General features: G+C 31.9%; 9 protein-coding genes, 1 non-coding gene and 1 pseudogene across 12 annotated transcripts; 4 read left to right on the top strand and 7 right to left on the bottom strand.

Moving 5' to 3' along the window:
- Positions 1-340: 340 nt before the first annotated feature.
- On the bottom strand, positions 341-1,683 carry LOC114367253 (disease resistance response protein DRRG49-C-like). Its single transcript, XM_028324402.1, has 2 exons — positions 1,410-1,683; positions 341-833 (listed from the first exon to the last, which is right to left on the bottom strand). The coding sequence occupies exons 1-2, from the start codon at positions 1,588-1,590 to the stop codon at positions 538-540; spliced, it is 477 nt and encodes a 158-aa protein (XP_028180203.1). The 5' UTR covers positions 1,591-1,683; the 3' UTR covers positions 341-537.
- Positions 1,684-6,043: 4,360 nt separating this feature from the next.
- Positions 6,044-9,010, top strand: LOC114367551. Its single transcript, XM_028324750.1, has 6 exons — positions 6,044-6,470; positions 7,095-7,303; positions 7,701-7,977; positions 8,063-8,148; positions 8,262-8,356; positions 8,442-9,010. Exons 1-6 carry the CDS (start codon positions 6,195-6,197, stop codon positions 8,681-8,683), a joined length of 1,185 nt encoding a protein of 394 aa, XP_028180551.1. The 5' UTR covers positions 6,044-6,194; the 3' UTR covers positions 8,684-9,010.
- Positions 9,011-10,090: 1,080 nt separating this feature from the next.
- LOC114425366 (protein DEHYDRATION-INDUCED 19 homolog 4-like) lies at positions 10,091-12,936 on the bottom strand. Its single transcript, XM_028392279.1, has 5 exons — positions 12,773-12,936; positions 12,543-12,679; positions 12,045-12,122; positions 10,921-11,177; positions 10,091-10,608 (listed from the first exon to the last, which is right to left on the bottom strand). The coding sequence occupies exons 1-5, from the start codon at positions 12,837-12,839 to the stop codon at positions 10,500-10,502; spliced, it is 648 nt and encodes a 215-aa protein (XP_028248080.1). The 5' UTR covers positions 12,840-12,936; the 3' UTR covers positions 10,091-10,499.
- Positions 12,937-13,024: 88 nt separating this feature from the next.
- TRNAT-AGU lies at positions 13,025-13,098 on the top strand. Its single transcript has one exon. It is a non-coding gene; the product is annotated as a tRNA-Thr (tRNA).
- A 3,886-nt stretch (positions 13,099-16,984) lies between these two features.
- On the bottom strand, positions 16,985-19,614 carry LOC114367624 (cytochrome c oxidase subunit 2, mitochondrial). The gene is made up of 3 exons (XM_028324806.1): positions 19,459-19,614; positions 18,593-18,964; positions 16,985-17,972 (listed from the first exon to the last, which is right to left on the bottom strand). Exons 2-3 carry the CDS (start codon positions 18,961-18,963, stop codon positions 17,213-17,215), a joined length of 1,131 nt encoding a protein of 376 aa, XP_028180607.1. The 5' UTR covers position 18,964; positions 19,459-19,614; the 3' UTR covers positions 16,985-17,212.
- Positions 19,615-26,809: 7,195 nt separating this feature from the next.
- Positions 26,810-30,552, top strand: LOC114367912 (two-component response regulator ARR2-like). Of its 2 annotated transcripts, XM_028325169.1 has the most exons (7): positions 26,810-26,972; positions 27,432-27,584; positions 27,670-28,044; positions 28,559-28,635; positions 28,791-29,685; positions 29,797-29,972; positions 30,059-30,552. In XM_028325169.1, the coding sequence occupies exons 1-7, from the start codon at positions 26,810-26,812 to the stop codon at positions 30,128-30,130; spliced, it is 1,911 nt and encodes a 636-aa protein (XP_028180970.1). In that variant the 3' UTR covers positions 30,131-30,552. The 2 variants fall into 2 exon arrangements, with proteins under 2 accessions (XP_028180970.1, XP_028180969.1); XM_028325168.1 differs by having other exon boundaries at positions 28,791-29,972; positions 30,059-30,386.
- Positions 30,553-32,199: 1,647 nt separating this feature from the next.
- Positions 32,200-35,017, bottom strand: LOC114367274 (COBRA-like protein 7). Its single transcript, XM_028324425.1, has 2 exons — positions 34,307-35,017; positions 32,200-33,787 (listed from the first exon to the last, which is right to left on the bottom strand). The coding sequence occupies exons 1-2, from the start codon at positions 34,842-34,844 to the stop codon at positions 32,373-32,375; spliced, it is 1,953 nt and encodes a 650-aa protein (XP_028180226.1). The 5' UTR covers positions 34,845-35,017; the 3' UTR covers positions 32,200-32,372.
- A 7,196-nt stretch (positions 35,018-42,213) lies between these two features.
- Positions 42,214-42,720, top strand: LOC114367745 (extensin-2-like). The gene has a single exon (XM_028324938.1). It carries the CDS (start codon positions 42,214-42,216, stop codon positions 42,718-42,720), a length of 507 nt encoding a protein of 168 aa, XP_028180739.1.
- Positions 42,721-50,300: 7,580 nt separating this feature from the next.
- Positions 50,301-54,902, bottom strand: LOC114367661 (importin subunit alpha-2-like). Of its 2 annotated transcripts, none has more exons than XM_028324849.1 (11): positions 54,526-54,902; positions 54,271-54,367; positions 54,071-54,162; positions 53,849-53,980; positions 53,572-53,757; positions 53,326-53,489; positions 53,156-53,234; positions 52,821-52,949; positions 51,404-51,531; positions 50,932-51,314; positions 50,301-50,811 (listed from the first exon to the last, which is right to left on the bottom strand). In XM_028324849.1, the coding sequence occupies exons 1-10, from the start codon at positions 54,739-54,741 to the stop codon at positions 50,942-50,944; spliced, it is 1,596 nt and encodes a 531-aa protein (XP_028180650.1). In that variant the 5' UTR covers positions 54,742-54,902; the 3' UTR covers positions 50,301-50,811; positions 50,932-50,941. The 2 variants fall into 2 exon arrangements, with proteins under 2 accessions (XP_028180650.1, XP_028180649.1); XM_028324848.1 differs by having other exon boundaries at positions 50,928-51,314; positions 54,526-54,900.
- A 4,164-nt stretch (positions 54,903-59,066) lies between these two features.
- On the bottom strand, positions 59,067-61,394 carry LOC114367065 (annotated as a pseudogene).
- A 4,502-nt stretch (positions 61,395-65,896) lies between these two features.
- LOC114367927 (protein FAR1-RELATED SEQUENCE 11-like) lies at positions 65,897-70,259 on the bottom strand. The gene is made up of 4 exons (XM_028325188.1): positions 70,044-70,259; positions 68,062-69,076; positions 67,128-67,571; positions 65,897-67,051 (listed from the first exon to the last, which is right to left on the bottom strand). The coding sequence occupies exons 2-4, from the start codon at positions 69,028-69,030 to the stop codon at positions 66,188-66,190; spliced, it is 2,277 nt and encodes a 758-aa protein (XP_028180989.1). The 5' UTR covers positions 69,031-69,076; positions 70,044-70,259; the 3' UTR covers positions 65,897-66,187.
- Between the last annotated feature and the right edge of the window lie 566 nt (positions 70,260-70,825).

The following is a 70,825-nucleotide window of genomic DNA, read 5'->3' as shown; positions in this document are numbered from 1 at the left end:
GTCTAGTTTGTCTTTTTTTGTGAAATATTCAAACCGGCCTATTGAAGCAGACTCAATTTGCCACCTCTATCTACAATAAATATGAATATTTCTTTTCTTTTATTTTTCACATATGCCACAATATTATTATGAAGAATTATATGACCTTCAAGAGATAGCTAGGGCAAAGGGATAGATAGTTTAGTTCTATGACTTCAGCATCTTTCCGTGACCCTTTCTCAGCATGTAACTGTATTTATAAACTCCCTGATTACAAAGTAAATATTAAATGATCAGAGATTTTTTTTTTGTTTTACTGTTTTGAAGATTGTGCAACGACTACTTGTATAGATTAAACACCTTGGTCCTTAAATATAAAACTTATTTTAGATGATACTGATAACATGTTTTGTCATCATAATTTATTGATGAAGTGAGATACACATGTAATGGAATCTCACACTTCCTCTATAAAAGGAAAAGGAGCATTATTACATTGGCAACCAAATTAAGCACACTGGATAATAAGCAAGCACTTGGTTTGGCTATAGTCTTTATTTAGTTGTAATCAGGATTGGCCAAAACATAGCCCTCAAGTGCCTTGAAAAGAGCATCACCCTTGGCTTTGCCACTCTTGAGTTCCTCTTCACTGGGATTAGCATCGCCTTTGGTCTGGTATTTGACAGTGATTTTTGCAATGGACCCTCCATTGGGATCTGCAACCAATTTGGCCTCAAATGAGATCTTCTCCACTGTGTCTGGCAACCCCACACCCCCAACAACGCTGTAGTTGTATCCCCAATTAGCCTCATCAATTGCTTCAACTTTGTGCAACACGTACTTGGTTTGCCCATCTACACATAATATCATCACCATTAATTTTCTTGTTTGTTGATCAATTATTTCATCTAAATTAATAAATATATTATAGCGTATGTATATCTAAATAAATTACTGTATACATATTGTTAATTTGTATTAGCAGTATAACGTACCATACTAAGAGTATAATAATGTAACAATGATTTATATCATTTTCATATATCAGTAAAAACTGTGTAACAGGAAAATACTCCTAATATTGTTGGATAATATATTAATAACACGTTGGAACTGTAATTAGAGGTCCACTAAAACAATTACTACAGAAGATTAAATTTCAAGCAGTTTAACTTAGTTGTAGCTACTTAATCAATCCCTCGGCATCAAGGAATCTTCTTGAGAAAGATTGTTTATCAAACAGGATTTTAGTGACATAAGGAGGAATCTACGTTATTGTTAATGTATATTTATAATATCTATACCCAGTTAGATAAAGTTTACAGATATTAATGAAGGCAAGCCTAATAATTAATCATTGCTATATGATTTTATCTTATTTTTGGTTTATAGAGAAAGCATATTAAAGTAACCTGTGTATATGCACTAACCCTCAACAAAAGTGAGCTTTTTAATGGTTCCGGGGCCACCATTTCCTTCAACGATTTCAACACTCTTGATGGCCTCAACTGCCTTTGGGACGAGGTTATCAGCATCCTTAACCAAAGCTTTGTAAAGCCTAGCTGGAGCTACAGTAGAGGTGGTCTCATCCTCGAAAGTAAAAACACCCATGATGGTGATGATAAGGGGAAATTAACACAAGGATAGTGAAATTGCTTGTGTGAAACTAAGAGGATTTTTGCCTTGTGTGGTTTAGGAGCAGAGTTGAGCCTAGTATTTATAGGAGTTGGAAGATGGTACGTACCCCCATTGCTTATACCATTTAGGTGTGAAGATGCTGACTAGTGACTAATACGAGTTTGGTTGTTGGACCCTTTTTGTTTTCTTTAATGCAAAATTTAAGTTAAATTTAGATAATACGAAAAGAGATCATTTTCAGAGGATCATATATAGATAATTATTTCATATGTTTTCTTATATCAGTGATATGATTTTTAAAAGAAAAGAAAAAAAAAACTTCAACTCGTGGAACTCTCTACTCTGCTGTTATTTTTTATTTTTCTCTTCTTTCTCTCCTCCAACAAATCTCCATTCAAGCATAATTTCGGTGTTTTTGTTACATTATTTTTTATATTACTCTTTCACTCATGGTTTTGCACAAGACTACAGACGCACCCAGATTATGTAGCCAGTTAGCTAGTTTAGTGCCCAAGAATTGGATAAATTATTATTTGCAGAAATTGGATAAATTATGTAGCTACATTATTATTATTATTATTTTACTCAGCAAAAAAAAATCATCACTCATTTGCTTGTAATTGATTAATTAATGGATTTGTGGTAGTAATGTTACTTATAAGTAATAAGTGGCTAGTACTGTTTTGAGATTATTTGAGAGAGTGAGCTTTTAAAATTAGCAATTTCTCATCCTTTAAAATTTTCAAACAAATTGTTGCTATACAAACAAAAATATAATCTTGAAGATTAATATGTGCATTTTCACACTTAAAATATTAAGTATATGCTATTATTAACTTATTATTCTGAGTTTATTGACAAGAAAGTGATATATACTTAACGATGTATTTATTTAATCATCATAATTAGGATTTTTAATTAATTGCTAATAATAAAATTAGTGAGAGCAATTATATAATAATAAAATAGTAATAACAAAATATAACATAAGCCATATATATACTTTTTTGTTTAATATGTTTTGTGTAGATCCGTCTCTTCATTTTTATTACTGATGTGATAATCAACAATCTTGATGTACTATTCATGAAAAGTTAACAAGAATAGAAGATTTTAAGCTGAATCTTAGGGGAAAAAAATATGCAACTAGTCAAAGATTGTGAACTGGAAGCATTCAAAGAACATGAACATCTATTCAAAAACTGTGTACTGCTTTTATTGAATGTTGTAGCTTAATTTCCGCTACACATTACTCCTCACGTTGAAACTGTAAAGTGAAAACTTAAGAATAGGAAATTCAGGGTTACTGCAACCAGTCTTTCAGCATGGAGGAAATATTGTATTTGTGGACGCCCTTCTAGAACTCGGGGCCAAATACAGGGTTGCGATTAAAAACAAACAAAAAAAAAACAATTTATAGTTTTTATAATTCTAGACATTGTACTTTTTGTCTCTACACTTAATTTATTCATTTCAATCTCCATATAAATAATTATAATTCCATTTTGGTCTTTGTTATTAAAAAAAAAAAAAAAACTTAACGGCTAAGAGTAAATAATGTGACATTGATGTGTATTATGTTTTACGTTTAGTTCATATACTTACATTTTAGTTTTTATACCTGCACAATTTCTATAAAGTCCTACACTTAAAAATTATTTGTTTTGGTTTTTTACAAATAAATTTTGTATGTTTTAGTTTCTATCAATTCATCTTCCTTTCCTTCTTCCTCCTCCTTTCTCTTCTCTCCTTTTGTTTCCTTCTTTTCTTTTCTTTTTCTTATCAAACCTCCTTCCTCCTTTTATTTTTCAGGTTTTATTTCTTTTAAATCATCTTACATCAACTATGCATTGACCCTGCTAAATGGAAAAGTATTGGGATATTGCATGGTTCATACGTGCTTTAGTTTTCAGACAAGATGAGGTAGCTTACGAGTAGCAATTTGTTGACACTCATTGTAGTGACAAGAACTTGTTGCAATTTATTTTGCTACATAAAATGCTTAAAATATGGGAGTTTTTGTTTAATTCATTTTCTAGATCACAATGTTTTTGTGTCACCAAAAATCGTATCTGGCAACGATACATGGCAAAAACATTTTCATTTTCCAATTTCTAGAAGTTTAACAATTGTCAAAAAATATTGATTGTCTTACACCATCAATTTTTTTTGTGGTTGTGTTAGAGAATCTAAAACTAACGAAGTTCATGACTCAGAATATTCAAGTTTTGATGTAACAAGACTAAAATTACAAATGATACGACAAGAGTTTGGCACATTATATATCTCCAAGCATTTCATCATTCAACATCGTATATCTTTAGGCATTTTATGTATCAAGATTAAAATGATGCAACAAGTCTCCACCACTATAAGGAGTGCAATGCAAATCGCTACTTGCAGGATTATCTCATTTTGTCCAAGAAGTGTGTTTAATTTGAACACTACAATTTCAAGACTCTCTAATTTAGAATCAAAGAGAATTAGTTGATATAAGAGGATTTAAAAGAACCCTAAAAATAAAAGGAGGAGGGAGGTGTTGATGAGAAAAAAGAAAAGAAGGAAACAAATAAGTAGGTGGAAAAGGAGGAGAAGGAACAAGGGAACAGAGAGGTGTTGATAAGAAATAAAATATAAAAAAAAAATATTATATAGAGACTAAAATGAGTTATTTCTAGGTGAAGACTAAAACATAAATATTATAAAGTGGAAAATGAGTTATTTCTAAGTCAACATTAAAAATAATGGAAGTATAGGACCTAAAACATATAGTGCAACACATGACAACATCATAATATCATCTATTGTTAAGGGTGTTAAGTTTTTTTTTTTTAGCTAAGACAAAAACAGAACAGAAAAGTATTTATGTAGGAACTAAAATAAATGATTAAATATAAAGAGTAAAATGTAAAGATTGTGTAATTATAAGATAAAATGAGTAATGAAACTTAAACAAACCAAATTAGTATGTGTAGGATCTAAATTATATTATAATTGTAAACTACATCAATTAATTATTTTTAATATATAAATTTTATTATAATTAACATTTAAAATAAATAAATATCTTGAAAATATATAAATTATATTTTAAATTTATAATAAATAATTTAAGCTGCGACATAAAGTGATTTTTAAGTGTTGATAATTTTTTTAAACAATTATTAAAATTTAATTTAGAGATGAAAAATACAAGAAGGTAAACTAGAAGAGATAGGAAATTAAAAAATACGATACAAATAAGTCTAAGGAGAATATGATAGTTTGAGAAGGTTGAGACAGAAACGCAGGAATAAGGAGAATCATGTATTTTTTTTATAAAAAAAAATGACAATCTTTTTTAAAACATGCACAACATGAACAGACAAATGGGTTACCGTATGGTGTAAAACAATATTTTTTAAAAAACTTAGTAAATGAAGCAAATCATTTAAGGCAAAAGTTAAAGTCTAGCATTAGCAAAGATAAAAAGTAAGGGAAAAACGAGAAATAAACACAAAATTATATTGATTAATCTCACAATTCGAAATTTCATCTAGACTATTACAAATATTCTTGTTCCAAGCATATTAAGACTTCAAATAAATAATCTTTCAAGTATATCTATATACACTCAACACAAGTATTCTTTCTTAGCAAGTCTCTCAGGACTCAACTCAAGTACTGTTTCAAATTATGATTCTATTTCAATGAGAATAAAATCAATTCTATTCATTTGAAAATTAACAATCCTTCTATCTTTAAAACTAATTTAATTCACTTTCAAATTCGTCCTAGGAAATTAAACTAGTTACCGAAAAAAATTGACCTACTATTGAATTCAATTAATTTGGCAGGAAACGTGATTTTAGAGCTAACCAAACTGGGTAGAAATCCATATTAGGGTTAGCAAGCTAGTTTGATCTGCCTAACTATTGCGATATAGAGTGGGAGCAGAGGCGTTCCCTTCATCATTGGCAACCCACAAAACTAACCTATATAAGTGTCCAAAATATTGTTCAACATCTTCATTCTCCATACTATACACTACGCACACCAAGCATGTTGTTTAATAAACACTTCCATTCCTTGCTGGGTTACTTGATTACTAATTTTCTTACTCAATTTCACAAGCAACTTTATATTATTATAGTATTAATAAATTATTACTACTATAATATTAAACCTAGCTAGAAACATTCGAAATTTCATTATTTACATATTTATTTCATCACGGCAGTTTCAGTAGTTAGTATTTTTCCTTATTTTCTGGAAATTTCTAGAAAGTCCTTTAGATTTGCAAAGTGTTGTTCACTTTTTGCGTGTCACTTGGAAAACCAGCTAAATACGTGAACGTGGTACACTTTTATAGGCTCTGTAATTTCTGTTTTTTCTTCTAGACTCTTCCAGTACCGTCTCTGAAGAAATAAAAATGAAAATCAAAACCAAAAAAAATGAATAAACAAATAAATAAATAATAAAAGCCTTGTTTTTTTAATTCGCGGTGTCGTTAGTTAGTTGTAACCTGGTATCCCGACACGTCGTCGTTTCCTAGTTCTAACTTCTAACTAACTTTCAACGCCGGAACTCAGTTGTCAATGTCGGTCTCCGGTGGCGCCGTCGTCGCCGGCGGGAATGTGAGGAGGAACCACCGTTACCTCGGCGAGAACCGTTTCTACTACTACCCGCCACCGTTGCGGAAATACAGAGAAGAACAGGATCATGAGAAGGAGCAGAAATCAACGTTGTCGGAGAACAGACCCGGTTCCTCTTCGGATTGCTCTTTTTCTTCGAGTGGAACAACGTGTGATGTCTCCAACTTGCGTCGGTTCTTGGAGCACACCACACCACATGTTCCCGCCCAATATTTTCAGGTAAAGTAATTCGGTGCCTTTCAATTTTCAAATGATACTTTTTATTTTGCTTTCAACAGTTTAATTTTCTTAATTTGGAGTGGAAAATTAGTTTGTTATTTTTATTTTTTTTTGAAAGAAATATCTGTTTCATTGATCACTTTAAGAATGCCCCTTGGATTTTAGTATTTATAATGCTAATGGTAGTATGGTAGAGTTGAACCCATAGGATTGGCATAGTTGTGTAAGGTCTCGTGAGACTCTTTCATTTTCATCGTGTGTAAAATTTTCTTGACGCATAGGGAGCGGAATTAGTCTTTGACCCAATGGGTTAGGAGACAACACTATGATCTCTAACATAGGACCATATAAAAAAGTATGGTAGAGTTGGGGTTGGACAAAATTTAGATGTACTTCCTTAGGTGTTGTTGGTGGTGTTCTCTTATCAGAGTTGGCGTTTGACATCTTAATTCACGTAATAAAGGTTTGTATTAAAGGATTAACGAGCTAAAATTTTAATTATGATTGAGAATAATAAGAAAAACACCAATGAAGCTGTATGTAAGTATTGTTCTTACAGTTTTGTGGTTTGTTTTAAAGGGAATTATTGTTCTTATTAAGTTGGGTTTGGGTGGAAATGAACAGAGAATTAAGAGATGGAAAACGATGGAGGGAGAGTTGCATGCGTACTTTGTGCTTGGGGACTTATGGGAATCTTTCAAGGAATGGAGTGCATATGGGGCCGGTGTTCCGTTGGTGTTGGATGGAAGTGAATGCGTCACACAGTATTACAATGTCTCCTTGTCTGCCATTCAGCTTTATGTTCATCCATCAAAACCCTCCCCACGGTTAAGGTCAGTGTTTCATTCTTAAAACATTTTAGTTCTACATTTGTCTTTCCAATATTGATTATTGTGTGTGTTTGTTTGGCAATTTGTGGTTGTTATATCAATTTAGATTGGTTTCATGTTGTGAATCATGACTTAAGTCTTGAGGATATTTTAGTGAAAGAGAGAGGGAGAGAGGAATTAGTGATATTCATTAGAATTGTTTTAGTGACAACCACAATCATTTAGATGTTTGGAATGTAAAATAAGGAGACTGATTTATTATTTTTCAAACGATAGGCACCTATCTCCTACCCTTTTCACTCATCAGTTTATCACTTTGGCTGAATTACAAGACATAGGATACTACTACTATTTTTTGTATCTATGAAATGGTATCATTCTATTTTCTGTTATATTACAGGAGACCCAGTCAGAGAGACTCTGAATCTGCTACAGAGACAAGCAGTGACAGCAGCAGTGGCTATTGTCATGAAAAAGGGGCAAAGAGTGTGCATGGCACTTGGAACCAGGATAACTCGTCAGATGCAAGATATCAATGTTCAAAAAGAGTTTCACTAAGTAAACCTTTAACAAGTTCATCAAGTGATGAGAATGAGAGCTGCAACCCACCCAGTCAGCTTATATTCGAATACTTTGAGCACGAAAATCCTTATAATCGCGAGCCTTTAGCAGATAAGGCAAGATCATTATCCTTTGGTTCAATTCCACCTTGATAGATTATCTTTTCCAATCCTAATATAGATTCATATTTCTTGCCCCCAGATTTCCGACCTTACACGTCAATTTCCCGAGTTGAAGACATACCGGAGCTGCGATCTTTCCTCAGCAAGTTGGGTTTCTTTGGCTTGGTAAATATTCTATCTTATCCTTTTGGTTAATCGGATTGTTAGGGTTGTATAAAGCACATGATAATTAATCAATTACTAATTTAAAATGATTTTTTCCTGCATATATTATAAAGGTATCCAATATACAGAATACCCACTGGTCCAACACTAGAGAGCATGAGTGCCTGCTTCCTGACTTTTCATTCCCTATCAACAGCAGCTTTGCAAAGTATGTATTGATGTCTTTGTTTAGTTTCTGTATGTGCTTATATTCAAGGGTCATCAATCAACTATAACTTTGTTGTCTGAATCAGGTTTAAGTAATGATGGATTCCATCTTTGTTCAAGAGGTATGAACTTGTCATCCAAGCTATCATTACCAATATTTGGGCTTGCCTTTCACAAGTTGAAAGCTTCTGTCTGGGATCCTGATGAGGTTTCTGAAGGTCAGAAAGCCAATTCTTTGTTGCGAGCCGCTGATAACTGGATTAGGCTATTGCAAGTTAACCATCCTGATTACAATTACTTCATGTCGCATTATCCATATTGGAGATGAACAGAGTTTTCTTTAAACTGAAGCAGCCTATGCAGTTCTGTCAGGAATCAGGATCACTTGAGTTTAAAAATAGAATAGCAAGGTTACTACTAAAGTAGTAAAGAATAGTCGTATTGAAATGTTTCATATTAGAAGTTTTGGTCTTCTGTGTTAAGAACCAACAGCTTCTGCTTCTTTTCTGTGACTTGCCTAATACTAGTGAAGAAAACTAGAAAAGGTCCTAGTCCAAATGTGTATTTAAAATACGCATTTCACTAGGCATTGTCTGGTTTTGTACAGACGATTGGATATCATCTTAATCTTCAATATACTACATACAGTTATACACATCCTTACTGTGAGATGCATAAATCAATGTCTTTGATTAAATTGATTTCGCTATGCAGGATTCATATATTTTGATAACCTAGACCTCTTTTAGAAATTCCATGAAGTTCAACAAAAACTCACGTGGCCCAAGTAATCCTTCCCAATGCGCACTTGTGGGAATTGATTAATTTTTTCTAAAGCTGTTTCTCTAAAAAGTAGTAAAACAATAGCTTTAGCTGTGTTAGTAGTTGGTAGTTGGTTGATATTAGCTATGTTAGTGGTTGGTAGTTCATTATGGTTGTTAGTAGTTAGTTAGTCTTGTAACTGACCTCTAATTATGGTTGTTAATAGTTAGTTAGGCTTGTAACCAACTTCCTCCGTGTATAAAAGCTACGTCATTAACCAAACCAGTAAGTGGCAATAATTCATTAAAAATTGTTTTCCAAATTCACTTCTACTTCTGTTCTTCTTCCTTTATGCTTCCATTTGAATTTATGATGGTATCATATTTAAACTTTAAAGTAAACTATTTTAAAGGCTTAAATTTATTTTTTTTAATTTCATAATTTTAGTTCTTCAATTTTAAATAAAAATATTTAATTTTATTTTTTAAAATCCATAATTTTAATCTTTTTATTTTAAAATAAAGATATTTAATTTTTTTTTTATAAAATCCACGACTATCAAACAAGAGTAACAGATCCCATCAGATTAATTTGGTACCTGTTAACACTTTTCAAATTTCATGAAAGAATTAAAATTATAAATTCTACAAAACTAAAGTATTAAGTATCTTTATTTTAAAATAAAAAGACTAAAATTAAGTATCTTTAAAACTAATTCAAACTCAATGATACCTATTGTTTGGTTTAAATCGTCTTTTCTGAAGATTAAGAAGCTTTGCAACCCCCCTCCTTGTAATTACATGGGAACATATTAGTAAAATATAATATTTTAAATATTATTATATTACGAATAAGACTTTAATAAATACATTTATAATCTTCAGTATATAAATATATTTAATAGTTTGCGTACCCATTATGCAATGTATATAATCAGATATTTTGAAACATTTAACTAATAACGAACTTATACTTGGTCCCAACAACAACTCTTCTCGTCAAGCTCCATACGAAAATTCAACCAATTGGTGCAGAAGACTAGCTCAAATTGACAACACTCGAGCACTCTCACACTTTTTATATACATGGGTCATCGACTAAATTCTAGAAGACAAACCTAAAAAAAACAGAAAAATGGTCTACGAATTCTGCTGTTCCCATGCTCGTGAAACGAATTTTATTTCCATTGATTATTTGGAACTAACATAGAACACAGGCAGGATATAAAAAAAGGTTGCATTTTATGAACATAACTATAGACAAATTGCATATTTTATCCGATGCAGCTACTACCACTTCGTATCATTTTGCATAACTCTCTCTTTCTCTTGCTTATAGCTCCAGCTCCTAATACAATAATGGCATATGAGCTACAGATGCAGTCATAACATATCATCAAGAATGGTGGACATCAGAAGTCCTTGCACGAATTCAAACCTCCGAGCCTTCTCTACTTGATCTTCTTCTGACAGCTGTAACTGTTGAGGTTTTCTGTATCCATACACAATAGTCAAACCAGAAGTTCTCAAATCGTTTGAGTAACAAAAATAAAAATGATTTTGAAGCAGTATGACACAATGCTAAAATAGTTATATAACAATTCAGGTATGAAATCAAGGCATCACTCCAGATGGCACTCACAATGTTTCATCAGTTACTTATGGCCACAAATTTAACCACATATAGAGTAAAAGACCTATAGCACCAGAGCATGCATCATATACTAAAACTATTACCTGAAATTCCCATTCATTTCTCAAACAAAACAAAGCTAGATCAAACAGCAGTATCAACATTCCTTACCTTTCCAAGAAATCGTCTTTTGAACTTTCTTTTACTAGAGCATCTTCAACAGAAGGAGGTTTTGCACTCGCAGAATCATCAGTTACAGCTGGGTTAAACATAAAAGATGATAACAGAGGATCAGGCTCAGAATTGCAGGAAGCTAAGTATGAAGAACCTCCAAGAAGGGACTGCAAGGCTCCTTCTCGTAACTCTTTTCTCAATATAGACATTGTTGAACCAGAGCCTACTTTCCTGACCCTCCTTTTACGCTGCACGTATATTCTGGTTACGGAAAAACTTTAAAGTCTTAATCCATAACATTTGACCATAAGAATAGTACTTGAAATGAAGTAGTTATATGAGGCCATGCAAATATGAAATAAGAGCCGGATTCATCTCTTAGAGATACTTCTTCTACATACATAGACATAGGACAGAGACAACCGACAATATTATCACTTAACAATGCTAAAATCACTAGAATAACTACACTAAACAATTAGCCGCATTGAAAAAATTCAAATTTGTCAGATAAAGCATACTTATGAGGCTAGTAACCACTGTTCCTCATTTCAAATAAACTAGACAAATGCTTGCTAAACATACTCAAGTTGGCTCATTGAAATCTATCACACATTCACTCTTTAAACAGCTAATCATTCATAATGATGGGTGGGCACGTACAATACAAACTCTTGGCATAAACATTTTGCTTTCCAGAGGTACTTTTTTTTTTCTTTTTTTGGTTGAAGGCAATAAACGTGCAAATTGAAATTTTATCTACCAACAAATCTTGGCCTGGCAGAGATGAGCTTCTTAACAAGTATGGTAAAAGAAAGTATGAAGGCAAACTTCTTCTGCAGGTTAAAATTGATTTCTGTGTTTCAAATTTTTCAAAAGTTGTCACATCGAACTTTTTCAAAAACTAAAATACACAAGTCAATTTCAATTTTTCAGAAAGAAAGAAAAAAAATCATTTATTTCACTTCCTATTTCTTCTATCATGTGCACAAGTTTTCAAACTTCATGAGCATTAAACAACTGAAATGCCAATTTAAAATTTATCAAATAACTGAAGTAGACAGGAATAGAAACACCAAGAACAAAAACATGAGAAACAGACCAACTTGCAAAAAGGATATCCTCAAGAAGTTCCCATGTTGCGTAGTAATATGTCCAACGAGATCCAATCCCACCTTCTTCCCACAAATGGGACACACCTAAAGATACAATAAAAATATATAAGTTTAGGCACAAAACAAAAAATGGTTAAAAAAATGTTGTGAGCAAAGAAAACCCATATTGTTGTTCAAGTACCATGCAGACCTACTCTACTCACTCACTCGCTCACTCGCTCACTCAACCTCAATAAAACACTTGGAGGAATTGAAAATAGTAATAAAAATACACAATCTATTTATTTTTTTTACTCTGATTGTTAACTTTGATTATTTTAAAAGGTTGTGCTGGTAGTTGGGTATAGGAAAGAAGAAACAGAAACATGGGAAATAAGTTGGTACTTCGAAAGCACCACATGCCTATACCACATATGTCTGTAGTTCCAACTAAACAGTACATAAGGTAAAAAGTTTTGCTATGTAAGAACCAATTGAAGTTAATTTGCGGAGAAACGAACGAACCCCGTTTTTGGCTTGGATAGGGTGGTGGTCGTCAATGTGGCAGCAGAGGGAAACGACGTCGTAATCCTCGGCGCAGAAAGGGCACAGAAACTCCGCCCTGAAATCATCGCTCCCTTCACTCTCCTCCACGTACAGATCTGCAGCACCAAGAATACCAATAATAAAAATAATATATTTCTTGAAAAAAAAAGAAAGGGGAATTAAATTTCGTGAATGTTAAAGAGACAAACCAGATCGCGAATGATAGCGGCGTGAAGAGGACGACATGCGCGTGGAAATCCAAGAATCGGAATCCATGGAAAGAAACCCTAATAAGATGGAAATGTACGTCGGAGAGAGAGAGAAGGGAAGTGAAGTGAAGTGATGTGTTTTGATTTGATGACAACGTGATCGTGTCTGAATCCCTCTCAAATGCGGGAAAAGGAATTATCAACCATATGATTATTTTTTAAATATATTTTGGAGATTTCAAATTACATGCAGCTCTCGTAGCTCAGTTGGTTAGAGCACCCGTTTAGTAAGCGGGAGGTCTTGAGTTCGACTCTCAACGAGAGCAAGATTATTTAATTATTTGTGTTTTGTCCAATCTGCTCTAATTTAACCCTTTTATCCGATCAAAAAACTAAAATGAATATCTGTGTTTGGTTTTTTTTTTTAATTTAAAAAAGGTATTTTTTGTACATTTAATTTTTAAAAAAAAGTTACTGTAAATTGTTTTAAGAGTACTACATCTAAATTCTAAACATAAAATGGCTTTTACTTTGAACTGGAATTAGGGAAATGAAAATAAACTAAATGACGTCTATGTACTCAATATTTCATGACTAGTCAATTATTTTTATAGGCTTTTTTTTTCTGAGTATTCTTTTTATAGGAATTCATGACTAATTAATTAAAACAGAGTATTCCAATTTATATATGTGTCGAGCTTTTCTAGTCTCGATATACTTTTCAGCAAATTTCATATTTATAAAAGTACATAGCCTATTTCATTTCTTCTTCCACTAATATCCCAAGTCACTCAAGAGCATCTCTCATACTCTTCGGTTATAAAATTCAATTTTTATTACTTTAATCTTAAATAATTTAATTAATTTTTAAAGAAATTTTTTATTAACAAGTTTTTTAACTCACAATTATTTGCTCTCTCTCTTATTTTAATACAAAGTTAAGTAACTCATGAACAACAATTATTTATATAAAGTTATAACTCACATATGACACACTAAAAAAATATTTTTTTATAAGAAATTTTGATTAAATACGGATGTTCTAATAGATTATTAATTACTTTGGTTAAAAGTAATTATTATCTATCAATACATCATTTGGTTCAAGTGAAATTGCTTTGAATTCTTTACACAAGGTCTTCTATTCAAGTCCTATGAATGAAAATAATGTAATTAAGAAAAAAGATTCTTTAAAAAGTGGTCAGTTTTTGACAAAGATTATTAAACAGCAAAATCAATAGATACTCCACCTCATAATGGGTCAATTAATTGTAGGTCGGACCGATGATAGACCAGTGTTGTAATAAAGTTATAAGTATGGTTGGGTCAGTTTTGGCCAAATTTAGAACTTAACCCAATCAAATTTGATTGGTTCAGTTCGGTTCAATTCGATTTTCATAATAAAACTTAACTCAACACATTAATGAACGATTTGGTTCGGTTCAGGCTAATGGATTACCCATTTAAATTTGATATTTTTTCTTTCTTAAAACTACTATTTTATATCATGATTCATCGAAACATTCAATACAATTAACATAATATTATCAAATGTTTGAAAGTAGTAAAATTGATTTATTTAATATCATCAACATAATATTCTAAAATAGACTAATACAAATTAAAACAAAATATTTTCAACAAGATTTACTATAATAGTCTGAATCATAATTATTTTCTTTAAACTAATTTCTTGCAATAAGCTTTGCTCCAACCAGATTTGCTACAACCAAATTTATTGCAACCAAATTTGCTGAAACAAATGAACAAAATATGATCTATTAATATTATAAACATGGAAGAAAAAATAAATATGAAAAAAAGGTAAAACAAATAATAATGTACCTCAAAGTAATACCTTAAGTTCTAACACTAGTGGTCTTAACATTTGCAATTTCAATACTTGGAGTCCCAATATTAGTAATATTTAAAGTCAAACCAAACAACTCTAAAAAATTTAATCAATTTTGATCGGTTTGGTTTGATTTTGATCGAATTTATAAATTTAAACCTGTGACCCAACTCATGCATGAACGATTTTGATCGATTCAGTTTGATTTTAATACATAAATGATCAAACTCAAACTATTTGGATCGGTTTGGGTTAATTTGAAGTCACAAATGACCCGTAACCATGAACATCCCTAATTATAAGATTGATTTGGTGATAAAAGAAAAAAAAGGAAAAAATATTATAATGGTTGGTATTGCTGGGAGAAATATGACACAATTCAAAGATATGTGGAGTTGTGGACTAGTGTAAAATTGAGATAACCTTGTCAAGCGATAATGACTAACTTGATTTGTTTGCTTAATGACAAACTAAATAGAGCAGTTTTGTATTAATCTACGTTTCTCGTGGCATTGTCTCAAAACTTCACCAAACTCATTATTCTGGAATTTTCCTTGCACCATATTATCTACCATATGCTTGCAATCAGGTTCAATAATAATATCTTGAAAGTGTTATTAGAAATGTTTTTTTTTTAGAGTTTCTCTACTAAAAAAAAAAACTATACATTTCCAATAAAGAAACTAACTAAAGTACTTATGACTTGTATCTAATCATATCCTTATGTTTCTGCTTCATGAGGCAATGGATAACTCCCTAAAATAAGACGTGAGTGTCGGATAAAATGTCCATTATGGTATCTTACAATGGACGAAACTCCATAAAAGCCAGCATCATTGAATACTGAAGTGTCAACCTTTCACTTCAAGTAACCAATAGTAGGCTTGGAGCATCGTATTTGAGGACTTCGGTTGTCTGTGCACCGATTAATTTGCATGAGGTGCATTTTCGAACTTGAGTTGCCTTCCATTCTTGAAGATACTGTAATGACATATTTACTGAGAGACTACAGGCTTTAGAATGTTCTCCCATAGATTTTCATTTCTTCTTCGCCATAATAAACACTGGAAAAGGGTTGTCACTTTTGACAATTGATCATCATTTTTAGTTTTGTGAGGATAAGGAACAGGAAACTCGTTAAAACTTCTGAGCTAACTACTGGTTCTTGAATGATGGACCAAAGTTCAGCTTCTCTCCACACATCTTATGCATGTCTGGAACCAATAAACTCCTGCCAATTCGTTTCAATTTTCACAAGAGAAGTGCTAACAAGATAAGTGCTAACACACTCCTCTTAACACATTTTTATTGGTTAAAACTTATTAAAAATTACAAAATTGGAAGAGTTATGAAATGAGAGATAAGACACAAAAATTTGTAATTTTCAATAATTTTTAATCAATAAAAAAAATGTATGTGTGAAAAAATGTGTTAAAGAATATCTTAGTAGCACTTCTCATTTTCACAATGATGGCAAGTGAAGTCTAATATTGGCGGATTACTTGAAGTGAAACAATTAATTCATATTCTAGGGTTAAAACAATTAAATCTAATTATTGTTTTAATTCTTGAATTTAAAAGTATTTTTTTTAATCTCTAAAATTTAAAATTACTTTTTTTAATCAATGAATTTTGAAATTATTTTTTTAGTCCAATATAATAAATTGACACTTTATGATATTTTTTAATATTTTGTGACAATTTTTTAACACTTTGTGCAAATTTTAAAATGCAAATCAGCTAAAAGCCATCACAAAATGTCTATTTATTATGTCAGAAACTAAAAAGAATAATTTATCAAAAATTTAAGAAAAAAAAAAGCAATTTTAAATTTTAGAGGCTAAAAACACACCCCAAATTCAAGGTCAAAAACCATAATTAAGCCAAAAAAAATTATACCTTAGATTATGAGTAGTGTCGTGATATCTAACTACTTGATCTACTTGATTTTGTATCAAAGGATCTAGCTCAGTTAAATAGGATTCATGACTTATTATAAATCTTCTAACACTATCTTCAATTTCCATGAATAGAAAGAAAAACAATTATTTCTGTAAGTATTTTTGGAATAAAATTTGAATTCATGACAGTATTAGTTAAAATAAACTAATTTAACTACTTTTATTAGTCATTTTGAAATAGGTATTTGTTTCTTATAAGATATTACTCATTTTGTATTAGTCCCTTTGGTAGGGACTAATAACAAATTATCTACATATTTTTGGGACAAAAACAAAAAATAGATATATTAGAATGACTAAAACAAAATAATTAATAAGGACCAAAAACAAAAATTTTGTTCAAGTAAGAACACAACGCAAAGAAGAAAACTATTAGAAACCCAAAACAACATTCACTAATTTACCTGGGATCCAAAGCATATTATGGGTGCATTTGACTTTAAAAAACACAATACCAGATAACACAAATATTATTGTTTGAGTTTGATCTCAAGACACAAATATTGTCGTTTGAGTTTGATCTCAAGAATGATTATGGAACAACACAAACCAAATATTCAAAAGTAAGAAACACCTATTTTTATTTCACCTTACTTGCCACTACTGCCACCACACAGCCAGCAGGGATTAGTTGACTTGACTGGAAACCCAAGAACCATAATCTTTAGTAGAAACTGCTTCTATGACAATAGGCATAAAGGCATGGTTAGTTCCACAAATCTCACTGCATTGACCATAGTAAACCCCTTCTCTTTGTATAAAAGTAGAGATCTGATTCAAACGACCAGGCACAGCATCACATTTGACACCCAGGGAAGGTACTGCCCAACTATGAAGTACATCAGCTGATGTTATAATAACACGCAGATGAGTTTTAGCTGGCACTACCACTCTATTGTCCACTTCTAGTAAACGTAATTGCCCTAATTCTAGATCATCTTCTGGAATCATATAACTATCAAAAGCAAGTGATTGTTCATCAGAGTTGTTATAGTCTGAATACTCATAAGTCCAATACCATTGATGTCCAATAGCTTTGATAGTAATGGCTGGATCCACTACAATATCATCCATTGAGTATAACAAAGCAAACGATGGTATAGCAATGAACATTAGTATGACACTAGGAAATATGGTCCAAAGAATCTCGATTGTTGTTCCATGAACAATTCTTTGAGGGATTGGATTCATTTTAGACCTGAAATGCCATAAAGCACGAAGCAAGACCCATGATACAAAAACTCCAATCTGAATGACGAAGAAAAAGATATCGTGATGTAAGTCTATTATTCCTTGCATTATAGGTGTTGCTGCATCTTGAAACCCTAGTTGCCATGGTTCTGCTGCATCACAAGGGGCTATTGTAGGGATGACTTGATCCATCCATCTATTAGTAATAAAAAAAACAATAACAATTATAGAATTATTTTAATACTAGAAACAATCAAATTTATTTATTTTAAAAAAAAATACATAAGTATAATTAGTACTTACAAGTCATGGTATTAATTTATATATCCTGATACCAACTACGGTTTGTTCATATGATTGACTCTTATCTCTCATACCTTGATAAACATAGAACTAAATGGAAACTGTGTTACAAGCTAGTGTATTAAAACATTACCTATGCCTTACCTTAACCTTCCTTAATTATTATATAGTCTGAGTCAATTTAAAAATGACCAACACAACACTTGGATTTCATCAAGGTGAGGCAGAAATTGAGGAAAACCCACCAAGAGAATCCTCAACCTACACACATACTCACACACATTTTACATTCTACCCTATTGCATTTTGTTACAACAACAAAAAAAATGAGTCATTTTCATTCTAAATTTATGATTTTCTCACTTTCCAATCACAAGATTGATTGATAAATAGTTGTATAATTTTCTTTTTTTACAGCATTTTACATGGCTAAAAAACTTTGGAAATCATATACATCAATTAATTGTATACAACACAAATATTATCGTACATATGGTAGTGAAGAAAACAAACCTTGAGACCTCTGGTGTCTTCACCATCTCAGTAGTTATATTCTGAATTTCAGAATTTGGAACAATCTTGCTAGTAGAATGGATCAATCTTGAATTTCTTTGAGTGATTGACAGATGACTTGAGCACATGAATCCTTCACATCCTACATTTGGCACCCTGATTCTAGCACTTGTAATCCCACCCACAGTTCCAGTTCCCATATAAAGTGAAGTGTATGATCTCCTGTTAAAATACCCATAATACGATTCATTGCCACCAGACGAAATCAAGTTTCGTTGAAAATTGTTCGTATACAGGAATCTTGACATGCCAGAGCTTCCTTTGGAACATTTTCTCAGGACGGTAGACCTAAAACAAGATAGCAGGCCCATGCTGAAATAAAAATAACAAATTCTTGGTAAATTAATGCCCAAAAACATTATTCAGTGACATCAAATGAAAAATACTCATTAAATACACCTAACAGTACATGCCGTTGAGATCAGTAACAAAAAAAACTCATGATCGAACCAGCTATAACTTGAATCCTTATTTGTTGGTTCTATACTTTAATTTGTATCATCTAATAATTAGCTAAAAGCTTTCCCACTACTAAAAAATGTCATTTTCACACGAATCTTCAGACAAATTTCAAACCCTTTTCAGATGAGTTTCGGACGAAAAACATTTCGTCTGAAAATCCTCGTTGCAAATCAAAAATTCTGTCCAAAATTTTGTCAAAAAATTTCACAGATTTGAGACAAATTTTAGACGGACAACAAGAATTCCCACAAATTTAAACGGAAAAGGGATTTACAATTGAGTAAAAAGGAGGGGGAGGGGGTAAATGAGATTAGGGTTCAAAGAAAATAAGAAGATTTGCTTACACAGAGATGGTGAGAATATGTTGAACGATGAAATCTTCGAGAGGACAGAGGATCGGATACTAGTCTGCCAGATCTGGATGAAGGAAAACGTATGGACCCGTGAGTTTAGTCTTTTAGGTTTGAGCAACCCTAGATCCAACGCTCAGGATACACCAAGCCTGTTAAATCCAATGGTTCAGATAGTTTCTAAGATTTAATTAATGAATTAATAAAATGAATTCAAATCAAATAAATAAATTATTTAAGAAAGCTCATATCAATTGTTTCATATTCAAGAGTATTAAAAAAAACTCTTATTAACAATTAAAACTTTTAGCAAAATCACAAAACTCTACACTGAATAAACCTAATTAAAAAAATAACCCAATACACATCAACACGAACTTAATGGTATGCAATGCAATGGTTCAGTATTTCAGTCCTATTGTACACCCCCCCTTGATTCTACCATTTTTTTAACAATCAAAATATACTATTTTCTAATCTCACGTCAAGTTTTGTTTTATATTTATGCATTTTATATTAGAATAAATATGTATTTATTTAGTCATATATTTTTAGTCAAATTTAATTTTGATTCCTATAATTTTAATTCGATCATTTTGATCCTTATATTTTTTTAAAAATAGATAAATTTAATCTATGCATTGAAATTACAATCAAATAAAGACTAACTTTATATTTTTTTAAGTATAGAAATCAAATTAATTGATTTAAATAAAACTATAAGAACTAAAACTAAATTTGATTGAATGCCCAAGAAACAAAAACATATTTTGTCCTTATATTATGTTTTGTACGTACATGTTTATAAAATACTTCCACGAAATGAAGAAGCGTTATGGTTAACCTTTCTACTCCACAAAAGAGAAAGAAAAAAAAAACACCCTTGTACCTGGTACCATTCAAAGAGATGTAGAATAATAGCAGTAGTTATGAGATATAACAAGTTTATATTAGAGTAAGATTAGTTATGAGCTATGCCTCATAAATTGGAATACATATCCTTGTGCGAGGGTACGTGGCGTTAGAAGAAGTCAAATTGTTGGACTTGCATCATTAATTGTGGCCATATTTTGAGGCTTGTGCGTTTCTTTCGCCTTTTTTTTTATTTTTATTGATCCACAAGAATCAATATATACATGTGACCTCGTCAAAGAAAAAATGTATGCATATGAGTAACATGTTTAACAAAGTTACTTTTTAGTTTATTTATTTAGTTTAAAAGTTTGTTTGAATAAAATAAAATTGTTTGGTAAAAAACTTGTTTTGTTAGTTTAAAGTGTTTTCTGAGACATGTATTTGGATAGAGAATTTTAACTGAAAAAAATAATTTATAAGAGGATTTGAATTTCTGTAATTTATAATTCATTGTTTAGATGTTTTTTTGTGAAAAATTTAAAATTTTAAAAAACTAAAGATCTGGAATTTCAATTTTCTTCTAAAAAGTGTGAGAAATTGAAATTTTTTCTTACCGTTCAAGAAATACCGTTTGAGCTCAAGCTCGTATAACATTGATCGGGTGTGAGCGTAGAAGAACACCTATGACTAGCCCATCAACCATATCTTCTATTTTTTCATTCATTTTTTTCATCCTCATAATTTTAATTTTTTTTATCCAAACACAAAATTTTAAAAATAAAAAAATTTCAATTGAAATATTTAAAATTTTTAAAATTTAAAATTTATCAGAATTTTAAATTCTCCCTCTAAACAGACTCTTAGTGTTCTCTAAGCATGTTTTTAGGATTCTTTTTGTCCACGGCATCTGGATTTTAAAACCTTTCCTAACAACTACTTTTCTTCCTGTAAAAAAAAAAACTACTTTTCTATTCGTTTCTTTATCAAATAACAAATGGAGGATTAATTTAAAAATTAAATATAAGTATAATGATTGAAAGCCATAAAGAAAATGAATTATTTAATTAAGAATGGATAGAGATCATCAAATCAGAATGTTTTCATTGAAGGGATGAAAATTTGAAAGCTTAAAAACTGCTGGTTGATTGAGTCCATAGATTTTTTGGTGTAAAATTTATTATTGTAATATTGGAAAGAGCGAAAAGAATCATCTCAACAAACACACTTCTCCGCTCATGAACATTCATAGTGCTCACCGGAGATACAATTATATTTAGGGGTTTTCATAAACTAATATAATCCTATAAAAACTGATAAAGCCAATCCGTAAAAAAACCAAAAATCGAATAAACCGAAAATTAAATGGATCAAAATTTTGAAAAATCAGAAATTTTTATTGGATCCAATGGGATTTTAGATTTGATTTTTAAATTTCATCCAAACTAAACTTGTACATATGTATACTTTTATTTTGATAATATCACCCCTGTTTAAATTTTTTTATATATATATTTACAAAATTATATATCGCATAACTTTTAGCTAATTATAAAAAATATATTTAATTAAGGATAACTTTTCATTAACTATTTGAGCTAACATGTATAAATAAAATTACCAATGTAATTGTTTTAATATACAGTGTATATTTAAAAATTAAACTATTGCCAGTTAAATAATGACATATAAATGAAATATTTAATATTTTAAGTTATTATTTATTATATATCATTGTTTATTTAATATTTTCTAAAAAAATAAAAGTAAGATTAAAACTGAAAATTGATCCAAACCAATTTAATTTGGATTGATTCAAATAAGATCAAATTAACATTTAAAGAAAATTGATTGGATAATGAATTGAAAAAATCAAAGTGATTGTATCATTTTTTTTCTAATATTTGGAAGTGAATGTGATTAAATGCATCTCTTCATTTCAATAAAATTGCTAGTATTTATTTTAAAATTATATATTTTATATCCCTAATTTTATATGTTTGAACCCTTGACCTTTCACATGCGAGAGTAACTACATGCACATATTTATTTTAATAAAATCACTAATATTTATCTTAAAACTTTATATTTTGTACCTCTTAATTTTGTGTTTGAACCCAACTATCTCATATTATCTCTCTTCATTTTATATCTTTATTCATTTCTTCATCTTCATATATATGATAATTATTTTTTTTATATAGTGTATATTTAAAAATTAAACTATTACCATTTAAATAATGACATATAAATGAAATGTTTAATATTTAAAATTATTATTTATTCAATATTTTCTAAGAAATAGAAGTAACATCAAAATTAAAAATTAATTCAGTCCAAACCAATTTAAATTAGATCAATTCAAATCATATCGAAATAACATTTTAAGAAAATCGAATGGATAATGAATTGAAAAAACCAATTGTATCAATTTTTTTTCCTCTAATCCAATTCGCCAAGACCCTACATACATTGCCCTTAATCACACCATACCAGTATTAGGGCCTCAATATCCAAAGTCCACCAATACCCTCAGTCTTCCCCTTACATACGCATCACTCAAAGCTAATGTAAATTGTGTTATGATACAGTGGATAGAGATAGTTACATGGGGAGTGAGAAAGAGACTAGTAATTTCAAGAAGAAAAAATTCAAAGAGAAAGAAAGGAGAATGTATAAGTAAAAAAGAGAGTGCAATTGGTAAAAATCATTTTAGCCTAATCCAATCATAGTATGATCCAGGTTTACCCATTTCATGATCCATACTTAAGCCTCATTTTATAATTGCACATTAAATTTGAGCTTCTTTTAGCCTATAGATCATGACTCACATAAAACTAAATCCTAGCTCATTTTGTCACTTCTACAAAGATTAGTACCTCAAAAGCCTACCTTTTGAAAAAGAATAAACGGTTAATGAAATCGTTAAATGAACGAAATATTTAAACACATTCAGTAAAAATGTCTCTACATCAAATGTGAAATGATAAAGAAAAAATAAATATGTTATAACATGTCAAAAAATGAGATTTTTCTCGAATAAAATGTGTTAAATTACATTTATGTCTTCCTACTATATACCATCTAATCTTTTTTACCATTTATTTTGATATGTTTACCTTACAAAATTACTAAATTTATAATTAACATACCTAGTTACATATGCATCTTAATAAAAAATACATGTTTATACAACTCATATAGTGATATTTATTTAGACACGGTCTCACGTAAAATTAAAATGTGTTATCATAAGAAATGTTTTCGATAAAATTTTAAGATAAACATTCTTTATATGGATTAAGAAACCAATAAAATTTAAAATATATATATTTTTTACATTATCAACCAATTAAAAATATATTTATTACAACTTTCAAGTTAATTATTATAAAATCAACAAATTTATTATATATTACCGTTTATAAAGGTCTCTTACACTTTCATTTGCATATATTATTTATTTAAAATTTATATAGAAAAATTATATTATAGAATTAATAATATTTGTGGAAGATTATATAAATAAGCATGTTAATAGTTTTTTACTTTTGGCTGTGTATAAAAAACCAATTAAACAATCTTATATGAATTAAACTAAGTCTATAATTTTTCACAATTAAAAGTTTCAAAGATATATATATATATATATATATATATATATATATATATATATTAGAAAAATAGAAAATATTTCATGAAAAAGAAAACATTTAGTAGATCGAATATAAAAAAAACATTTAGTACTGTTTATTGTTTTCCTATATATAGTTATTCTTTTTTCATATAGATATTCTTATTTGAAATACTCTTGATTATTAAATGTAGAAACCTTTCCAAGGGACATTTTTTTAGTTAATGCATTGACTAACTATCTTTTATTATTACTTTCTTAGTTTTACTTTATATAATGTTTAAGGATTTTTTTAAAAATCTAATGATGTGCATTGAGGATGCAAAATAGTTTTACACTATCATAAATCATATTTGATATGATTTTCAAAATAATTATCATGAAAATTAATAATCTTATCATGGTAGATTATGATTAAATAATAATGTAAGACTTTTTATACCCTTAATATATATATATATATATATATATATATATATATATATATATTATGGGGTGAAGTTTAAAATTATGACACAAATATTAAGAAATGAATTAATATTTTTAAGTTTATAAAATATATTGTGTAACTTCTTAATATATCATTTATTTATAATTAATTAGATATTTTCTCATTTACTATACAATAATAACTCTACTAAGTGTACTCCATGAAAAAATATTCAATGTTTCATATGAATTTTGTAAAGCGATAACTAATTTTGAATATATTTTTGTTTTTTATTTTGCTTGTAAAGTGGAACATAGGAAGTAATAAAGTCATTCTTTTTACATATTATTAATTACTACATCTCTGTTCCTTTTAATTGTTGGATTTTTGGAATTTGTTTGTAAGATCACTTGATTACTTTTTTTTTTTTATCGATTATACCTCCAATCATTTTTAAATTTTTAATTAATATGCACATGCATTTATTGTGGAGTGAAAAGAAAAAAACAATAACATAGGAATATTCATAAATATTTTTTAATTTTTTTTTATTGCACTCTTGTTTTTTACATTACAACATTAAAAGACAAATAAAAAAAGAAAGTAATTTATAATTTTTAGGCTCTGGTTAACCAGCCTTAGAACATTAGTGGTTAATGAACTAAAAAAAATATTTATTATGAAAGTCATACCAGATCGTAAAAAAAGTTATATGGAATAGAATTTTGCATATTTCAAATAAAAAAAAATCTTCTTTTGATTCTTTAACTAATGTCTTAAAAGACCGATTAACATGTACTTAATGTACTTAATTTTTATGTTCTACCTATAATTATGAGCATGTGTTTATAACATGTTTTAAATATGGATATTGTTAATCATTGTTTTAGATAATTGATTTAAGAACTAAAAGAAAAAAAATATTGTGAAGATCATATGAGAAAATTATGAACAATACAATTTTGTGATTTTCAATAAAAATATTTCTCCTTCTAATTCTTTAACCAATATCACAAATACATATGTTAACATTTTTCTTCAAATATTAAATGATTTACCTTCGAAACAAGGAAAAAACATGGAAAAACAAAGTTAAATATTAATTATTTTACCTTCAGATCAGAGTAAACGTTTAGGAAAAAGAAAGTGAAAGTGAATTAGAGTGATAACAGTGAAGATGTTTTGAGGGTTGCATTGTAGATTAGAGATTGCAATCAGTAATATTTATGGATACTCATAAAAATTATTCCCAGTAAATAAGCAAATTACTCGTTTAATAATAGGTAATGATGCAAGTAATTATTCCAAAAAAAAAATGATGGGGGATAGGTTGTGGTTATAAGTATCTTGTAATAGTACACACCTGATCCCATATATATACTAGATAAAATACTAGTTATATAAAAAAATGATTAAGCAATTCTATATCAATTAAACTGACTATCTAAATTTTTAAAAATTTAAACTTTCAAAGATTTATACAGATTAGGAAAAAAAACGTCACAAACAATAAAAACATTATTAGGTCAAAATAAAAAACACCATTTAAATCTTTACTCTTTTAAATAATTAAAATATTCAATGAAACATATTCATTCTCTTTAGTTAATTCAATTCGATACATTGATGAACAATATCTTTTTATTAATAATAGAATAATCATTTTAAATAACACTTAATTTATACCTTTGATATCCAACCCATAATTAGGAGCATGTTTTGCTCCCCGTTTTAAATATTAATTAATTTACCATTATAACAGAAGAAAAACTTGGGAGAAAAAAAAAAAGTGAGAACATTGAACATGTTCTTTGCTGAGTTTACTACTTTAGAAGTGTTGTTGTGACCTTTGTGACAGCGTTGGAAGTGGTTTTGAGATCCGAGGTGGAGGGTTAGTTAATCCAATCCAACCAATGAGCTGGATCCACTATTTCAGGAGTGAACACCCCAACCTTCAAATATAATATTAAAAAATTGTCAAAAATAATTACACAACACTATCATTTTAATATTATTTTTTAGGGGTCTAACTGATTGAATAAATTTGTCAATTTTTAATATTATTTTTAATTTTTATGGATAAAAAAATATATTTTAGTAATAACATATTTTTTTATATCTTAATTAATAGTATCATTTTATGGAAAGTAATAAAATATGCCAGAAACTGAGCATGAGCTTCAAACAGAGGAGAAGGCTTTCAGAATCAGACCCACAATCATTTCCATTATTTATATGCTATATTATCTGCAGCCAAATATAAATTCCATTACCCTTTTCTCAGTTTCTTCCCCTGAACTCCATAAATAACTCACTCTTTTATTATTTTTATGTTTTTCACTTCCATGATGCCAGTTTCAACCATGTGAAGTTGTTGTGTGTGTGCTGTGTTTGTTGTTGTGTACTGTTTTGGATCTTCAGAACCAACCATGAATCTCAGCCACGGCAAGGGATCCACTTCGAGTTCTCCTCTGAAAGCAGGAGACACCGTCTCCGACCAGTTCCCGGCGGGTCTCCGGGTACTGGTTGTGGATGATGACCCCACTTGCCTTATGATCCTTGAGAGGATGCTGCGTGCTTGTCTCTATGAAGGTGCTTATTCACTTTCTCTCTCTGGTGATACAAAAAAAATGTAATTTACTTTGTTTTTTCAATGTTTATGTGTTGTTATGGATATTACTTGTCAATCACCAAGTGTGTTTTGTATGGAGTTTTTTACTCTGAACATGTTGTTTGATGCAGTGTTTATTGTAAATTTGGATTCTTGCAGCCATCTATCTATCTTTTCAAGTTGATGCTTTTTGGTATGGTTGAATACTGAATAGCATGGTATGAAGTGATTGATGTTGTTTCTTTTGAACTGCTTATGACTGATTTGTTTGTTAATTGTTTGTTTCAAACCTTTGGAATTGGTTCTAAAGGGAAGTTTGAGTTGTTATGAAGATGTGTCTGTCTGTCCTCTTATTTTTCTTCTTTCTTTTTTTGAATTTGATTTGTAGGATTTGTGATTTGATTTGATTTGATTTGCTTGTTGTGTTTATTTCATTTCAGTGACGAAATGCAAGCGAGCGGAGGTTGCATTGTCGCTTCTGAGAGAGAACAAAAATGGGTTTGATATCGTTTTAAGTGATGTGCATATGCCAGATATGGATGGATTTAAGCTTTTGGAGCATATTGGGTTGGAGATGGACCTTCCAGTTATTAGTAAGCATTGTTTTGATTGGTTTGTGTCTATTGAGAGACACTGCATTTGATATGAACTTACAAGTTGTGTGAATGATTTCTACAGTGATGTCAGCTGATGATGGAAAACAAGTTGTGATGAAAGGGGTGACACATGGTGCCTGTGATTACCTGATTAAACCTGTTCGGATTGAGGCTTTGAAGAATATATGGCAGCATGTGGTTCGGATGAGAAAGAATGGTTTGAGAGATGTGGAGCAATCTGGTAGCATGGAAGAAGGAGATCGGCCTCCAAAGGGATCAGATGACGGAAATTACTCGTCTTCGGTGAATGAAGCCAAAAGCTCAAAGAAGAGGAGGGATGAGGACGAGGAAGGAGATGAGAGGGATGATTCCTCCACGTTGAAGAAGCCGCGAGTTGTTTGGTCTGTTGAGCTTCATCAACAGTTTATGGCTGTTGTGAATCAACTTGGAATTGATAGTATGTGTCTCTCAATTACCTCCTTGCAAAACAAAAATGTTCTGTTTCATCTTTGTTCTGTTGCTTTTCCATGCTGTCTTATCTGACACATCAAACAATGCCTCCCACTACTTTTGATCTTTGGATTCTTTATGTCTGTCTAATCCTGAATTGTCAAACAAGAATCATGAAAGCATCAAATCCACACTTTTACTACTTGCATCTTCTATATCCGATTGCAATATTTTGGGATGACTCCTTTTAGGATTTCCTGACTGTTCACAAATAGGCAAGTCAGTTTTCCAACTATAAATTATGCTGTAATATTAATACACACTCAAGATCCAATGGTGAGTTTAGCATTACAAAATTGTTTTTATCTCTAAATTAGTATTTTTATTTTTTACCCCACACAAAATTCCTGAATATCTTATATATGAAGAATTATGGTGATATCTTCTTGCCTGATTCATTAGATATTTATTGAAAATTTAAATGCCGCATCTTATGTTTTAAATTTGATATTCATATGCAGAGGCTGTTCCTAAAAAGATTTTGGAATTGATGAATGTTCCTGGGCTTACTAGAGAAAATGTTGCTAGCCATCTTCAGGTATCATACTATTATGCTTCATGTTATATGTACTTCGGGAGAGATTCAGCAATTGATGTTAACCATATGTCCATATTTCTCTCTTTGTTGTGGTCAACTATGGTATTAGTTGATTTGAAGGAGTCAACTCATTTTCCATCTGGTTTTTGGTACAGAAATACCGTTTGTATCTTAGAAGGCTGAGTGGAGTTTCACAGCAGCAGGGTAACTTGAGCAACTCCTTCATGAGCTCACAAGAAGCAACATTTGGGGGAACCTCAATCAATGGAATTGATCTTCAAACCCTTTCAGCTGCTGGCCAGTTCCCATCACAAAGTCTAGCCAAGTTTCAAGCTGCTGGACTTGGCAGGACAACTGCCAAAGCAGGTATGCCTATGTCTCTATCCGATCAAAAGAACCTTTTCAGTTTTGAGAACCCAAGATTAAGATTTGGAGAAGGGTCACTACAACATTTAAGCAACAGTAAGCCAATAAACTTGCTTCACGGAATTCCAACCAACATGGAGCCAAAGCAACTTGCCAATTTGCACCAATCTACCCAACCCCTTGGTAGCTTGAATATGCGAGTCAATTCTCCTGCCACGCAGAACAACCCCTTGCTGATGCAGATGACTCAGTCTCAACCAAGAGGTCAGTTGCTAAGTGAAAATGCCAGTTCTCATGTAACCAGGTATCCGTCATCTTTGGTGCAGCCTACAGTACCAAATGGTATTTCTAGTGGTGTTTTGGGAAATGCAATTGCTGGAACCAGCAACATAACTACTACTTATAACCCTGTTCAACAAAACTCTTCATTGTTGAGTTTTCCCATGAACCAAACCAATGAAATGTCTGCCAGTAATTTCCATCTTAGAAGCACTCCAGGTATAACTAGTATCCCAAATAAAGGTATGTTTCATGAAGAAGGTACCTCTGGTGTTAAAGGATCTGGTGGATTTGTTCAAGGTTATGACATGTTTAATGACCTTCACCATCAGAAGTCCCATGATTGGGACTTAACAAACACAGGCATGACATATGATGCTTCTCAGCATGCAAATCCTTTACAAGGTAACATTGATGTCTCACCATCAGTTTTGGTTCATCAGAGTTTTCCCTCTATGCAACAGACTGTACAAAATAGAGATACTACTTCAATTGGAAAAGCTATGTTCTCCACAGGTGAAGGCATGCATCAGAGTAGTCTCCAAAATATTGGTCAACACCACAATAACCTTCTTCTTGACAATTCAGTAAGGGTTAAGGCTGAAAGAATTCCTGATCCTAGCTGTCAGATTAATAACCTCTTCTCTGACCAATATGGTCAGGAGGATCTTGTCAGTGCATTTCTGAAACAGGTTGGTCCTTTCTTCCTTTTCTGCATACATATGCTTTCACATAGTTTTCCTTTATAAACAAATCAAAATTCTGTTTTTTCTTGCAGCAAGAAGGCGTTGGAACAGCTGAAAATGAGTTTGACTTTGATGGATATTCCTTAGACAACATTCCAGTTTAGAACAGATTCTGCCCGTTCTCTTCCTAATTGCAGTCGCCAATGCAAATAGTTGGCGTTCCATTTGAACCAAATCGCACTGCAATTAGTTTGTTTGGATCTTAGTTTAAATTTTTCAACAAATAGAATTTAATTGATGTAAAAAATTCAGGCTTCAGGGAGTAGTATGTTATTATGATTTAGTCTGGATGCTTAAAAGATGAATAACAACAAACTTTAAATGCATGTGTGCAAAAGGCATATTTGCAATTTTTTGGCTGCTTTCGTTTGCCAAGGTTCTAGCAAGCTTATGTTGTTAAGGTGTACATGAAGACACTGGTTTAGGGAAAAACTGTAGAGGGCAAGGCTTTGATACACCTGCAGACTTGTAGGAGCATTTTAACTTAATAACACATTATGAAATATTTTTTCCCTTGCTCCTTTTTCCTATTTATTTATGTTCTTCTAATTGAGCAAAGGACTGCTGTAAGTATGTAAATATTCCAATTGGTTTCTCATGACATTGCCCATTCTTTTGTGGTCGCTTCTTTACTTGGACAATACTAGTTTGGTTCAAACTTCAAAATCTCTAAACTTTTTTGGAAATTTGTAATTAGGTCCTTGAACTAAAAACAATTTTAATTGGATCCTTAGTCTTCTATAATTTTAGAAATTGGGTTTTTGGTATTAGTAAAACTGAAACAAATTATAATTTTTGTGGTGGTTTTAAGCGGTCATATATTAACTTCAGAAGTTCAGATACCCAATTACAAAAATTGTAGAAAACCAACGACCCAATTACAAATTACAAATATATTAAATTTAGAGACCTAATTAAAAATTCTTAAAAAGTTTATATGGACTTACTGATATATTAAACCTACTTGTTCAGTTATGTTTTTTCTGCAGATGACCCTGATTGTTCAGTTATGCTTTTGCAGTAGGTGACCTGCTCCGTTCATTATGATATGCACACCATGCCCATGAAACTGATTAGGTTCTCATTGGGTTTTTGGCCAACACTATTAATACTAAACATCTGAAAAAAAAAACTGATTGGCAGAGTTGGCTAAATCTTAAGTGACCATCCACGGTCTGAATCTCCTCAGAAGAAGTGTTCATATTTTATGAAGCTTGAAATTAGTATTTCTCTATAAATACTAAAATAGTTAGTACCCCAAGGAGGACTTTGTAACTTGTATCAGTATGGGTGTGTGAAAATATGATAAAGGAGAAGGGGGAGAAAATACTTATTTTATGAATTTTTGAAAATATATTGTGAGTTCAATTTTTGTATATTATTAGTGTACTATTTACTCGTAATAATAAAGCAAATTACGAAAGTGATTATTAGTTAGAAAAGAAGCCTAATGAAAAGGACGATAGTTGAAGCACACTGAAATTTCAAAATTGATCGAGCTGCTGCTTGTCAAGTTCGATTAATTTTAGTACATTAATCAGAAAAAAAAAGATAAATCAATAAATCCCAAGTTTTAATTTTCTAAAATTTCCTTCCGTTAGTATTATTGTAAACCTTTGACTTATAATTTTTTAGTCATTTAAAAATGGATATAAAATCTTAGAAATCCGTTAGTATTCATATTCTTGATTCTGCTCCGACCTTGCAGCCCAATCATTACCTGTGGGCTGTGGGTAGTCTCTAAAATTAGTTGTGCTAAGGAGTAATGAGTTTCAATATTGATAGCAGGTAAGGATAGGCTCTTGAAAAGGTTCCAGAAATCTAGGGTCTGGGTTATAAATTTCTAAGTTACAGGTAGTAATTAAAAAAAAAATAGCGAAATTATAGGAATTTAGAGAATAATTTAGTCCATATTTTTTGTCTCTGGCTCTTGGCATCCGAGAGTCATAGAGTCCTCACTATTCCAAGTTGAAATAGGCAAAGTTCAATTAAGGGAGTAAAGCTCTTTCTCCATTTACAAAATTGAGACTTTCTTAAAAGGATAACAAGTTTTTTGCTACCTAAACCACCAAGTGGTATAATTTTTCTTTATCTTAATTCAATCTCAAAAGGAGAAAAGTTCTGATAATAGAAGTCATAAATGTTAACTGCACAAAAAGAAAAACAGTGAACACTGTCAAAAAATTAGACAAAAAATCTCTATAATCAACATAATTCTACACCCTTCTGTATTAATACCCTGTAAAGACTAAAGAATCATACAAAATGGATATACAACGCATGATGTTTAATGATGTGGCTACATAAATCCTGTGTCTCAGAACAACACAATCAAACAAAATGTCACTATTGCCGCATGAAGAGAATCCACAAAAACAGAACCAAGAACATCATAGTAGCCAATGAAACCTCCATTCTAGTACCACTGCTTGGAACCACTGAAGGAAGAGAACATTCCTCCCCATTGAAGAAAACCTTACTAGGAAAACCATCACCACCAACCACATCGATTCCAGGAGTATTCTTCTTTGTAAAAGAGATCACCGATTGCTGTTTCCCGGGCACCCTGGGATCTCTCCGAGGGTTAGATCCATCCGTCTCCGCCACAAGAAAGTTCAACCCTTTCTTCCCTTGCATGAATATCGTGCCATCCACACCATCCAAAAGGCTTCCATTAAAAGAATACACCTCCTCAAACCCCTTTGCAGCCTTCTCCATTCGCACCGCGGCGAACCAATCAGCAAAACTGGCTTCACCCCAGTTGAAGAGTGTGATCCTTGCACTCCAACCGCTCCGGTGATCCGTCACCAAGTGCCAGTTTATGCTCACACCACAGTTATCACCACAAGGAAAAGGGTTAGGGACATTCAAGTGTTGTATCTCAGCCCAAGCACGTGCCTTCTCGGTTCTGTTCTGGAAAGGTACAAGAAGTGCCTCTGGTGGAAGCAACATTGCTTGTGAGGTTGCACTACACGTTCTCTCAGGGTTACTACATCCACATGCACACGTGTTGCATGGAACAACCGATTCATTGTAATAAGCTGAGAAAGAAACACAGCATTTACGTGCTTCTCGTTTTGTGTTTGTGATGTTACAAACCACTTGCCAGCTTGCAATCGCGGATTTGTTCGATGGTGGGTGTGTTGGATCAGGAGATTCACTAGGACTAACCCTAATAGGGTTCCCACATGCATAATCAGGGTTAAGGGTACCCTTTATCTCCCAATTATGAGGTGGTGAAAACTTGGAACGGTTAAGGTTCGGTGGCATTTTGAAAACCTGAATTTGGAACCTTGAAGATGACAAACTAGGGTCCATTGTCGGTGGCAAGATAGTACCATTCCTACAACAAAACGGGATTTTACCGAAGTCTGTGTTGTTGAACATTGTGGGAGGAAGATCAACTATGGTTGGTCTTCTTTCGCAGTTTAACACGTTGGAGAAGTCGAGTTCCTTGTAGAACAGGCCTTGTGGACCGAAGACACAGTCAGAGGAATCCACGTTTAAGGGATATGCACCTTTGATTGTGTGGATGAACTCGTTGTTGTTCCAGTCCCAGCTTAGTCTCCAGTTATCAAGACGACCTAAGGGGTTGTGGTTTGCAATTGTGACCTCTGCCCAGTAATCGGAGTCATAGGTTCTGATGATGTCGTATGTGATGCTAAGGTCACCCTTTTGCCTGGGTAGGAACTCTTCTTCTGTGGTTATGTTTGTTTTGAAATTGGGGTCGCTTGTGCAACACACATGAGTTTCATTGCTCCCTGAAGATTAACCATCAAAAAATAAACATCTCAAAACAGCACTTCCTCCCCCAAATCCATAATTAATCACACTTTTTTTTCTCTCCCAGAATTAATCAATGCCACATTCCCCAAAAGTAAATAAATAAAAACTACTCCATATTTGATCAATTTGGTTCCAAGAATTTTAGGGATGTGCATTAAAAAATTATTTTGACAATTTTAAAAGATTTTATATGAATGTAATAACTTTTAAGATTTTTATAATTAAAATTTTGTAATGGAATGAACATTTATTTTGAAACAATTTTTTTTGCTTCTCTAAAACATTATTTAATCTGAAGTGGAGGGAGTAATTAGTAAACTCCATTAGGTGTGATATGAAAATCTTGGAGAAATCATAATAATAGTCCAGAATCATGTAATGATTTATTTTCCCTTTGATGCCTACTAACTCCGAAGCACATGTTATAGTGTTGAAACCTAAAATTAGTAAGAATCCACGTTTGTTGTTTACTACATAGGAATGAATGTAGGTACCTTGACCAGAGGGTTGACCACACAAGAATCCATCGTTAGCCAAGGTAACAGAAGAAGGCATTGGCACAGAGGGTGGCGCCACTCCAAGCAAGGTCCCCACCATGTCTACCCTCACCTGCATCTGATTCAAGTCCCCGGCGGTCGCCACCGCAGTCTTCAGATCCCTCACGGTTTCACCACTCAAAACGGTGCCGTTTTCCACCGAACCGGGGAGGCTCGTGCCGTCGGCGAGCACCGCGTTCGAGGCGGACACCAGCCACTCGCCGTGCTGAAACCCCACGAACACCCTCCACGACCTCAGCTCCTCCAGCCCGTTGTTCAGCACCGTCAATGTCGAGGAGAACCGGTACGGCTGCTCCGCCGGGTCCGAGACATTCGGAGGCAGCTGCAAGCCGCCGGTATACGCGTATGACAGGAGTATCCCGTTGCAGGACCCGGTGGCTTGCCGCTGAGACACCGACGGTGCCGTGAAAAATACGACGACGAAGATCATGACGACGAACCAAAAATAGAAGAAGCTGTGGACATGCAAGGCCATGGACACGGCTACGTGTTGTGAAGAAAGTGAATGATAAGAAAGAATAAATCTTATTATGTGTATGTTGTTGGTATTAGTAAGAATTTCGAAGCTAGAACATGGTATGAATATAAGAATAATGTTTAACGTTGTTGTGGTCTTTAATTTGAGTTGAGTGATTCAAGGGACAGAGCGCGTTAGGTGTTGGTGAATATGATTGCTATTACCATTTCCATGCCCTATCAAAGTTTTATTATATATATAGTTTTGGATTGTTAAATTGGCAGGCTCGAATTAATTATTACTCAAAGAATTATTTGTTTTTTTGTTACTAATCAAAAGAATTAAAAATTGTTTTATTATATATTGATTTTTAATATATTTATTATAAACACTTCCTATTTTAAATACTTAATCATTATTATACTGATTGAAATCATAAACACACAGTGATCATATATATATATATATATATATATATAATGTTGGGATGTGGACATGGTCAAGGACAAGGGTGGCTTGGCCAAATGGCCAATAAAGTTGAAACGGTATTTGTGAGTAGGTTGGAATTTGGATATTTTGTTTTCGGATTAATTCCTGAATCCTGAGGGTGACTTGTTTGTTTAGGAAGTGTTTATTATTATTGTTTACAGATTCTTATATTATGACCAAGTGCAGAAAAAGAAAGGGTAGTTGTTGTGACTTGTGTGTGATCATATTGAATATTGTGTGATCGCATTTCATGCGGAACTCACCAAACACACGGTCCAAACTTTTAATTTGGTTTATAAATTGTGCATCAGGAGCTTTTAATTTAATTAATAACTAATATTAACAACATTTAAATTAAAAATTTATGTGGTTTTGAAATGATTTTCACGAGACAAGTTTTCATTTGTGGAATCGATGACGGGTCCCTTTACTTTCATGATACGCGTTTAAAAAATGGTCCATATATAGATCAAATTGTTTTTAACATAATTAATTTAATTACTATAAAAATATAATTTTTAAAGAAATTAACTTGCATATAGAATTAATTATAAAAGAAAAATACATTTTCGTTGTGTATGTTAATAATGTTTGTTGAGATATACAATAGAAAAAATTTTCCGTAAAAAATATTGTTGTACAAAAATTAAAAAAATTGTAGGTAGACTTAACAAACATGAGAATGATAATAACAAAGTCTAAAAGGGAATGTCCAAGAGAGCAAGCCCACTGCTTAAATTATCATAGTACGAAAACAGCCCAACCCAGTAACTATTGAAGTTATATAATGTCCAGTTTATTGTTATATATATATATATATATATATATTTTTTTTTTTGTGGTGGAATGTATTTGTTTGTAAACCATCTAAATTTGCGTAAATTTTATGTTACTTACTAAATTATGCAAAAAAATTATAAAAGGAGATACATATTTTAAAGAATTTTTTTTTTGAAATATACCATTTTTCAATTAATTGAAAAATTAAGATTATATATACTCAATTAATTGAAAACATTTTCTTTTACAAAAATTGAAAAGATTCTTAAAGGCATTTTGACTTGAAAATTGAAATTCTTATAATATCATTACATTGCAGTGGTATTTTCTACAGTTCTCTAACAGTGAAAAGATAATTTTGTCCTTAGATTTAATTAAATTGACTTGCATTTTTATAATTAACTTAAACTGAGTGTAAAACCAATTTTCCCTTCAAATCTGACTTAGCCAAGTTAATTATGATAAAAAATTACTTTAATTATAATTATGGTGAATTTAAAGTTTTATCTCTAATTAGCCAATTTTTAATATAAAACTTGTAAATAACCTAAAATACCGTACAAATTAACTAATGAAAAATAGATCTATTTAATTACAATTATGTTGTTTAACACTTTTCAACCTAAGTCTTATTATTTTCTTTTTTTTGGTCTAGAGTACAAATAACTTGAGATAATTCTATTCAAATTGAATAATTAATATTATTGTGAACGAAATTAGTATTTTACATAATTGTATATTGAAAATTTGAATTGGGAACCACTTCTTAAACTAGAATAACCAACCAACGCGCTTGTGTTAATAACTGAATAGGTATCATCACTTGTGTTCTATATTATTTGGCATTTTTGAAACGTGTAAAAGGTTACTAAATCTATCTATTTAAGTACTTGGACCAGCTGCTGGATGAATGCCACACAATGTGATATAGCTAGCTAATGAATTTTCTGACTTTGTCAGAATATTCTGGCCCATCATCCAATGTCCCTAGCATGCATGAGGCCATGAACTCTCTAAACAATATTGCTTTCATGGCCTCAACTTGAATCCCTAGCTGTGAACATCTAAAAATGATAGGGCAACAACTCTGGGTGACCACCATATTAAAAAAATACCACATTCAATTCTCCCTTTGCTCTTTCACATGGAGCTGGAATACTCAGATCACATCAACATTGACATGACTCTCAATTTTTACTTGCTTAATTTTAGTTTTCATATTTTTCAAACATTGATTAATTATTCAATTGGAATATATTTTTATTTTTATTTATTTAGTCAATACCTAAAATTTTGGAAATAAAATTACGCTTTTATAAGTTAACATTGAAACAATATTATTGAATAAAAATGTTATTTATGATAAATAAAACAATAACATAAGGTGTATTGGTGTTTGCATTCTAGAGCTCCTTTATTAGTACGTATGAAAAGCTTATGCAAATGGCACGTGGGACGAGAATAACGTGCACTGGAAAATTCAATTGGGGAAGAAGATGATATGAGGGACCCATGGATAATTTGGGTGGTTTCTTTGATGAAGGACCCAATTGAGGCAGTGCTGGTGACCCAGCCCCTATGAGATATGTTTTTCCAAATTCATGTTACTTAACGTCTTAACCATTCATTGAGCTAATTTGTTGGTAATTTAGCTTCCAAAAAGTCATCTTCTCATTTATTGATGAAAAAGCATTCTTTTCCCGTTATTATTGTTGTAAAGTGTATGACTTAGATATTTGAGGTCAGCATCGATTCAGCGTATAACTTCACACAACACGGACCCCGCCACCATTAAGTGTGCAATTGCATGATCTTTCTCTTATAGGCTTAAAAAAATACGAATAATGACATATATATATATATATATCATTATCGAAATGGTTCTGGACGAATAGCAATCAACATGAATAACTTTTCAGTTTGCAATTGACAAATGATACATATCGCATTTGTTGAGGCTCCTTTTTCAAGCTATATGGTGAGCTGCAAAAATAATGAGAGTTCATTACTAGATCAATTTAGTATGTTAGAGAAAGATAAAAAGATTGATATTTTGTAAATAATAATTTGTTGTAATTTGTAAAGTAAAAAGTAGGATGTTAATCGGTGCATATTGACTAATTTTATAATCCAAATTGAATGAATTAAATTACTTCATATATATTTTTTTGAATTGGATCCGAACAAAACCAATTAAAATCTATTATTGATTGTTTCAGATATTAAATTTATACATTTTCTGTATCGGAATCAACATGAAACAAATCAACTATATATTTATTATTATTATTTTATTTTTTTAATATTTAATTTACCTACTATTGTGTTTGTATTCTTAATCTTTTCACTTTGGTTTACTTGAGTTTGCCTTATGAATCACGAATTATGTTAGATAATTTATTTTAATTATTATATATAGACAGAATTTTTGTATTTAATCAATTAATTACGTGTTATTACTTTTTATAATATGTTATTATTTAGTTGGCTATTGGTTATACGCCAATAACATTTAACCCAAATCAAATCAAATCAAGTTTATTGTCTTTATTGTCAGGTTGATTTGGTTTGGGTTAGACAAAAATAACTCTAAAATCCAAATCAAATCAAATCATTTAATATCAATTGATTTGGGTTTTATTTTTTCAAAACCAAATCCACCCATAAACACCCATAGTAAAAAGCCACAAATTGCATAATTATTTTGTAATAAGCAAAATTAGATATACAACTTAATTTGTAAATTAGCTCATGATTAAGTTATTGTCAAAAGATCAATTATAATGTCTGGCAAGGAAGCATACATTTAGGCTCGGTTGAGACAGGATGAGCATTAATCGATGCAACTTTTCAAATTAAAATCTTGCGGGGTAAATGCAAAATATGCATGTTTATATGTTCTTCAAGAGTAGAAAACGAACTGCTCCAATATTATTCCCACTTGAATATTCTGCATGTGGATCCAATTGAAGTGACCTCAAAGGCAATTATGAGGATTAGTCATTGTTGGCAAAATTCTGCTCAGAATGTGCCCCAGCCCCAATATCTTTGGCAGACTCTGGACAGTGGTTTAGACTTTAGAGAGTTTTTCCGCGAGCTAATACATGAAAAATTAACGCTTGGAAAGTAAAACACAAGTTTGCATTATCATTATATCTCAAAAAGGGTAGAAATTCCCATAGACAAGGACGACAGCCATTGAAAAAGCATAAAAGTAATTGAAAGTGTGACCAATGCATCTCTTGTCCATGCTGGCTAAGATTAAGGAATATATCTATATTTTGAGCCACATGAGAGAAAGAAGAGATTCAAAGAAAGAAAAGAAAATTAAGAGAGAGATGTGAACTGTGAGGAGTGATAGAAAGAAAGGTTATAATATTTGGACACGTTACAATCAAAAATCATTTTTTAGAAAGAAATAGACATATAGATACTTGTGCTATTTCATATATTGAGAGAATAAAAAAGAAAGATACGATAGAAAGAAGTGAAGATATCATATGTGATAGGATATTATAAGAATAAAAAAGTTAGGAGAAATAGGAGATATTAAATGAGTGTTTGTGATGCATGAGTATTCAATATATATCACAAAAATAATCCTTAGACAGTCTATGTTAATCTACACTCAAAGAGAGAAAGAGATAGAAGATAGACCAAGATAGAGCACTGTAAATGTGAGTGATAAATGACACATTGTGACAAAAAGAAAAAAAATAGAAAAATAAGAGATATGAATAGGGTATCCATATTTTATTCCTCTACAAAAATGCGAAATCAGTGAGTAGGTGTATGATGCTGTAAGACTAATGCTCTCACCACAAGAGCAATCTAGAGAAAATGTTAAAGTGGGGACCATCAAATTGAACCTTCATTAGTCCAGTAATTTAGGATATATTTTCCAGCTGTAACACTTCTTGATTGAACCTCACAATAACAGAACCTCCCTTCAATTATTAAACCAGGACTCGATTCTCAGGTAGTACTATTTGTTTTCTAAGTGGATTCCACATATCCCTACAAATAGTAATTATCTTGCATTCTTTTTGTAATGTTCGCTCTTAATAACTATGTTGTTTTATTATGCTTTATAAAGACGATTTTTAATTTGTTAGTGTTAGTATTTGACAAATTTAGGTTCAGTTGGAGCTTTCTACGCCCTTGAACAAGCACAAACAAAGCGCAAGATATGCATCATACATAACAATATATACAACACAATGTTAATTTTCTTTTCTTTTTGGTCTATGATGTTCGGAACGATCACCTCATTTTCTGTTAAATAATGCTAAACTACAAACAGGGTAATGTTAAGAAATACACCATGCGGAATAAAAAATTAAACTTGTACAATGGGTATGAGATATATGTAGACCAATATATTAATTCAATGCAAATTATGAGTGCATTATTTTGTTGTGACACTATTTGTGAACTGCGATAAAATAGCATTATTTTTCAGAGAGAACTTATAAACTGACCACACATTTGTTTTAAAAAAATGTGAAGTATCAAGATAGTAAATAAAAGTGTACTAGTATTAAACAACAGGAAATTAAAGAACTTGGATTGTCTGAAATCTGAATGAACTAGAAATAAATGTTAAAGAAAAAAAAATTCATTCTTGGGTGGTGGAGCCTACGGCTGAAGCCGATGGATGAGTGTGCAACTTTATGGTTTATTTATTCACCAAAAAAAAACTTTATGGTTTATTTAATTAAGGCGAACCAGGCTGGAAAGGCACCATGGACGGCCATTTGTGGTGGAAAATTGTCTTTCTAACACCGTTTGCCGTTGACAAATGGTTAATAATTTTACCACAAGCTAGCAAACTTTGGGATTAGTGAATTTGGTGTAGGGGTGCTTTGCCTTTCTCTATTGTTTTTTAATTTATCCTTGGATTGTTATTTGAAAATGGTTACATGCGCATTATGACTTTCAAACCAGTCACCTTATCGCCGTTTGAACAAAGGAAACATGGATCTTTAATACTAATTAAAAAGGGATGGCGGGGTGAAAAGGAACTAATGTTCAATTGAACCAGTTTTTATAGTAATTCAGATTGAGTTCATCAAATGGCATTAGAAAATAAAATAAAATTGAATGTACAATTGAAAAGTGTTTCTTTTCACTTTCGTATTTTGATTGTAAAAAGCGTACGTAAAAGTTTTTCCAAAATAATAAAATAGACATCATCAAAAAGTATTCTCGCCACAAATTTATCTAACATATAACATATTAGTATAGTAGTATCAAAATTTCAAATTTAATTAATTTGATGCCACCCCAGAGGACTCTTGTTATTTAATTTAAACGTTCAACCAGGTGTTACAAATGTGTCTGTGTGGCGGGCGAGGAAGATGACAAGAGGCAACATATATATATATATATATATATATATACATCTTTTTTATCGAAAAAAATTATGAATAGTAGTTCAATAAACATAAATAGGCACAAAGGGGCAGAAGAAGCAATTTGTATAGCACAGATCCAAGGCATTTCCTCCCCAAAGAAATAAACAATCACATGAATCCAAGTCCAACTAGCTTCTTCCCATTCTACACCTCAATCACTTCTTGCATGCGTTTCCTTTACGTCTCTCTCTCCTTTATTTACCTCCTTCCTATACACATTTTAACCTAATTTAACCTTACTCACCTAAATAAACAACTATGTTAGTGTCAGAGTGAGACACTCTGGCTGACTCATCTAATCTTAACTAAAATAGTAAAAAAATGAAACCAAAAAACTACCACCTAACTAACTATGTATGATAGTTAAATTAACCTTAACCGTGTTCAAAGTTCAAAGTTCAAAGATGGCTGCTTTCTGTTAAAGTAAAAACGTGTCGGTGTCCACCATTGTTTTCTGTCTTCCGATAATATCCCTTTTTACTTTCTTTTCTCCTTTTTATTGTAATTTAAATACGAAAGGGGTGCAACAAGTTGAAGAAAAGAGTACTACTACTGTTACTACACTCCACACCACACACCTCAAATAGCAACACCCTTCTCTACTCTTCACTTTTCGCTCTCTTTCTCTACATAGTTTCTTTTTCACTCTCCCATTCTTCTTTTTTAAGCAACAACAACCTCATTCCTCGGATCCTAAGAAAATGGGAACCAGAGTGTGGTGTTGTTTCATGATGTTCTTCCTCTCTCTCAATGCTCTTGCAATAGCATTGGAAGATCACAACCTCAAAACGACGTCCAGGGATGACATCAAGTGCACCCCATGTGGCCAAGTTCCCTCCCCGCCGCCACCCTCTCCGCCGCCGCCAGCAGCTCCAACCACCACCTACTGCCCTCCGCCTCCGTCGCCTCCAAGCTCCGGCGGTGGTGGTGCTTACTATTACTCTCCGCCGCCACCCTCTCAATATATCTACTCTTCTCCCCCGCCGCCGGCGTCCACCGGCGGCGGCGGCGGCGGTGGTGGCGGCGTTTACTACTACCCACCGCCGAGAGGGTACTACCCAACGCCGCCGCCTCCCAACCCAATTGTGCCTTATTTCCCGTTTTACTACCATACCCCTCCGCCGCCTTCCACGGCGGCGCCTCCGCCGGTGAAAGGCTCGTTGATCTGTGCAATTTCGTTCTTAACTCTTTTTATTGCATTTCTTTAATAGAAAGAAAAATAAAAAAAAGGGAAATTGTGGAAATAAGTGCACAAATGTTCAGATCTTGGGAAGTGAAAGTGAGGTGAGTCCAAGCAAGGACAGTGTGCTTATTTCCCATTTTGCCCCTGAATTGTTACAATTTCTTTCTAGTATCATATGATAATGATAAGAATCACTTCTTAGTGGTGACTTTAATGTAGGTTGATCTGCAATTTGTTGACAATTTGTAATTGTATCTAGTCTTTTGATTTTGGTTAGTATGAAAAAAGTTACTATAAATTGAAGAATGTTCTAAATTCATTTCCATTTATTTACTTTGTGATGGTTAATTTTGGGGTGTGTATTTATTGGGGGAAATAATAATTGTATGTTGGGCTAGGTGGCTAAAGGAAATAAGTAGGGCACGTTGTGCAGGAAATTGAAGGTGTTGGCATGTGATAGTAATGATGGATATGGTGACTGTTGGAAGAGTCACTCAAAGGAATTTGATTCCAATTCCGGGTTGGTTGAATTCAATGGTGTCCATTACTATAAGTTTACAACTAAGTCAGGTTCTTAGTAATTTAATTCCAGAGAAGGGTTCTTGTTCATTGATCCGTTGGGGAATGTTCTTTTATTTTGTACATTAGTTAACTAATTAATAAACTTTTAGGCCACGAATTAAATTAAAAAAATAAATGAAAAATGTTGTTAACGTATTATTTTCTTTTTTATTAAAAAATATGTATTCTTTTTCTTATTTTTAATGAAAATTGTTTAATATGTATCCGTTGGGGAGTAATTCTTTGATTAGTATTTTTTATAAAATACTTGTTAACAAGACTCAATTAATAATTACTTAATAAACGTTGTTTGCTTTATTTCTAATTTATTTTTTCTTATCTCGACCCGGTCAATGTGGGAGCGTCTTACCGGAGTCTCTTCGAGATAACGGAACTTTATTTCTATTACTTGAAAATATAAAATAAGATAAAACATTTACAAATGCACAATAGTTGTTCTGGATTATTCGAATGAAATATTTAATGAGAGGAAGAGACACGAATGGATTTACTTCATGCAGATTGAATTTTGCATAAATGTAAAGACATTTTAATAATAACAATACGAACAGTATTGATAGTTTAATTTTATATATTACTAATTAAAAATTATGATCGATATAATTTTTTAAGTAATTATTAAAAAGTCAAAAATATTTTTATTGGGTGATTATATAAATTTTTTACACTACTAACTATTATTATTATTATTATTATTATTATTATTATTATTATTATTAATAAACGTGTAGATAATGAAGGTAATTGGTGAAGAAATATATTATTCATAAAGTTATTTAAAATATTTTTAAAACACTTCTATTTTTTTTGGTTTTACTCATGTTATCATATTTTTCTTTTCTCTTTTTTTACATACAAAATTTTATGCAACACGTTTTTCTTAGGTTAATGTTATGGTAGGCTATCTAGAATTATTGATAACTTAGTTACCTAACCGATAAGGGATCATGTGCAAGACAAGTTGCAGTGTCTCACCATATGCTTAACTAGAACAATTAATGTGTCCATCAAATAATGAAGATTGAAGAGAATGGCTGATCATCAACCTTGTACTACATTATTAGCAACTAGTGGAGTTTAGATCCTCTTCATTTCCCTTTGGAAATGGAGATCTTCATTCCTTGAAAACAATAAGAGACACTTGTATTAAAATTTATCAACGGTTCAGATTTAATTTTAGTTAATCAATTAATTTAACTTTAAAAAACTGAAACAGGGGTCTCGCATTGCGTTCGGATAGCTTCATCAATGTGTTTTGAAGATTGATGATGGTTTCAACTGTGCAAAGTTATTAAAAACACTGCTAAAATGTTAACCTCGAAACCATTGAAAATAAGGACACATTGAAATCTGACTTACTTTTTGAGAATAAGGTAATGTGACTTGCTTTTTTCACAGACAGTACCTAATATACTTACCATATGCTATCAGTTATGCTATATATATATATATGTTGTTAACCACACACTATCAGTTATGCTACATACCAATGCTTTTCAAAACACAAAGCATAATCCTTTGCACTAATTCTATGATCTACTACATATTGCAGATTTTGTTCTCATCCTTTTTATGAATTGACTACACTTAAGAACACAAAAAAAAAAAATGTGTACAGCCCAAAAAAATCCATATCCAAAAAATTTGATCAACAAGACTAATTGAAGTTGTGCAGCTACAGTGTATATAGTTTTCAACTTGACTTCCATTGTGAGCTTCACCTATACTCAGAACTTGGCTTCCACTTGTACTTGCAATCGAAAATTGACTTTCACTCCCACATTGTCTTTCATTCAAGATTGGATTACCCAAAGATACAGAAACTGAATTGTAATCCAATGGTTGCTGCATATTATTGTAAGGAAAGTTAGACAAACTTTTATAAAAGATAGGTTGAAAATCAGCTTGTACACATGAATGTTCCTTACAGTTAACAACTCAGTTAAAGTATGACTTCTACTAAATGTATGTACACCATCAGTTGTTGCTGTAGATTGTTCCTGCATGATTAATAATGCAAGTAACATGTATTCTAAGTATGAGTAAATTACCAATGTTTCTTGAGGCTTTCTCTTTTTTCGTGATAAACTTGCCTTTCTTTTTCTAGCCAATTTCTCAACCCAAGTGTGGTGTATAGCTGACAATACTCTCTTGGTCATCTCGTACAATGTTTTCATGGATATTGTTGACCCATTTCCCTATACCTTCTATAGTTGGAATTGTTGACACATTCATGTTTTCTGAAATAGAATACAATCAATATACTTTATAAAGATTAGAAACTAACAGATTTAAAAGATATAGTGGGTGGATATTATACTTTTAAAAAACTGATTCTGAAAAGAAAATATATTTTATTTCAAATTTTAAATTATAATCAAAATATTTTCCAACAAGTTCAAATGCATTTTGTATTTGTTTCACTTTTAAATGTCATCAAATTTTATCCGTTGACAAGTTTTAATACACGTGTCTCTCGTAGCTTTCAAGGAATGGAGATCTCCATTTCTAAGTAGTGTTGCTGCTGTCTGTGATTGCTCACTCTTTTTCCTCTATGAAGTCACCACTGTTATTCGATCTCAAAACAAGCTTTATCTTTAAACTTGCACCAAAAAGAAAGTTTAAATCTAAATTATAATAATTTTAGTATTTTCACATTCCTTTTTTTAACATTCTATTTATAATAATAACTTTTTTTCATTTCTATCTCTCTTAAAGCTATAACACATCTGATTTAAAAAAAAAGAAACAAAGATAAATGGAGTGGTTTTGAAGAGATAAATTCTTCTAACATAATTTTACTTATAGGAAGAAATTATTTTTAAAGACAAAGTTCCCATTGAAAAATTATTTATTTTTATTTTTTTCCTCAGTGTTACTTGAAATGGACATTTGCTTAACAATAACAAGAGACATGATTTTACACGTACAAACAGAGAAAGAAACACACACTATATTTTCAGTAAAAGAAAAGAAGTAGAGACATGTGTGTGATGGGAGCAATTAGCTGGAATGCACTATTTAAGTATTCATGATGGTGAACTGGGCCTCCTTGTGTTTCACACTAGCCACTCACATCCGAATCCAAACCATCTGTCTCGGTCCTTCTTTGTGTTTCCAATGGGGACTGATAGGCTAGTTTCTATCAGGTTTAATTGTAATTTTAATTTTTTAAGTATTGTAATTATACCATTTTAGTTTTTCAATTTTTTTTGTTAATTGAGTGTCTCAATTTTTGTAAATATAGAATTATTTGGACTGAAATATAAGAAACAAAAATTTAGTGTGATGGACAAAAATATAAATAAATTTTAACTAACTCTTCCCTATTTAATAGTATCGTTTTTATCATACTTTCTTCATTCTTATATATAAGACAGAGTTATCTAATTCATTAAGATTAAGAAAAATAATCATTTTAGTTGATAACAATAAATTTGTCTTAAATTTATAATTGTTTGCTAATGCATTCTCTCTCTTATTTAAATAAGGATATCTCTTGTCTAAAAATAATTAATGCAAAAAAATTTATAAATTAAGTCATATAAAAGTGAACAAGTATTATTTTAAACTTGGGTCTTATAAATAAGAATGGTGGGAGTACTTTTTATTTAATTAAAGTTTTATTTTAACAATGTTTTTTTGTCATATGCAATTAAATGTAAACGGTATTTTAAGAAATGAATTATTTTTTTTATTGAAACACTATCAACATTAAATGATGTTGATTAATTTTCTTAATGTGTGTGAACTACTATTTTTTTCTTATATTTTAGTCATGGTTATCAAACTCTAAGTTAACTCGTTAATTCTTACGAGTTTATGAGTCTATTAAGTTGACTTGTGTGTAAATTTTCTTTTTAGTAAACTCTATAAACTCTACGTAAACTCAATAGACTCTCAAATTTATCATCAAGTCAACGAGTGTAAGTTAAAAAAAAAGACCAAAATGTAAGTTATTTTCTATTTATTTAGTGTTTAACATACATACATTTAGTGTGTTGTTCCCGAATAAAAAATTATCACCTTTAATATCATTAAACTCTTGTTCTCTAATAACATAAAATCCTCGATGGGAATAATTTATCACTACTATAACATTTGTAAGTTATTATCTAGTAATGATGCATTACTAAACTTGGTTATTTAAGTATTGTAAAATTTATGATTTATTATTCTGTGTTTATTATATTGTTGAAATGTAGATATATTAATTATAAATATTTTTTTATTATTTTTATATGAAATAAATTTTAACCGAGTTCACGAGTTGAGTTTATGAAACTCTCACGAGTTTACGTCTTGAGTTTGATAATCTTGATTTTAGTACAAAAGAAATATTATATTTCACACGGGTAATATATGTTGCAATAAAGTAATCCCACCATACCTAAATATAAGCAACAACAAAATGTTTTTTGATTTAAATATAATTTTTTAACTACTTTAATTGTATTTAATGATATTATTCCAAAATATCTTTAAATTAATTATTATTCTAGTTCCAATAATTTCTTTTTATTTTTTATATCAAATTTTTATGAAGGTCATTTTAGAAAAAAAAAGTTCATTTTTTGAATATGGTTAGTAAAATAAAATGATATCAATCAATTTTTTTAATCAATATAAAATTAATTATTTTCTTATATTTAGATCTAAAATAGTGGTATATTTTTATTTGTGAGAGTGTGAGATTTTTTTTTTTAAATAATAGATATGATAAAAACAGGCTGCAGAACCACATCGTAAGATGTGAAAATTTGCAGTCCCTCATTTAGAAATTGCATAGCCATCGTCCTCCTCAAATCTCAGACCCAAGAAAGCCCCTGCCTATCAACATGGCCCGGAGGAACCTTGGAAGGGATGTTGCTCTTCCATAAATCCTTTTACAGATCCGAATTCTGAGACACAGGGTGGTCTTGGAGAGCGTTGTAGGTGTGTTTAACCGTATACAGCTTATTCACTCTTAGGCAGAGCTGGTTGTATAAGAACCAAGGGTTCCCTAAGGAAAGTTGTTTCCCTCCCTCTCAGTTGTCTATTCCAACTTCCAAAGAAGATTCCAGGACCATACATTGATCCAAGTGCTAGATTATATGTTCGAGGATTTTGTTTACTTTGATCAAATTCTAGTTAATATTGATTGAAATGTGTTTTTACATTGATCGAAGTTTTAGATCTCTTATGATTGAGATACCATAACCAAAACATAAGTTAGTGACTGTTTTACTAGAATGACAAAATATATTAAATGCTTATTTACAATAATTACTTTTGTTGGATTTATAGAAGTTTGAGACAAAAGGTTCTTAGAACATCTTTAATAAGAAATTTTGAACTGATTTTTTTAGCATCTTGAATAGGAGTTTTCTACGTTGGAGGTTGAGTTTCAGAAAAAAAAAAATCTTAAAAATTTTACTTTTTTTCAAAAAAATTATTTTTTAATGTCATTTGAAAGAAAATAGGTGTTCTTTTTTTTTTTTTTCCTTCTCTGCAAATAAACTTTAAGAAATCAAATTGAGTTCTACAATTAAAGCAAACAATAACAAATTCTTGCATCTTATGTGGAATCATAGACTCACAAAAAGTAATCCAAAAATTCAAAATGTTTTCTTCTAGTAAGTTACTCTTAGGGCATCCTATTTTAGGGGCAACAAGCTAACTTTACGTTAGCCTAGGTTAGATATATTATTCATTGGACTAAATGCATTTAATAGTAAGCCTTACGTTACCAAAGTGAACTTAGATACAAAATTCTTAAGATATGTTCATCAATACTCTTATTACCATTTTATGATAAAATAATGAATGTTTTATATTTCTAACACATTAAAATTAGGACCTAATTTATAATAAATATATGACTATTTTATTATTAATTTTCTATTTTGTCCCTAATTAACCATAAGATCTATTAATCACATGCACTCATTTTCTCATAAAAGTGAATGTATTTATTGAGCTATCAAGAAAATAAAATATATTCATGATTGAATTTGAAAAATAATCACCTTTTTAAATTATGTAATATCAAGAATAGTCTTAGAATAAAATTAAATTTCATGAAAAATTAATAAATCTAACAACCTTTATTGATATTCATGAATTAAGTAAGGATGAAATTTTTCATTACTTTAATTTAATACTTTTTTTCATTTTCATCCCTGTAAAAAAAAATCATTTGTCCTTGCAAAGTTTGTTTTGTTTTTTATTCTTAAAGTACTTAAGATAACACTTAAAAAAACATTTTGAATAGTAAAAAAAACAGTCTTAACACTTTAAACACAAAAAATAAAATAAACATATTTTCTAATAACTAAAACTACTTTTTTTTAAAAGCACTAGATTGTAAAAATCGAAAATATATTTAAGCCATTGAATAATTACTACTAGAACTTGTTTCTTTTGTAAATAGGAAGAGATGTAACATTTCTTTTAGACAAATACTAACCAATGTCCTTAGAAAATTAATTAAAAAACTAAAAAGAAAAAACTTTTCCTTGAGATCCGTAAAATTATGCTATTCAAAATTTTTTTATGTTCTCCACAATAAATATTCTCTTTTTAATTTCTTACCCAATCATAAAGACCTTAGTTAACAAGTTCCTTTCTTGTACGGTAGTATAAAAATTGTTTATTTAATATCTTCAATGTAGAGAGAGATGCTATTCTGCTTACAATTTCAGTGACATTTTCACCCGTATCTGTACGACTTTAATAAAGGAAGATGTTAGGCGTGAGATCCTTTTGGTTCAAGATTTTTTGTATTCCCATTCTGTAATTCTCAATAACCAAAAGAATCCTACACATTAAAAAATGAATATTTGTCATCATCATGTAGAGCTCAAATTAGAGTCGAAGATATTAGAAACCTCGTGGACTTTAAACAAAATGGACATGCTGTATCCAATTGATTACACACTGGACACACTTCCCTTTGAAGTTTGGATACACATTGCGACTCTCCTCGTCAGAGCTCTTTTGACTATGAATTGGAGGGAGAAAGCTCCAGAATAGCCGAATGGATATATGTAAGCACAAAAAATAGCGCTAATTCTTTTCATTTGAATACACCATAAAATTGGTTTCTGGATACTGTATTCACTCAAATCAAATACCGACTCTGTATAAATTACCAATACAACTACGACTCAATAAATAATAGGACTCAAAAGCCGCATTCAAGAAAACCCATCCACTGCCACATAATATGGTCTCTGCTACTGCAACATAGAACCTCCCCATAGTTATGCCCAGCAAATATATATACTTTAAACACAACATAAACTTCTAACAAGGTCATTATGCTGCTGTTGAACCCACCCACCACCACCCTTCTTATTTGGACATGGTAGTTAAACTGACCCGTCCCTGCACCCCGTTAGCCACGGACACAAGACCAGACTTAAACCAGACAGACACCATGAGGTGCAAGGACCGAACTCACTCACCCACCCAAACCCCCAACTCCCCACCCCACCCAGACTCGACTCCGACAGTCACCCTAGCATCAACCCAGCTCCATCCAACCAGGTTCCTACAATTATAGAAACCAATTTTGGTTTAGAGAACATTGTGAAATTTATCTAACAAATTGGGTGGATATTTTGATTAATGACCCTATAGTTAAAAAAATAATGAAACAACATTTACCCACACAACAGTCTTCAACTAAAGTTGAATCCACCAGATGGAACTGGAACATCATTGTTTCCAAAATTAAAACCAGGTTGAGCACCATCGCCTGTAGGTAGTGTCTCATCATCGTCTTCCAACCAATATGTCTCAAGAATTTTAACAGCTTTTTCATATATTTCATTGTTGTCATGACTCTGCAGGTTTTCAATTTTCTCCAATCCCTCTGCTTCGTCTATCATCTGTGCATACAAGTTGACATCTCCACTGTTACCCATGCTCTTCTCAGCTTCCCCAACCTTCAGAATATTCTCAAGTCCTTCTAAACAGACAGTGACGATTCTTGGGTCAGGGCAAACAAGCAGATCACAGAGAGGCTTAATGCAACCCTGGCTCACCAGATACCTTACAACCACATATGACAAGTCAATACATAAATTTTCAATAATTATCAATTTGCCATCATAAAGCAAAGTAATAATAGTAATTCATACTTGATCTGCTCATGGGTACCGCCAGATGTAGCATTTGAGATTGCCCAAGCAGCTTCTTTTTTAATGTCAAACTCAGCATTTTGAAGAAGATTGACAAGGGGGGCAATCAAACCAGCTTCAACAACAGCCTACATTATACATAAAATGCATAAAGTTCAGATAGCTTCTTGAATGAAATAAGCCACCAAAAATTTTTATCCTTTACTATAAAATGCAAATAGAACATGTTCAATATCCCAAGCAGAAAATTTAACCACTAAATGCCCTGCTTCTAGCAAGGCAAAGGATTCTCTTCAGTGATGTACTTGCAACAAATTGTAAATTAAAATATTTATTTATGAAAGGTTGTCTAGAGAGTCCATGTAAACTTATTATGCTCTCGTAAACTTGACTCGTAACTATGTGCTTGCATATTATAAAAAATACATTAAAAACCTATTAATAATTTATAAGCATAAAATAATACTCTCAACAATTCGATATTTCAACTAAAATAAAGAAAAGTAGAAAACGATGATAATGAAGTGTGATAGTACATACATTAATACTAAATAAATGACCAAACTACATAAACAACCAAAACATACATAAATTCATAAAAGCACAAGTTCGTAAAGTAAAAACATTTCAGAGTTAATTTCTTCAAATAATTTGGGGGTGAAAGATACAATCTGATTTCAAACTCACTGACTTGATTCTTGACTCAAAAAGTTTGTGAGTTTACAGGAGTTAAAATTGTTTATCTGAGCCTGACAGCAAATTAACTCATTTTCATTACCTAGAATCGTAAACTCACAAGAGTCTATTAGTTAACTCAAAAGTTGGACAACCTTGATAATAAGAAACAAAAAAATTCAGTTTCGGCAAATCCAGCTGCTGCTGAGTCATACTACTTCCAAGTTCAAGGGCTTACAAACAACTAATACTCCAATTCTTACTCTTATTGGACAACACAATGCCAAAGATGACACACCACCACGGTATATACTACACTAGATTTCAGTTTTTGTTATGAGAAAAGAAAAAATATTTTTCTCAGGCTAGGAGTTGAGAATAAACCAATCATCAGTCTCTAATTTCTCTTTTCATCCTCAGTGTAATATGAGAAATAGATATTTCTAAGTTGGTTATTATCGCACCACATCTCAATGTTACAGAACATGTAGCTTCCTATATTACAGAGCCACAGAACTATAACACTATATCAGGGGAGAAGATACTTGAAACTTGAAACTTTAAAAGGTAAATGTCTCTCTCCATTGAGAAATCAAATTAAATATGCAGGAGACAACATCAAACTTAAAAGAAAATCATAATTTAAGAAAGAAAAAAAAAACGAGATCAACAGGCAATAGCAAACTTGATCAAACACACTAATTTACATCAAGTAAAATCTAATTGGGATTTACCGGCTTACCTGTATCTGATCTCTGTTTCCAGCTGTAATGTTTGAAATGGTCCAGCAAGCTTCTTTCTTGATACTTTTTTTATGATTATGTGTCAACAGGCTCAAGAGGCATGGGAGCGCACCATGATTGATGATAGTCTAATAAAAACAGTTAACACCAAAATCAGGAAATTTGCACTAGTGATGCATGCACAAAATATAACAAAAGAAGACACTGGATTCATGGTTTAAGTGTAGTATCTCACTGGCATGTGCAAGTGCTCAAAGCCATGAGACAGACATGCAAGTGCTCAAGAATATAATTAGCTAGCAAGTAACTATTATAACTGTTTACAAGTCATTACCTGAGTCTGCATATCATCTCCTGTCACAATATTTCCCACTGTGCGAAGAGCAGGAATCAGCACTGAAGGGGATGGGTGCCTTTAAAACAAGCACACAAGTTGAGGGCCAAGACAATCAACAATTGAAACAATAGAATCTTGATTGACCAGGTAGTAGATTTAATACTCACAGAAGGAGCTGCACCAGTCTGGGACACACACCAGCCTCAATAACGGCTTGGATTTTGTCATTTGTTCCATCGGAAAGATATGATAGTGCCCAACATGCGTCTGTCAAGACTTCTTCATCATTGGAAAAAACCAATCGTTCTAGAGCAGGAAGCGCTGCCCTCACCTGTCCATCAAAATACCCATATTAATATACCTAAACAAGTTCTCTTACAGGATTGATTTCAATTAACCAAAAAGGCCATTACCTGCTCAAATGGAGGCTGTGGCTTGCCCCTGCAGAAGTTTGACAGGGTCCATGTTGCGTTTCTCAACATTGAAAGTTTTGCATGTTCATTCAACTGGGCCAACAGTGGGATCAGGGCACCATGGCTGAGAACAAGATCACGACACTTAGGAGAGTCACCAGCAACATTCCCCAATGCCCACACTGCCTGGAATTTCAGAGTTTTAGTATTCTGGTAAGCTCGGCCAAAATTTCAAAACAAGTAATGTCAGCACTACCACATTCATGCATCAACATACCTGCTCCCGAACATCATCACTGGGCGAACTAAGTAGCTTGACAAATATCGGAACTGCCCCATGATCAATCACCACCTTGGTATTCTCAGAAGTTCCAGATGCTATGTTTGTGAGAGCCCACGCAGCCTCAAACTAGCAAACAAACAAAGAACCAATCAACACAACAAATCTCATCAACACTACACCACACAAAAACTTCCAATGCAGGGAATAAAACAAAACCTGAAGTTGAGGGAAATCCTCCCTAACAAGAAACTCCACAAATCGAGGCACAACCCCAGCTTGAATAACTTCCTCAATTGGAGGACTGCGCTCTACGGAACATAAATCAAACAAAACAAAACAACATTTAACACATACAGAAACAGAACAACACAACAACTCATCAATAACATCAAATCAAAATCCACAGTTAGAGTTACCGATCGAAAGCAGTTTCCGAAACTGCGTGGTCGCTTCCAGTTGCTGGCTGTTATCATCGGACCACACTCCAGCAACCATCGCAGGAAGGCTCTCTAACTGCACCACCACCAACAAACACAACCAATCATCATAACCGTTTCCATAACTAACTAAATAACCAAATCACAATCACACCGAAACGCGATTTAGAATCTGAAATTGCGAGATCGCGATGGAACCCTAATTTTTCACGATTGCAATAAAAATAGCGATACCTTTTTCTCGACAATGGAGGCGGCTTGGAGAGGAGTGGGGAACTGCTGCTGAGCTTGGAGGCCTTCGCGGCGCTTCTTCTGGAGGCTCTCTTCGCGCTTGCTCTTGCGGATCTCCACCATGTTGTCCTCCCTCCTCCGGCGACCCTCGTCGGCGTCCACCGCCACCTTGTAGCGGTTGCGGCGAACCTCGGTTCTAGCATTCGGCCTCAGCGACATCGTTAACGACAACAACCCTAACCCTAGCAACAATCGGAGATCGATCCGAGTAATCGGAATTCGGAATTGGGAAAACCCTAGGTTATACGATTGAGAATTAGAGCGACGTTGCTTTTGCGATACTTGGAGGAAATTTAAATAGCGGTGGCGTGTGTGGAGTGGGGTTGCGTTGCGTTTGCGTGTAGTGGTGGTTGTGGAGCTCGGATCTCGGATCTCGGATCTCGGATCTCGGATCTCGGATCTCGGATCTCGGATCTCGGATCTTATATCCGAGTCGGGTCAAGGCATTTTGATCCTTAATAATGAAATGGTTTTCAATTTTTTTTTCTTTCTGTTTTTTTAAATGGATCGTACCTAAATTATGCAAACGGGTTACGGTTCCGTGGGGAGATGGACCCTCACTTCAATCATAAACGATTTTCGCTTGTATTTGAAGGGTATTCCAAGAATATCCAATTTCAACCATATCTTTTTTTTTTTTAAAAAAAGTATTTAAAAAATAGGTAAAACTAAATATATTTAAAATCTTGTAAAAATTTAAATGAGACCTGAAAGCTTGAACTTTCGTGTAATATGTTGTATTTTATATAAATACAAGAAGTGATTGTCTTAACCTATTGTAAAAATCGGTTAAAAACAATCTATCTCGATTGGTGAATTGAGGAGTTAGGGAGTTGACTTGTCTATAATTCTTTTAAAAAAATAAACAGATTAAAAAAAACAGCAAAAATGTTACAGAAAAATATTTACAATTTCCCTTATACCAAATGTCTTCTTAATGGAAGGGCTATAAAATTAATATTTATGTGAAAACAAACACGCGAAAAATAATTTACATTTTCAAAATAGTCATTAAAAAATACTAAAATATTTTAAAAAATAAATGGTAACAAGATAATACATCAACACAAATGAACAATTAAACAAATAAATTATTGAGTGTCTCTTTATTATGAAAAAAAAATCATAAAATACAAATATATTTGTTCTCCTAATGTTGCATTTAAAAAAGATGACCTTGTAGTAAAAGTTGAGATAGTCATTAGATAAGATAGTAAAAAAAAAAAAAAACATTGATTCTCCCTTAAACATAGTCAAAGATGACTCCATTCTTCTTATACTTTGCATGCTCCCTCTTTCTTTTCCAAGATCTTTGTTAATCAACCTCTACCTTGACCAAAATGTTTTCTATCATTTCATTTTTCAAAACCTATTTGTTATTAATTCTGATTTTCTTAAATCCCTTTGTTATTTTTTCTTATGTACTACTATAATATTGTTTTATTATTTCTGTTCTTTATTAAAAAAATCATTGTTTATTAATTTTAGATTAAATTACTAATTCAGTCCATCTATTTTTTTTAATTAGTTCAATTTAATCTTTCTATTATTAAAAAGTTTGCTTTCATTCCTTAATTTTCAAAACTGATACAACATTGCTTTTTTGGTTTAATTGCGAGAAACAACGTTAACTTCTAGAAAATGTGGCTCAATAAAAAAATACACATAATCACTACTTAGGCACAATAAACAGTATTAACGAGAAAAATATTATATCAATTTTGAAACTGCTGCTACTCGAATGATATCAAATGTTCAATGTTCCTTTGCAATTATCATAAAGAAAAATATATGGGTAAGGATGGAAAACTGGACTACTAAAGTATCTAAAAACAAAAAGAAAAGTGGACTAAACCTATCAAACATCCATTTTTTAATATCTCGTCCTTCAAATAATTCATCACAGCAACTCATTGAAACAGCTTTTTGACAACGATTTGAAGTGTTTCAGCATATAATTGCTTCATCAATGACGTGAACTCATAATAATTAATGAAGTCTTTTACTATTTTATTCTTCATCATTAAGATTAGATTGTTGATTAGGGATCTTTGAGAAACTTCAACATGTAAACCTGGACAAGGACAAGTACTTCTTTTGATTCTTCCAATAAGAATAACAATTAATTAACTTGCATGGTAAAATCTTATAGATTTTATCTTGTCTAAAACTCTTCTTAGCTCTCCAATCAAAGATGAGGACATTTTCCTGTAGGCGTATATGTATCAAGCAGACTATGCTCTAATGCCAAAAGCTTTATTTATTTTTTCTTTATCTCATAATTAAAAATCCACTCATCCAATTTCACATTCTCTCGTTTGATGAATCCGCACACTAGTTATATCAACTAATGGCCAGGTTTGTTTATTTTTAAGTTAAATAAAAATATTTTTAAACTATTAAACATAATTGGAATATATATCCAAATTTATCCCAGTCATACATTTCATATTAAGTCATCGATCTATTACAATAGGAGAAATTGTTTATATTTATTTGCTAAACGGACACTAAGATTAAGTGTAAGCTACACTGTTAGAAATATCAAAATCTTTAAACTTATGCTTAAAGAAAGGCCAAGGTGATAATAACTTCAGGCTAACACTAACCCATATTGATGGTGCCCCTATATAGCTAGGCTATCATAAAATTTTTATTAAAAAAAACTAGGATTTTAATCTTAGTATCAATAAATAATTTTTTTATATAAACAATTTTATAATAAAAAATGTTTTTAATATATGATTATATTACAATTAAAATTCATAATAAATAAATATATTTCAATATATATTATATTTTGAAATATATTTTTTATAATATTTTTTTATCATTTTCCATAACATTATTCATTTTATCATATATTTTTCTTTTTTTTTTTTATCTCTCTCATCTTTGTAGAATATTATACGAATATATTATACAAATAACATTTTTACCATACTAAACACCGCAGTCATGCTAAGCTATATAGCAAGAGTAGGGTACATGAAGTAGTATTTAAAAATTTTAAATCTACGTACCAACATGTAGGGATGCCTCACGTACACACATCACTCTCACTTGACACCAATAATTAATGATAAATGACTTGTTTGCTCTGAAATACAATAAATGGAAAGCTCTCAACCATTGTCTCTGAAAATTTTGTAATGACAAAATATATATGTGCAACGTTTCTTTTATATTATGTAATTCCCTTTTCCTTCTTCGACATTTTTTCCGAGAATTTGCAAGTAAATCACTCACTTTATCCCAAGCTGGGGAGAGTTTTCTTACCAAAAAATCCTATGATGTTTGCCATTTTCTGTCAAGCAGAGGACTGTTCTATTTCTTGGTTGTTTACAGAAAAATATAAATGATGACATTTTCAGGTTCCAATGTAGTTTTCGGTTGGTTTATGCCAGCTTGATATTACAACCATGAGTTACTCGCATCCCTTAATTTTCCTCCTAAGCAAGATTGATTTTATTAACTTTCAATTTTGTGCAATGTTCTTAACAAGCTCTGGTTTCCATCACAATAATATCTCGTTAAATATGGTATAAGCATTCGTTGAATAGAGCATGCAATTGAAACTTTTCACCAAAGAAGTAAAGAAGAGGGCACTTAAAGGAGGCTTGAATGTTGTCTCCTTTTCTGGTACATTCGGTATTATTTATTGACCATTGGATTCATATCATCCACAAATCAGTGACTATGAGCAAAATTTTAAGACAGACGTGTAAAATGTTAATTTCAGTTTTTTTTATAGGAAACTGTTAATTTCAGTCATGGGGCAAATTGACAGCATTTTTTTCTTTTTTCCACAAATATTTTTCTTTCAAGACAAACTTATTCAAGATATTTTTGGACACTAAATATAATATAGATTCTTCTTTTAACGAAATTTTGAACCTGAATTTATCCTGTTATAGAAGATTAGTCGATCTCTTAACTTTAATTTATGTATCGGTAAAAAAAAAAAACTTTAATTTGTGTACACAAATTTTCATTATGCAAGCACGTTAAGTGTGAATTTATATAGTTTTCTTAATTAACATGAGACTTTTTTTTTAAAGTATAGTCTCTCTTCAAAATGAATTTAAATTACACATTCTTGTGTTTATTTTGTCTTCTTCCTATTTCCCTCAATTAAAAAGTCACAAATTGATAAATAGTAATACTCTCATCATTTGTTTTTTTTTTCATTACCAACTATCATTTTTTTAATTTAAAAAAAAATACATGAAATAAACCAATAACCATGATAGCATATTTGTGTCCATTAAAATTCAGGATAGAATCCTAACTTTAAATGTAAAATAAATTATGTTGAAAAAATAATACTCATTTTCTGTACCCTCATTCTTTTAAGATAAAAATTAAATACTATTTTCAACGAAAATTATTTCACATCTATATCACTATCAACAAAATAAAAAAAAACATGAAATAGAATAAAATGAAACATGGATAAAAAGAAAAAGTAAGTTTTGTTCTTAAATTAGTCTGCCATTAACAATGTCAACTTAGACCGAAGTTATAGTTACCTAGGGAATCACATTCTCAAGTAGTTATTTACACAATTGAATGAATTTCAACCCTTTAGTTGGGTAAAACTTAAACTCCTCACTCCACTTTCTCTGTACCTTTTAGACTCCACCAAACCAAAGGCTCAAAACACAATTTTTCTACATTTAAACAAAGCCATGACTTTTGATGAATGGAGTTGGAAACACAGATAAGAGAAGCTCATTCTGAGTCTCTCTTGTTGTGGGGTTTTCCCTTGCAACAGTTGACATGTATTGTGGTTGAGGTGATCTTGGTGGAGAAGCATACAAGGCAGAGGCTTCTAGAACCTCTCTTCGAACATTTGCGTGTTCCTCTGACATTCTTTGTGCACGTAGTGCTGTTAGGTACAAACCAGCAGCCAAGAAAACTGTGGCTAATGCAAACACACCAGCAGCAGAGAACAACCCTTCTCTGATGCTGTAGCAACCTGTTCTTGGCTTGGACCAGTTCTTTAGATGGCCTGATTCTACACTAAGTGCTGCCAGCAACAAAATCTCCGCAATTCCGAAACAAATCCTACAATACACATCGAGTTAGATTCACAATCACATGTTTTTGCTAGTGGTTAAGTTAATTGGTAAGGGAGGAAAATTTTAGTGATGAATTATTCAGATATTAATTGGAAGCAATACAACAAAGACTAGTAGTTTTTTTTTTTTTTTAAATATAAGATTTTGGGTTATAATTGGGTTATAGTATTTGAACATCCAGTGAATAGTTTACACTTTCATTTGATTACAAATCAAAATATAAGATAATTTTATTGACTTTTATAATATTTATGTTATAAATCATACCCTAATGATTTAGTTTAGGGTATAAATTTTGTTACACTGCATAAATATTAAACAATTGAACATATAGATATGTATTATTGCTAGACAAGAGTATTATAATCAGAATTGTCAGGTTGTTGTTAGGAGGACTTCTACTATTGTACATGAGTAACATATGCAGAAATCCATATTGAATTAGGTTTTGCTTAATTTAAATTAAGGATTGGGTGTAAAGATAATGTTCCTTTCCTAATAATATAGGGCTGAAGTTTCTCTATTAAAAGAGAACTATGTATGAAATTAAAATTTCAAATAATTGATTCGTGATGGGACCATGAAATCAGTCTATGTTTGTTCTTCTCTTAGATGTCCTCACACCTCTCTCCTTCCCTCCTTTTCTTTTTTCTCTCTTCCCCACCCCAAGAGTTTATATTAGCCCTTTCTTCTTCTACTCCATCTCAATTTTTTTCTATCAAATCTTAAATCAATTAGGTCCACTGCCCCATTGAACAATGTTGTTGAGGGTGAATCCTCAAAGCACATCTATGGTCCAGTTAGCACTAGCAAAATCTTTCAATTCTAATTTGGATAAGGTTTATGAAATTCAAAGGCAAACATGAATGTATTTTTCTGTAATAATACTAATAAAGAACATAACAGCAATAAAAAAAAACAGTTTTTTTTTCTTACCAAGTTGTAATGAAGAAAAACCCTGCCTGCCATGTTAGGGACTTGGCAGAAGGAGAATCAGGGTCCCAGGTAAGCAAAGAAGGTGATGATTTACTCACTGCTATCAGCATGTAAGCATGTTCCATTACCATGGCAAATGCAAGTCCAACAAAAGCAGAAGCAGCACATAGCAATGGCACTTTCCCACTTCCACTATAAACACATTCTGATTTTGCTCCATTTTCTTTCCCACCTGTGTCCATCCATGTCACCTACCATCACAAGTTCATTCATCATATTAAACTTCATGAGAATTTCATCCATTCATTCATTCCCTTAGGCGGGTAATTTGTATACAACAATAAAGTCTTATCTCACTAGGTGAGGTCAGCTACACGACGGATTACAGGACGCCATTCGGCACGGTTAAGGGGGATAATTGGTATAATTGTACTAATTTGTAAACATATCAAATTTGTACCTCGGAACGTGTGGCTTCTGCTATGAGACATAGGATGAAGCAGAAGAGGCCTATTAGGATTGTGAGAACCATAAGAAAGGCACCAGTTTTGCTGCTCAAATCTGTTTTACTTCTGCTTGGTTCAAGGTCTGCATGTGTAACTGCCATTCTCTGTGGCATTTTTTTTGGTCCTTTTTTTTCTCAAGAAAAATACAACTCTCATAAGGAGAGGAATTGAAGTTTCTTTAAGTTTTGAAGGGAAGAATTGGGAAAAGGAAGAGTTTTCAGAATTGCTTGGAGCTAAGGTTGCTTACAGGCCAAAGATTCCCACTTGTGTGGGATTTAATACCAAGCAGTCCCACAAAGGCAATTGTTAATTAGCACCATATGTTTATGTTTGAAGTGTATTGGACGATGAAGACAAAGATAGTGCTAATGAGTCATGACACATCAAACACGTGTGCATTAGGGCCATTTCAACACCCCCAAAGTGCATTGTACCACCTTTCAGTTAATTCAGTTTTTTTATTTTATTTTCAAATATTTAAAAAAGTTATGTAATTTTTTGCATAACTATATGGATGTGGGAAACACCAAACATCTGAATTAATTAATATGGGATTATTTTAGATTAATCAGAGATTTCAGGTTGAAGCATCTATATTAAATATTTAAAGGAAAAATTTCTCACAATTGAAAATATGTGTTTTAGACCAAAAATATGGTTGTGGGGGATTGAGCTTGAATTTCCTTTAAACCTATGGCAAAGAAGGGACCCCTTTAATGTTTTTTGCTTTAGAAAAAGATTGAATACAACCTTCGATTAGTTTTATATTATTGTTATTATATCTATGTCTGATGATAATATTTTTCTGATTCAAAGGAAAAAGTAGAAGATAAAGTTGACCCGTATGATGAAGTAGAAAATGCTAGATGAACAAGTTTGTTTTATGAAAAAGCCAGGGAAAAAGAAAAGGAATCACAAAGTGTTAATTTAGTTAGAAAGGGAATGAATTCTATGCTTCTGACTTGGGGCAAAGCATTATAGGATGAACGGTTGTTATTCTTTTCTAGAGCTTAATATTCTTGGTTTGAAACCTAAGTGCTGAGCATAATAACAAAGCTCCAAAAAGTGCTATTCTGAGGTGGAAATTGTAGTTGAGAGGGAGAGGGACAAAAATAGCCACCAAGAGACACCAAATAGGTGAATTGACAAATGGAAGCTTGATGTCGGTGGTAACTATGGTGCTCTGATGTTGGTTTGGTTTTTTCAAAGAGAAAAATAAAGTAAATGTATTCATATTTTTTTGTCCATATATTGTGCATGCTAACTGGTAGGGTATTGGTCTATCTAAAATGCGTTTCCTTTTTATATATGTTCAATGATTAATTCTTTTAAACCATTTTATTCATTTTCTAAAAGCAAAAGTAATTTTACAAATCTTACAAATAATTCCTGCTTACCTAATTAGCATAGCCTTTCTATTTCAATCAAGGTTTTTTTTTTATAATTTTCTTCACTTTTAATTTCTCTAAATGCTTTTTAACAACAATTTCTCTAAATGTTAAAAAAAAACAAATCAAGAGTCCCAGACAATAAACTAATCTAAATTTTAAGCAATACAATTTAAATTTATTTTAAACATGCAATTTGTTTATATTAAATCGTTAGATCCACCTAATACTTATTCTCCACAAGAATTTTTAAAATGCATTTCATAGTTGTCCAACATAATTGTACTGGCCATTATTTCTAAGCCTTATCTTTAATCGCCAAAATGCAATCTGTGTCACGACACTTTGTCTAAATATGGCAAACAAATAGACTCGGGTTACACACTCATTGGTTACATATCATATTGTACTAGACTACTAGTCTTTTTTAAAAAATAATAATAATTAGTTATCTAATCTAACTGAAATTATTCAATGCAATCATGGTGACCGTACCAAACTTCCTGTGTCCTTTTTCTCATTAAAATATAACAGACAGGAACATAGTTAGAGACTTGAAGCCATTTTTTTTTTCCTGTAATAGCTCTACGAAAATCTTACCATCATATTTTAAGATGAATGTGATATGTTGGGAGATATTGAATGCTGGTGAGAATCCGGTGAGAGTAAAAGAATACATTTCAATGCAATTTAGGAAAATGGCATATATTAGAGTACATCAAGTTAGGGAGTGACATATTTAGAGAGAACACTCGTGAAGATTTAATTTGCCCCTATTTATATGCAAGGATCAATAACCAGTGAAAACTTTAATTATTCATTATTTAATTATTGTCAAGCTTAGTTTGATCAATTCTTAAATTAGTACTTAAAATTATAGATATCATTTATCTTACTCGTCTTCAACTTGCATTTTATACTTGACTTTGTTAAAAGAAAATGTTTACTGTGGGTTTTTTTTTTCACTTTATCAATGCATATGATTTCTTCATCTAGCAAAATTATCAAGTGTATATTTAGATAACCTCTTTGAATGTACTTTTAGGTGTTGGATGTACTTTTGAAGAACATTTTTTGTATCTTTTATCCTCAACGTATTTTTGGAAGAGGTGTAATGATTATCTAAACATGCACTTAGTCCGTTTTAATAATAATTTTTTTAACATGCAGTTTGGCAGTTCATAATAGAGTGTTTGGAAATGGATCACATGCTTGATTTTTCACACATGAATAAAAGTTATTAGTTATAGCTTTTACGTTTCTCACGTCCAAACACAAGTTAACACAACCTTTCTACTTTAGACCAGTATTTTAGTCAATTAGTCACACTACCTAGTTGCGTGTCCGAGACATGTATGTGCTTAACTAATAGGTAGATGATCAACCCTCTCTTAATCTCACATACTGTCGCCTACTTCACTCTCGGACTTTTATATAATTCTAATGTTGTGTTTGATTAAGGAAAGGGAGAGACCAATAAAAAATAAATTATGTAAATTTGATGAGTTTCACATCTCTTTCACTCTGCTTGAATTTAAATATTTATATTTTATTTTTATCTTTTTTATTTCTATCATCTCATTTTAATACAAATTTCACTTGACTGTTAAAGTACTTAAGTGATCGTCCGTAATTCGCTAGACAACCATAGAACAAAAAGCATTTATATCCAATTTGAACACGTAAGTTTCTAACCCATAATATTTGAAGTTAACACTTTCCATAAAAATAAAAATAGTAGCAAAACACTATAGTGGAAAAGCAGTCCAACTCTTTCAACTTAATTTTTTTACATATATTGTCTTCAGCATAGGCCTTGCTTCGTGAATGACCGCATGGCCAATGCCACGTTCAATAAATGAAGATAGTAGTTTCTTCATATACAAGACAAATACACAATAAAGCAACAACGGTTCACACAAATGATAGCAGCTTGTGTCTCAACTCAAGTGGTTCAGAATCCTAATTGATCCTTAGATATGGAATAAACCTTTTTGGAAAGAAAATATTCCACCTTATATGCGTTCAGAGTCCCTGCAACAAAAATTAATCATCATTTTCGATGAGAATTACTTCGTACCAATATCATGATATAAAAATAAAATAAAAAAACAGCACACCCTGACACTTGTTTAATTTATTCCAAGAGTCATGAACTTTTGCAAGTGATTCCTTGAGCACCCCATTAACCTTGCTGCCATCCAACATATATATATTCTCTTGCATGTGGTGCATGATAAGTGGAAAAGTGTCTTTCTTAAACCACCTTAAAATCTAACACCTTCTACCATGTTCTAATCACCCTTCTTCAGTATCCATGTCACTGCTTTCCTAGTCCTAGCTAACCCTTGAACATCTTAATATGGCTTCTGAGAAGGTCTCTTTTGATGCTAGCAAGAGCCAAGGAAACTCTTCCCAAGAGATTCCTGCAGCCACAACCAAGTACAATATGGGGAAAGAACTAGCCAGGAGAGCTCTCTTGAGGTCTCACCTACGCAAAAATGGGAGAAGAAAAGTTGCTAGTAACGGTGCTAAATCATTGCCAAGCAGGCTAAGTAAAGTTTCTCTGGGAGAAGATTCTGCTGAATAAGTCATAGATAGGTATAATTAATTGACACTGCCCAAAAAGGTATAATAATTCCATATTGTAATAAGAGATGAAGCATCTAGAATGCTAGCTTATGATTGATAGCATGGAATGTAAATATAGAAGTTCCAGATATGTCTATAGCTATAATCAGGATTCATTTGCAAACAAATTGAGTGGCAGTGACTCTATGGTTGTTACAAATGATCAGTAATTTTCGTAAAATAGTTAATAATAAAACATTACCCCAACTGATCATTTACTGGGTCACTAATGATTTACTTACTTGCATTCGTTTGCAGGAAAGAGATAAAACAATTTATTGAAGGGGCTCCAAAAAGAAAAAGAAAAAATATCATTTTTCCTGAGCTGAAGTTAAGGTTATACTTTAAATATGTACGGACAATCAATATTTATATCCCTCCACTTAGCATGGCAGCGTGTTAGTTCAAGAAAGGCTCTAATTAATTTTCATACAAAAGAATTATAAGATTAATTTGATGATTAAAGAAAAAAAAGGAAGAAAGAATTTGTGTATTCGAATTCTCTCACTAAGAAAAATTAACAAACTAAACCAACATTTGCTGATAAAAAAATAAAATCAACCCCTCATATAAACATACATATTCGTCGAGTGCGACATCAACTCAAAGTTTAAGTGAAATATCATGCAGCTTATGAACTCACAAATATCATGGAGCCAAATAAATCTTTTACGAATACACATACAAGCATTTTATTTTCAACTACGACTTTCAATGTACAAACTGGAATCTAAAATGCCGCAACGGGCATATGATTGTAGGCAGAAGCTCCAAAAGACAATGATTCTTACTACACAGGCACAAAAAGTACACGAAAAATGTTTATATATTTAAGTAAATCAAACTTCTCAATGCTAATATAAGTGGTGCAAATAGGACTAAAACCTCTGCGGATGTAAAGAGTGAGAAGCAACATGTGTATCACTAAATTGGAGGAAAGGAGTGAAGAAAATATAAAAGATGTGTATTACAACATGCATCTGAAACAAATAAAAAAGCATTTATGTACCCCCAAGAAAAAATGCATTTACTTTGTACAGCAGTACTACTTCCACTCACTCTACAAGTACCCTAATGCATCTCCACTCATATTGTCACTCGCCATTATTGAGCAATCAGACGCATCATGTCCATATTGAGCACACAATGGCATGGAGAACTGCCTGCGTTTCCTAGTGAGATCCACTACATCTCTCGCTCTTCTCTCCTTTAGCTTTCCTGTAGTGATAGAATCATGGGGATTTGTGATTGTAAAGCCGGGAATCATTCCATCAGTATCTTCTACCTCTGGCAGGATTAATGAATCTGATGGATAACTATATGCAATGTCATTCACCCCGTGTGGGGACCTAGGAAAGGTTTTGATGCGTGATAGCACCATAGAAATTTGATCACAAGCAACATCCAGGCGTTCCTCAGTTTCAATGGATTCCACTAAAAACGTTGAAACCATGGATTCTAAAAACTGTATCCTTTCAGGCTGATCCCTACTGGTTGTACCCCGGTAGTGGTTAACAGAAGATGAATTGTTGCCTCGCCAACGGGCTGGTAAATATTGATCCGGGATGTGAAAACAGTTGTTAGTTGACATGACACGTAGCACGTGTCTACATAAGATGCCTGAAAACTCAAACAGATGGCAACTGCAGCTGATGTGCTCTTGACAAGGAACCCAAAATACTTTGCACCCTCCATCTGACTGAGAGTGGTGTCTGACCTGGAAACAACCTTCATCAACCAGAAAGGATGCATATTGTGGCGCCAAAACTAGCTCTTCCTGGAGTTTACTTAAGGCATAAGGAGTAAGTGCAGTGGCAGCATGGGATTCAATAGGTGAACCTGTTTTGAGGCACACTTTCTGCAGTTTCCTTTGCATCTTTTGCTTCGCTCCAGCTCGGTCATTAAAATCCACTATTTCAACCACCTGTAAAAAAGATATTTAAATATGGCATACTATATCAATAAATAAAACTAAAGGAAACAAATTATATTTTACAGACTTGCTCCACAAAGCGATCTAATTGAGACTGGGCACTCAAGAACCGTTGGATGAAAGCATTAATGGATTCAGACTGACATGTACTGGTCAATCCTGCAAAGAAGTAACGCCTCAAGAATGGTAATGCCCAAAATGTCCTTAATGAATATAGGCTAATAATATGTTTATTTGCATGGAGTCCATATTGATCAACCATTTGCCTCCAACCCTCTTCAAAATCTTCCACCAGTTCCAAATTGTATAGCCGGTGGAACTCAGCTTTCCACTCATCATATTGTGACCCAAGAAATAAAGAAAACCAGTCAGAGAACTTAGAAAGAATATGCCATATACAAAAGCCATGCTTAGTTTCAGGCAATTCAACTGCAATAGCTTCTTTCAGCCACATGTTATGATCTGTCAATATTGTTTGTGGAGCTTTTCCTTTCATGAAGCCCAAGAAAGCCTGCATAAATGACAAATAGGTTAAAAACAAAAATTCAAATGAATCAGATCTCATATAAATTTGCACAAAAGTATCAATCAATGGATTGTATGTTGTCACTGTTATTCTTCTATCAAGAAAACAAATATAATACCTAAGCAAAGAATCAAACATTGAAAAGAAAAACTACATATTTTGCTGCTTTAATAATAAGGTTTTGTTTACAGAAATTATTAGGGCACATGTTAAGGTCCTTACCTTGAAAATCCAAACAGCAATTCATACCTTAACTTGTGTTCACATGCTAACAAAACCCTAATATTTGTTATATGCTCTCACTAATTGATATTTAAACATAAAAAAAAAATACAGTCAGATTTCATTTTTGCAGAACTTTATCAAAAGCTAGCAAATTGTAGGCTCAACATAGTAGTTAAAGCCTACACTAGATAGCAGGCAATAGAGAAATCAAATACAAGATTATCAAATTACAATATCATAACGTTCTTGCCTTTAGAGCCCATGAAAAAGACTGAATGTTTTCATCCCGTAGAAGTGCACAACTAAAGAAACAAGTCATTCCATTATTGTCCACACCGAGCCAAATTCCCAACACCATGTCATAAGCTTCTACTCGATAGGTTGTATCAAAAACCACAGCATCACCAAATGCCTCATATGATTGAATAGATGAACTGTAGGACCATGCAATATGCTCAAGCCTGTTATTACTATCTATCTTGAATTCATACTTGAAGTTGTGGTTTTCATCCTTTAACCTCTTGCACATAGCAATCAAATCAATGGCATCATTATCTCTATCCACATTTCTGAAAGACTGCAACAGGTTTCTAACATCTATCTCTGTAAAAGGAAGACAACCAAGTTTGATGCCTTTCTCTAGCTCCATCAATCTTAGCATTTGCCTTACTGACATTCCAGCTTTAGCAAACATACATATCCGACCCTTGTCATCAGGAGATATAGGACAATATGCTGGAAGAAGATGCACCTCATTGGATTTTAACAACTCGTGATTGTGAATGTTCCTAAAACCAGTAACACGCCATTCAGGGACATCAAAATCTGATCTTTTGACGATACGCATGTATGCTTGACAACCACAGCGAGACGATTTGCGATTCCTTTGCACCTTCCCATCATCAGAAGGTTTAATCTGGGGATATCCACCACGATGGCAAGTAAAATCCCTCCTCGTGACTCCCCTGCCAACCCCATCTTTCCCTCGAGTCCGGTGCCGTCTAATTGAAAAGCCACATTGTTTAGCAAAACTGCAATAAAATTCATAAGCTGCTTCTTGAGATACAAATCTTTGGCCAATAAAAGGAACAAGGTTGACAGAAGTTTGTCTAGACAGAATTGTTTCCTCTGGTATTTCCTCAATGGTGCCAATGTCATCCTGTGACAAATCTGTGCCATTTTCAGATGATTCCAGCACCAGACTGGTTCCTTCCGACATTCTGTCGTCAGTAACAACAACCTAATTCGTTTGCAGATGTTTAAACCTGCAAGTCAAGCAGATGAAAAAGATATCAGCTCAATGTTGACTTGCCTTCAAATATAAGGCATTAGCTTGATTAAAAACTCAATGATATAGGTACACTTAGATGCTACCTATATCCTTCATATGTTAGCTCTGAGGCTAATAATTGATGAAGAGGATAATCTAATGGAAAATTGAAGCACCGAACAACGTTAAATAACAATAGAAGGGACCAGAGGGGAAGGGAACCCTAAATAAGGCAAGTAACAGAACTTCTAAACAACACAGTAATCACTAGGCACAGCTTCTCCAAAATCCAATTACAGAAATACAGATACATTCCATTCAGTAAAAGTGAGTGTTAGTCTCAATGCCAAAGCCAATCAGTCTTTTCTTTTTTTTTCGATCCATAGGAATCGAAAACAGTGTAAGGAAGTTTACATTAACTCACGCATCCTACTCAACCAACTGAGTTAGACCCCTTAACAAAGCCAATCAGTTCATAACAACAAACTGAACTTATCTACAAGGAGAACTTAAAAAAGATCAAATTCAACATGAGTATAAACTATAAAGCCACTACAATGGACACCTATTTAGTAAAGTAAGTTTCTCACTGTACTTCCACTTCCCAGCACACAACAACTATTATTCTCCAATGTCAAAGATTCTCTCATGGGGTCACCCAAAAACACTGCCAAATTCCAAAATTTAAATTCTCAAAACAATGAACTCATCACACTTAACTGACACAGATCCAAACACATTTATCCAAAATCTCAGCCAATCTCAACCCCATTCCAGACACTGACACTGACAAACACACCCAAAAAAAAACAAATTAAAAATTCACAAAGGAAAAAGCAGCAAGTAAACAAATTATAACCAACAATCAAGCAAAGGTGATGATATAAATTTAAATAAAAAAAAAAGGTTCGGTTTTTCAGATTGAAAATTCAACATGAAATTAAAATGGCCATAAAACGTACCGGGTAGAATCGTGAGGTTCGGGAAGGTTGGGCAAAACGGTCAATAACAAACTACAAAATTTGAGAAGAGAAAAAAAAATAATCAAAGAAAAAAAGAAATGAAGATAGAAGTGGCGGGGAGGGTTGTGTTGTGGAGTAAAGCGCATCCCATGGAGAACGATAAACATTCAGAGGGGAACAAATCTTATCATGCGCCGTGGATGCATAGTGTTATCGAGCGCATCGAGTAAACACTGGCCGTTAGATTAAAATAATAAAATCTAACTGTAGGTTTTCCATGCTTTTTTATTGGTCGGGTCCTGATTTCGTAAAAACCTTGGTTTTGGTTCGTCTTCTTATGGGCTTTGTCTTGGGTTGGTTCTTGAGAAAGCCCAGTTACAGAAACCCAAAAGGACGGATTTTCTTCCTCAGAAAAAAATCTCTTGCACCCAATATTTTTTCAAATTTTGTAAAATTACTCTCCCTAATAAACATACGTATTTGCAATCCACATCATTTATATACGAATTGTCAATCCGCATCACCTAAATTTAAAATATATATATATATATATATAATGTTTTTTTATAATTATTACATTAATATTTTTAATATTTATATAATAAATTTTGTAACAGTTAATTTTGATCTAATAATTAAAAATTTTATATATATAAAATTTTATTTAACCTGTGATTTTTATTTAAATTTTATATATGTAAAAAAATATATTGTTAGATCAAAATTAATTATAATAAACTTAAAAAATCTACTTAATGTAATAATTATAAAAAAAAATACAA

Source organism: Glycine soja, chromosome 9, assembly GCF_004193775.1.
Source record: "Glycine soja cultivar W05 chromosome 9, ASM419377v2, whole genome shotgun sequence".
NCBI classification, from domain to species: domain Eukaryota; kingdom Viridiplantae; phylum Streptophyta; class Magnoliopsida; order Fabales; family Fabaceae; genus Glycine; species Glycine soja.
Note: the sequence above shows the minus strand (reverse complement) of the source record. Positions and strands in the feature narration are given on the sequence as shown.

Coding starts and splice junctions, on each gene's coding strand:
- LOC114367253 (XM_028324402.1), bottom strand. CDS start 1,590: ATGGGTGTTTTTACTTTCGAGGATGAGACCACCTCTACTGTAGCTCCA. Junction 834..1,409: donor AAAGCTCACTTTTGTTGAGG/GTTAGTGCATAT, acceptor TATTATGTGTAG/ATGGGCAAACCAAGTACGTG.
- LOC114367551 (XM_028324750.1), top strand. CDS start 6,195: ATGTCGGTCTCCGGTGGCGCCGTCGTCGCCGGCGGGAATGTGAGGAGG. Junction 7,978..8,062: donor GCGAGCCTTTAGCAGATAAG/GCAAGATCATTA, acceptor TCTTGCCCCCAG/ATTTCCGACCTTACACGTCA. Junction 8,149..8,261: donor AGTTGGGTTTCTTTGGCTTG/GTAAATATTCTA, acceptor TATATTATAAAG/GTATCCAATATACAGAATAC.
- LOC114425366 (XM_028392279.1), bottom strand. CDS start 12,839: ATGGATTCCGATTCTTGGATTTCCACGCGCATGTCGTCCTCTTCACGC. Junction 12,680..12,772: donor CCGCTATCATTCGCGATCTG/GTTTGTCTCTTT, acceptor TTGGTGCTGCAG/ATCTGTACGTGGAGGAGAGT. Junction 12,123..12,542: donor CTATCCAAGCCAAAAACGGG/GTTCGTTCGTTT, acceptor TTGTATCTTTAG/GTGTGTCCCATTTGTGGGAA.
- LOC114367624 (XM_028324806.1), bottom strand. CDS start 18,963: ATGGGCCTGCTATCTTGTTTTAGGTCTACCGTCCTGAGAAAATGTTCC. Junction 17,973..18,592: donor AAGACACCAGAGGTCTCAAG/GTTTGTTTTCTT, acceptor TATTACTAATAG/ATGGATGGATCAAGTCATCC.
- LOC114367912 (XM_028325168.1), top strand. CDS start 26,810: ATGAATCTCAGCCACGGCAAGGGATCCACTTCGAGTTCTCCTCTGAAA. Junction 27,585..27,669: donor GATGGACCTTCCAGTTATTA/GTAAGCATTGTT, acceptor TGATTTCTACAG/TGATGTCAGCTGATGATGGA. Junction 29,973..30,058: donor TCAGTGCATTTCTGAAACAG/GTTGGTCCTTTC, acceptor TTTTTCTTGCAG/CAAGAAGGCGTTGGAACAGC.
- LOC114367274 (XM_028324425.1), bottom strand. CDS start 34,844: ATGGCCTTGCATGTCCACAGCTTCTTCTATTTTTGGTTCGTCGTCATG. Junction 33,788..34,306: donor TGGTCAACCCTCTGGTCAAG/GTACCTACATTC, acceptor GTTAATCTTCAG/GGAGCAATGAAACTCATGTG.
- LOC114367745 (XM_028324938.1), top strand. CDS start 42,214: ATGGGAACCAGAGTGTGGTGTTGTTTCATGATGTTCTTCCTCTCTCTC.
- LOC114367661 (XM_028324849.1), bottom strand. CDS start 54,741: ATGTCGCTGAGGCCGAATGCTAGAACCGAGGTTCGCCGCAACCGCTAC. Junction 53,490..53,571: donor CACAGCCTCCATTTGAGCAG/GTAATGGCCTTT, acceptor TTTGATGGACAG/GTGAGGGCAGCGCTTCCTGC. Junction 53,235..53,325: donor AGACTGGTGCAGCTCCTTCT/GTGAGTATTAAA, acceptor CTTGTTTTAAAG/GCACCCATCCCCTTCAGTGC.
- LOC114367927 (XM_028325188.1), bottom strand. CDS start 69,030: ATGTCGGAAGGAACCAGTCTGGTGCTGGAATCATCTGAAAATGGCACA. Junction 67,572..68,061: donor CTTTTTCATGGGCTCTAAAG/GCAAGAACGTTA, acceptor TCATTTATGCAG/GCTTTCTTGGGCTTCATGAA. Junction 67,052..67,127: donor TAGATCGCTTTGTGGAGCAA/GTCTGTAAAATA, acceptor TCTTTTTTACAG/GTGGTTGAAATAGTGGATTT.